We start from the raw sequence: 72,089 nt of genomic DNA, 5'->3' as shown, positions 1-72,089 counted from the left end.
AGATTTGGCCAAAAGGGTGCGGGTCTTAAAATCTCGAAAGTACCAGGGATTGATCGCTGCCGGGCGGTCCGACAGAGTCACGCCAAAGTCGAAAGAGACCCATAACGGGGAATGATCGGAGATGCCTCGGGCAAGGAAGCGGGCCTCCGACACAGCTAGGGCATCCGAGGCCAGCGTAAGGACATAGTCAAGTCGCGAGAGACTTCCGTGCGCACCCGACAGAAAGGAAAATTGACGAAGCGTGGGGTGCAAAAGCCGCCACGTGTCCACCAGCCCAGTAGAGTCGAGGAAGGACGGCAACCACATCTGTGGTCCACTCAGGTCGCGAGGCGGTTGGCGGTCGAGGAGGCCAGAGCAAACCGCATTAAAGTCACCCCCCACAATCAAACGACCAGCCGGCATAGACAAAATGGCAACACCAAGGTCCTGGAAGGTACTAGATTGAAGCCCTGGGGGGACGTACACAGACAACAGCGTGAGGGAACGCCCTTCCCATCTCCCGGATACGGCTGCGTACCTCCCCCTATCGTCTATCAAGGTGGTCCCTATCTCTAAGGGAAGGGATGCGCGCACAAGAACCCCCGCCCCCCTGGAGCCGGAAGAGAACCCCGAATGAGCCACCATTTTATAACCTTTGCGATTCAGGGCTTTACAGGCATTGCCCACCAAGTGCGTTTCTTGAAGAAGTACAACATCCGGCATATGCCGCTTAACCAGTTGAATAACCACCCCTCTCTTGATACGATCACCCAACCCGTTAACATTCCAACTGAGAATTTTCAACACCCTACCCCTCATCCCTCCACCACCCACCCCACCCATCACCCAAAGACACTTGCATCAGGAAAAGTCCAGGATCGCCATTGTCCGTGTGCCACAAAAAAGAGAAAGAGACAAACACAACACAAACCAAAACTGTACCCAACCAACCCCCCACCCTGCACCCCTGCGTTAGACTAGAAAGCCCCCCCAACTTGCAGTGTGCCTGTCGCCCCATTAACTACTCTACCGAAGACCCAGAGGAGGAAGGAATCCCCGTGGAATCGTCCCGCCACCCACCGTTAAAAGAAAGGAGACAATAATCACACCAAAACAGTAGTCCGACGGTCCTTCGAGGCAGGGGCAGCCCCGGCTCCCAGTTCATTCCTGCCGCTCCGCTCCGCCTGAGGCTCCTCCAACATCTTCCTCACGCTCCTCCCGTTCTGGTGTGACAGTGTCCAGCCACTCGCTCACGTTGTCCGGGTAATCAAAGAAGTAGGCACGGCCCTTGAATTCCACGCGGAGCTTCGCAGGGAATTGCATAGAGTATTTGAGACCCATGTCCCTGAGGCGTCTCTTGACTCCCGCGTAGCTCAGTCTTCGGCGTTGCACCAGCCTGGTGAAATCCGGGTAAAAATGAACCTCCGCGTTCTGATATTGTAGTGGCCCGTGCGATCTGGACGCCTGGAGGATCGCATCTCGATCTCTGAAGTTAAGAAGGCGCGCCACAATGGGTCGCGGCGTCGCCCCTGTTTTAGGTGGACCACCGGGCACACGGTGGGCACGTTCCACCGAAAAGAAGTTGCTCAGCCCTGAGGGCGCCAGATGTGTCTTAACCAGTTCTTCCACAAAAAGATCCGCTGCGCCATCCTCAGACCCTTCCGGGACCCCCACTATGCGGACGTTCTGCCGCCTGGCTCGCCCCTCAAAATCCTCCAGCCTTTTAGAGAACTGATCGGCGGTCGCTCTCAGGTTCCGGACCTCCGTTTGTAGTTCAGAGACATCCGAGGTCAGACTAGTGGTCTTAATGTCCAGCGCTCTCACACGGTCATTCGTCTTGCCCAAGTCGGTCCTGATTAGGGCAATATCAATGGCCATAGAATCCACCTTGTGGGACAGAACCTCGTGCTGGTGTTGTGCGTCGGCACGGAGGCTGGTGATGGCGCCCATAATGTCCACCAGGGTAGGATCCGAGCCGTCCGGCGGGGCAGTCACTGGGGTTCCCTTGGAGACAGCACCCGACGCAGGTGGCGATTTGAGATTGACATACCGCTCCATACGGTTGTTCTGCGTCTGCGGTTTGCCCCGACTACCTTTATTTGATGCCCTCTCCGGATCGCCCCTGCCCGCCATGTTGGGTCCTCAAGAACAAAGGACCGGTGGTCGCAGGTCAGGGTCCACAGCCAGGAGTCAATCAGATCAGAAAGACAATCAGGTCGACCAGGGCAGGGCTAGAGCACCGCGTCTTCACCAGGGAGGTGGCAAGCAAGGCCCCTGCAGCACGATCGAGCGAAGTGGCGAAGTGACGAAGTCCGGATGGACAATGGCACTGTTACGGAGCGGAGTTCAGCTCGACGTAACTTCGCTCAGGAGCCACCGATTCGGGATCCGATTGCAGCCCCCGCCTCAGCAGGCCGCCAGCCTTACAGTGCCACCAACGTGGACCAGGATTCTAGGCAGGATAATTGCGGTGGATCGGACGGTCCACGGAGCTCCGAGCTTACGCGGCCATCTTGGTCGCCCGCGAAGCTCCTGTGCACTGAGGCCTATGTTGCCAATGTATTTGCATGGTGCATGTTTAAAAGTCGAGATGAACCCGTTTTGTGGCTCAGCTGAGCCAGGACCCGAATTCAGGCTCCATGCCTCCCAGGCACTCTGAAAGCTGCAGTTTAGCTATGTATCCCTGACCTCTCACATACTTCCTGCTCAGCCGAGAGGTGCCCAGCCCGGCCTGCCAAGACAGTATTTTGCTTACAATTATCTGCTCCGCTCCACAGAAATACATTCCTGCTTAATAAAAAAGGTAAACATAATCTGCCTGCAGACGATAGGGCCTAGCCTTTCTGTCTCCATTCAAAGTGATTTACAGACCTCGCATCCATAGAAGGCCCATGGCCCCACGCAATGCACGAAGAAATGTATGCACACACTGGCTCTTAGTGATGAGCAACCTTTGCTCGAGCGACCTTTAATTCAGATAATACATCCTCCAAACTCAAGATATCAGATAATACCAGACGTGCAGGTCGTCCTGACATTCAAGGCTTCTCCACTAGCACGAAAGTTAGCTCCCCCCAGCTTCCCCCAGTTACACGTCAATTCCACGTCATGACCAAGTAGCGCACACAAGTAGGGTAAAGGTTCCAGCTGCCCATGCAGACCCCCTCCATGTATCCACCCACCTATGACACACCTATGACACCTCAAGGGAACACCCACGTGTACGCCTTCTTACACGCCCCTTTTTCACGCTCATGTGCTCTTATCTCTCTCTTTTGCCTGCTCCGCCTTCTCTATGCAAGTTAATGTATGTTTAAAGTATAAATAATGTACTCTGTGAATAAAGTTCAGATGACGATCCTTCCTGATCCTTAGTGGAGATGGAACCCGATTCTCCCTTAACTTGAGTTACTGAATTAAAGCCCTTTTGAATCGGACACCACGGACTCTGCCTCTCATTATATGCATGATCCTTGTTAATGTATAGAAACTCCGACAGGGTAATTATTTTATTTACCACATAATCTGGCGCCCGAACAGGGACCAGTCCCCTTCCCCACGCGCCGGTGATGTAGGTCCAGCCCTTGCCCCCTTCTGCAGCCGTGACGGACTTCAAGTGTACACGACAGCGGGACTTCCTGCCTACTCCCTCAGGCCCACGGAGGAGACGGAGACAGCGACCAGGCATCCACACGAGGCGGTGAGGATTGCGGACCATCCCAACCAGAGCCCAAGCCGTGAGAGAGCAAGGTCCGAGGTATCCCAAGGCCCACCTGTTCCGAGGCGCATGCGCAGCACCGCAGCACCACAGTATCGAGTATCGAGTTTCCGAGGCCTTCAAGTTCTGCTTTCCGGTGAGTACCGTTATTGGGAACGCATAAAGACGGGTTCATTTATTTGAGCCCGGTAAAGACGTGTCTGGGTACACAGGCACGGTAAAGACGTGTCCCTTTCAGTGGGCACGGTAAAGACGTGTCTCTTTATGAGACCGGTATGGTTGTACTGTAGTGCAGTACATAAAGTTAACAGTTTTTCAAGTTCATGTTTTTTCCCATGTACTAGTCAGGATGTATCTGTTTTTAATGTTTTAGTGTTGTAGTGCGAATGGTTGTTTTCCAGTCTATTTTTTGTGTATCTTGTGTTTTCGTTAAGTTAGTTCCAACATGCCACTGTTTTCGAAATTACGTCAGATAGGGACCAGGAAAGGGATACTCGAAGAGTCAGTTCCCGTCCCGCCTAGAGACACACCTGGTCATTTTATGTATCAAAAGCACGGGCTAGATGCCATACTGTTTTTAGACTTATGGGTAGATTACACGAAGGATCTAGAAGAAAAGTATAGATCGCCTGCCTCAGGAACATGGGATGCCGAATGCATTATGAAAGTAGAGAAAGCACTATGGAAAAAGAAAGTTAGACCGTCCCAGAAAGATGCCATTGAGTTATGGCGTAAAGAAGCGCATAGGAGAGCAGAGAACGAATTCCACAAAGCAGAGAGAAGTAAGGAAGCAGCGGAAAAAGCCAGAGAAAAAGAGCTTAAGGAAGAGGGGGAACGGGTCAAGGCAGAACAAGCAGATAGAGAAAGAAATGCCCTTCTTGCAGGTATTTATCCCGTCCTCACAGAAGGACTAGCTAAATTGACCCCCTCAGAAGTACCCAGTAAGTTGCCACCACCACTAGTACCGATTAAAGTACGTAGACACAAGCAGACAGAAGCTGAGGCTTTTATTTCCTCCTATCTAGAAGAGCCCGCTCCGGATTATGCAAACGAAGAATTCCCACCTCCTGTCAACTATCCTCCCTTCCCTCCGCCCCCACAACAGGATCTGCTTCTACAAATGCGGCTTCCCCAGGCCGTGAAAGATGACGTAGGACAAGGGGCAGTGGGAGGGGGGCCACCAAATACGCCACGAACACCGCCGACAGCTCGAGCACTGCTGGGGTCAGGGCTACAACGAACGCCACAAATGACAGCATCACCTTTTAAGCATAATGTAACGATTTCACATTGTATATATGATCCAGTACAAGGTGTGGGTGCAATGCTCGTGTACTCACTAAGATTAAGACACGCTGTAGACTATTTGATCACGCTACCAGGTATGAAGGAAAATTTAGATAAAATATACAAATTCATTAGAACGGGGGAGGGACCCGAGAGTATAGAAGAGGCCATGAAACAAAGAAAAGTGGATGTTAAATGCATGATTTTATGTTTTTTTATTAACTGTCTGATCAGGGAACAAGACCAACCAGACAAAGGAGTAAATAGAGGTCTGACTGACTGGAGTGACAACATAGCTACTGGTCGGCATGATAAACAGGGACAGACAGTATGCATGTACAGGAAAATACGAAAAGAGATCTTAAAGTTACACAGGAAAGAGTCTGACGGGAAAGATGAGTCAGAAGATGGAGAGCCCGAAACTGAGGAAGTGGATAAAATAAATTATGTAGGCAAAGCACGACAGTTTGACAGGCCTAAGTGCCTCGACTACCGCAAACAGGGACCTCCTATAAAAGAGAGATATTCCCTCGAAAATCTATTCCAAGCTACTGAAAATGCACTGAAAAGACGGGTAGAGTGCGATAGACCCCACACCTCACACGAACAGGAATTAGCCCGGTCAGCCGTTCAATGGGTGTCTAATTCTAACATATATAACAGTGATGTAGTGGCTCAGACCTTTTTGAGCCTTCCTCCGAACGAACAGCGTTTGGCTGGTATTTATATGGTTCAACATTTGATAACACTGTACGAAAGTCAATATTCTGATCCCGGTCCCTTGTATAAATTACTGGACGATATACTTCTAGAGAGATGGATAGACCTAGGTACTGAATTAATTAATGTCATTCTGGATCAACGACATAAGTACTTGACTTTTCTGACCACGTGCATGATTCCTGCCCCACACCACGACAGAAAGAGCTTACACATAGACAGACAGAACCCCCTACGAGAGGTACACCCCGTCAAAAATGCAGCGGGTAACCTTCAGCGAGTGTATGTTTACAAACCCTTGACGAAACTAGAAATACTGGAAATGAAAAAGATGTTGCCCTGCCATGATAAAGACCCGGGGGGGGGGGGGGGGGGGGGGTTCCACAGTGAATTAAAAGACATTTTCCGCATCGGAGATTACACGCACGCTGACATTATAAAATTATTGAAAGTACTGTTGCCTGCTGGTATTTACGAAAAGCTTAAAGAGAAAGACTAGGAGGTGGGGGAGAAAAAGTTAAGTTGGGCAGAATTGGAAGCCGAGGATAAAGACAGGCACCCTGGTGTTGGTCTAGGGGACAAAGCTAAAGTCCTACCTGAACTCCTGATACAGGTCCTGCCGAGATTATTGATTCCTAAAAAGGAAGATTGGGATGCTATTTCAGCCTGTAAACAGAAACAAGACGAGGACACCAGTGATTTTTATTCTAGATTCGAGAAATGTTTTTCTATTAATAGTGGCCATAAGCCAAGTAGTGAATCATATCCACATCTTTTTGTGAGCAAATTAGTAGAGAATTCCTTACCCCCGATCAAGAATAGAGTACTGAAGGTTGAGAGTACCTGGCAAGCAAATAGCCCTTCCAAAATGTTGCAAATGTTACAATATCACCAGAACAGAATTAGAGAAGAACAGGATCATGAAAAGAGACGTATGAAAGACACGAAAATGAAAGTGCTGGTTGCACAATTGGTACCAGCTAATACGAATAAAAAGGGCACGACACCTGTTAAAGGGAACTATAATTATTGCAAGCAACCAGGTCACTATGTAAATGAATGTGCTGTCCTGAAACACAATATAGCTACAGGCAAGACAAAGGAACGACCGCATCCTCCTAGACAGAATAGCACCCCACAGAACACGCAACAGACAGTTGCGAATTTTCCACCCCCACCAGCAGCTGCCACACAACAAGCCAAGCAACAAATGTACCAGTACACACAGTCGGACTATCCAGACTTCCAACAGTTCTCATGAAACAGCCTAGAGAGGGAGGTTGGCTTGCCTCTTATTGAGATTCCTGTAGATCAAGAAGGTCCCTATGTACATAGTCGTGTATTGGGAAAAGACAGAACATTTTTGATTGACACAGGGGCGAGCAGAACTACCATCAGCCATGACGAGGTTCCAGGGGCACCCCTCTCAGGCTCACAGAATGTTTCCCTGGGATTTTCAGGAAAGCCTATTGTTAATGAAGTGTCAAAGCCAGTTTCCCTAGGAGTCGGTCCATTGTCCCGTACCACAGACTTGTTACTTACTAAGTCATGTCCCGAAAATTTGCTTGGTATAAAGACATTGAAAGAACTAGGAGCAGTTATATGTTGTTCTCCGGAAGGAGTACGATTGTTCTTACGTGATTTTGAAGGACATTATGTGTTGAAAGATTTTGATCACAGACTCCAGAATGTACCACAGCATTTATGGGCACAAGGTCCAACTGACGTAGGTTACATGCACATTACGCCACACCGTGTCACTCTCAAACCAGGAGTAGTACTGCCACGCATCCGACAATACAAGTTACCACCTGATGCCGTAGTAGCCTTACTGAAAATTGTTGACGAACTTATTGCACAAGGAGTGGTAGTAGAAACTGACTCGAATGTATGTAATTCACCTGTCATGCCTATTCTTAAACGAACAGACCCTAATACACCACCAGTCTACAGACTAGTGATTGACCTTCGAGAATTGAACAAATGCATAATACCCCAGTACCCAGTGGTCCCAGACATTTCTTCATTACTGACTGCAATTGATTCCGAGGCGATGTTCTTTACTGTAATTGACCTAAAGAACGCCTTCTTCAGTGTTCCAATTCATCCAGAGAGCCAATACCTCTTCGGATTCAGTTTAAATGGATGCAGCTTTAAATTTACGAGAGCTCCTCAAGGTTTTACAGAAAGTCCTAGTATTTACAGTCAAGCATTAAAAAGACCACTAGACAGTATTCACATGCCTGCCAACACTGCACTGCTCCAATATGTAGACGATATTCTGATCACAGCGCGAACAGAACCAGACTGCGAACATGCATCACTGACAGTTTTACACTTTCTGGCAGACAAGGGGCACAAAGTGTCCCCTTCAAAGTTGCAATTCTGTGCACAGCAAGTGGTGTACCTTGGACACTTGCTGTCCAAGAGGGGTAGACAGCTGACACAAGAACGTATACAGTTAATTGCTAACCTTTCACAGCCCAAGACACAAAAGGAAGTACGGGCCTTCATTGGCCTCACTTCTTACTGCAGACAATGGATCCCCCAGTATGCCTATCTAGCAAAACCACTCATACAGCTAACAACACAGGAGGCAGCGTCTTCGACTGTCCTCCCTTGGACACAAGAACATACCCTGGCATTTGAAGAATTGAAAAAAGCCTTATGTCAAGCACCAGTTTTAGCGACTCCTTGTTACAGCAAGCCTTTTACTCTTTTTGTCACTGAACGAGATGGAACAGCATTATCTGTCCTTACACAAGATCAATCAGGAAAACACAAGCCTTGTGCTTATTTTTCTAGTACATTGGATCCAGTGGCCCAGGCTCTGCCTGCGTGCCTGAAATTAGTTGCAGCAACTGCCCTAGCAATAAGACAGAGTGATTCCATAGTGTTAGGACACCCCCTGACAGTACAGGTTCCGCATGCAGTGGAAGTTCTCTTGAACAGGACACAGACACAGCATCTGACTGTAGCGAGACTGACAGGATATGAACTGACGTTATTTCAGCCACACATAGAGATCAGACGATGCAACATTCTTAACCCTGCTACACTCTTGCCCTCAAGCACAGTGGACACTGCACCACATGACTGTGTGGAAGTAATTAATACAGTGACGAAACCAAGACAAGACCTGACTGACGTTGCACTGCCAGACTCTGACCTGACACTTTATGTAGATGGTTCATGCATGAGAACAAGCACAGGAGAGTTAGTGGCTGCATATGCCGTGACCACTGATACTGAAGTTATAGAGACACAAAGAATAGACACACTGTCAGCCCAAGCAGCAGAGCTCATCGCTCTGACACAAGCCTGCATACGAGCCAAGAACCTGAAAGTAAACATATATACAGACTCACAGTATGCCTTCGGGGTCGTTCATGACTTCGGAGTGTTATGGAAGGAGAGAGGTTTCCTGACCTCTCATGGGGCCAAAATTCAGCATGGTCCCCTTATTCAGGCTCTGTTAGAAGCAATACATTTTCCTACAGCCATAGCCATCCTGAAATGCAAAGCACACACAAAAGCTACAGACACCATTTCCCAGGGTAACGACCTGGCAGACCGAACAGCTAAACTTACAGCCCAGACACCAACAGACACGACAAAGACAGAAGTACAATCACTGACAAACAGCATGACAGTCAGGGATCCTTCACAAGATGTACTCGACATACAGACACATGCCACTCCAGACGAAATAAAGAAATGGACTGAACAAGGAGGGGTCCAGACTGACCAGGGTTGGATGACGAAAGGCAAAGTGTATAAGATCGTAGACCAGAATAGCAAGAAGAGCAAGATGAGAGAGAAATACTGCAAGATTTTACGCAGTAGATGTATAGTAACTCTGATTATTATGTTTTTTCTAAGTATAACGACTATATGTATCAGCTTGACACTACATGTTTTCTTTCCTCCTATTGCCTCGCATATACACTCTTCCTCTAATGATACTGTAGAGCACACATTCAGTGATCTGCCCCCCCATGAACTGTCATATCGACTAGCACTGCGCAACAATACTTTTATTCGATTGTTGCACCATTCCCATCAGACCAGCAATGTAACGAATTGCTGGGTATGTGGCCGACTCCCACCTTATCAGAAAACGAAGGGAGTTCTGCCCCTTTTTCCTTTTCTGTTCCCGCACAATGGTTCGTGCGGAGCATGGTTTGCTTTAATGTCATCACAGGACAGAAAGTTCACAGTTTCCCAGGGCGATTGGATTTGGGGAGATTTAAATATAATAATGAATAAGGCATGTTTTCCAGACGAAGACGGTCTTCCCCAGAAGAAAGGGACCGATCTAGAAAATGAAGTATACGAGCAAGGAAATGCTTCCCTTAACTTTATGATTCTGAATGTCCAGTCCGAGAAAAATACAGGTCCACCGTTCATATCAGTTTTACCAGTAAAAGGTGAATTGTGCGTTAGAAAGAAAGGGTCAGTACAGTTAGGACACAGTGATTGTAATACTGTAGTCGAGTTCAATGATAAAGGAAAGTCTACTTTCAAAGCTTCCCGCCATTCTTATTTCATTTGCGGTCAGACAGCCTATGTCGTTCTGCCCTTAGACTGGGGTGGAACGTGTTATATAGCGTTCCTGTTGCCACCCGTCTTTCTAGCCCCATCCCATTATCATCGAGATTCCCGACTAGTACATGTTAGAAACAAGAGGGAGACCAATTCCCCAGTGATTGATCAGACTGAGACAGCTTTGGAGCAATATACAGATTTTAATAAAGGATTCTATTTTTTCATAGGTCCCGTCCAAAACAGTAAACTAATACGTAGGTTAACAAGAACTCTAGAAGCAGTAGTAAATGAGACTGCATCTGCTCTGGCGAACTTAACAGAGGAGCAGTCTGCCATGAGACTTGTTGTTCTTCAGAATCGCCTTGTTCTTGACGTCATCCTGGCAGATAGGGGCGGGGCTTGTAGAGTGATCGGCTCCAATTGTTGCGTGTTTATTCCTAATAATGCGCCATCCGTGTATGCAGCAATAACAAGACTCCACAAGATAGCACACGAGATACACCAAACCCCAGGCACATGGACTTGGTCCGGTTGGCTCTGGAATGTAATATCAGCATGGGGATGGAAAGTATTGTTGTTCCTAGGAATGATACTGCTCGTTATATTCATTTGCTGTCTCTGTCTGCAATGTGGCCCAGCGATTTGCGGCTTGTGTGCCACTGCCTGTATTCCCCATCCACGTATACAACAGAAAAAAGACAAACAAATGATGCTGCATGATCAGATATATGGTATCATGAATATAGATGTGTCCTGAAGAGCACAGTAGGGGACAAGGCGGGAATGAGGAAATAGAAATTTTATGTGGCCAATGTGTCCCCTGTATGTACCCTATGTATGTCCATGTCACAATGCATTTCCCCTATCATGCCTGTAATAATAATGCTTCTGCATTTCCGTTCAATGTTAGAATGTCAGTAACCAAGCCCTCCATGAAAGAAACGTTAATTCTGCACTGAGGCCTATGTTGCCAATGTATTTGCATGGTGCACGTTTAAAAGTCGAGATGAACCCGTTTTGTGGCTCAGCTGAGCCAGGACCCGAATTCAGGCTCCATGCCTCCCAGGCACTCTGAAAGCTGCAGTTTAGCTATGTATCCCTGACCTCTCACATACTTCCTGCTCAGCCGAGAGGTGCCCAGCCCTGCCTGCCAAGACAGTATTTTGCTTACAATTATCTGCTCGGCTCCACAGAAATACATTCCTGCTTAATAAAAAAGGTAAACATAATCTGCCTGCAGACGATAGGGCCTAGCCTTTCTGTCTCCATTCAAAGTGATTTACAGACCTCGCATCCATAGAAGGCCCATGGCCCCACGCAATGCACGAAGAAATGTATGCACACACTGGCTCTTAGTGATGAGCAACCTTTGCTCGAGCGACCTTTAATTCAGATAATACATCCTCCAAACTCAAGATATCAGATAATACCAGACGTGCAGGTCGTCCTGACATTCAAGGCTTCTCCACTAGCACGAAAGTTAGCTCCCCCCAGCTTCCCCCAGTTACACGTCAATTCCACGTCATGACCAAGTAGCGCACACAAGTAGGGTAAAGGTTCCAGCTGCCCATGCAGACCCCCTCCATGTATCCACCCACCTATGACACACCTATGACACCTCAAGGGAACACCCACGTGTACGCCTTCTTACACGCCCCTTTTTCACGCCCATGTGCTCTTATCTCTCTCTTTTGCCTGCTCCGCCTTCTCTATGCAAGTTAATGTATATTTAAAGTATAAATAATGTACTCTGTGAATAAAGTTCAGATGACGATCCTTCCTGATCCTTAGTGGAGATGGAACCCGATTCTCCCTTAACTTGAGTTACTGAATTAAAGCCCTTTTGAATCGGACACCACGGACTCTGCCTCTCATTATATGCATGATCCTTGTTAATGTATAGAAACTCCGACAGGGTAATTATTTTATTTACCACATAATCTGGTGCCCGAACAGGGACCAGTCCCCTTCCCCACGCGCCGGTGATGTAGGTCCAGCCCTTGCCCCCTTCTGCAGCCGTGACGGACTTCAAGTGTACACGACAGCGGGACTTCCTGCCTACTCCCTCAGGCCCACGGAGGAGACGGAGACTGCGACCAGGCATCCACACGAGGCGGTGAGGATTGCGGACCATCCCAACCAGAGCCCAAGCCGTGAGAGAGCAAGGTCCGAGGTATCCCGAGGCCCACCTGTTCCGAGGCGCATGCGCAGCACCGCAGCACCACAGTATCGAGTATCGAGTTTCCGAGGCCTTCAAGTTCTGCTTTCCGGTGAGTACCGTTATTGGGAACGCATAAAGACGGGTTCATTTATTTGAGCCCGGTAAAGACGTGTCTGGGTACACAGGCACGGTAAAGACGTGTCCCTTTCAGTGGGCACGGTAAAGACGTGTCTCTTTATGAGACCGGTATGGTTGTACTGTAGTGCAGTACATAAAGTTAACAGTTTTTCAAGTTCATGTTTTTTCCCATGTACTAGTCAGGATGTATCTGTTTTTAATGTTTTAGTGTTGTAGTGCGAATGGTTGTTTTCCAGTCTATTTTTTGTGTATCTTGTGTTTTCGTTAAGTTAGTTCCAACATGCCACTGTTTTCGAAATTACGTCAGATAGGGACCAGGAAAGGGATACTCGAAGAGTCAGTTCCCGTCCCGCCTAGAGACACACCTGGTCATTTTATGTATCAAAAGCACGGGCTAGATGCCATACTGTTTTTAGACTTATGGGTAGATTACACGAAGGATCTAGAAGAAAAGTATAGATCGCCTGCCTCAGGAACATGGGATGCCGAATGCATTATGAAAGTAGAGAAAGCACTATGGAAAAAGAAAGTTAGACCGTCCCAGAAAGATGCCATTGAGTTATGGCGTAAAGAAGCGCATAGGAGAGCAGAGAACGAATTCCACAAAGCAGAGAGAAGTAAGGAAGCAGCGGAAAAAGCCAGAGAAAAAGAGCTTAAGGAAGAGGGGGAACGGGTCAAGGCAGAACAAGCAGATAGAGAAAGAAATGCCCTTCTTGCAGGTATTTATCCCGTCCTCACAGAAGGACTAGCTAAATTGACCCCCTCAGAAGTACCCAGTAAGTTGCCACCACCACTAGTACCGATTAAAGTACGTAGACACAAGCAGACAGAAGCTGAGGCTTTTATTTCCTCCTATCTAGAAGAGCCCGCTCCGGATTATGCAAACGAAGAATTCCCACCTCCTGTCAACTATCCTCCCTTCCCTCCGCCCCCACAACAGGATCTGCTTCTACAAATGCGGCTTCCCCAGGCCGTGAAAGATGACGTAGGACAAGGGGCAGTGGGAGGGGGGCCACCAAATACGCCACGAACACCGCCGACAGCTCGAGCACTGCTGGGGTCAGGGCTACAACGAACGCCACAAATGACAGCATCACCTTTTAAGCATAATGTAACGATTTCACATTGTATATATGATCCAGTACAAGGTGTGGGTGCAATGCTCGTGTACTCACTAAGATTAAGACACGCTGTAGACTATTTGATCACGCTACCAGGTATGAAGGAAAATTTAGATAAAATATACAAATTCATTAGAACGGGGGAGGGACCCGAGAGTATAGAAGAGGCCATGAAACAAAGAAAAGTGGATGTTAAATGCATGATTTTACGTTTTTTTATTAACTGTCTGATCAGGGAACAAGACCAACCAGACAAAGGAGTAAATAGAGGTCTGACTGACTGGAGTGACAACATAGCTACTGGTCGGCATGATAAACAGGGACAGACAGTATGCATGTACAGGAAAATACGAAAAGAGATCTTAAAGTTACACAGGAAAGAGTCTGACGGGAAAGATGAGTCAGAAGATGGAGAGCCCGAAACTGAGGAAGTGGATAAAATAAATTATGTAGGCAAAGCACGACAGTTTGACAGGCCTAAGTGCCTCGACTACCGCAAACAGGGACCTCCTATAAAAGAGAGATATTCCCTCGAAAATCTATTCCAAGCTACTGAAAATGCACTGAAAAGACGGGTAGAGTGCGATAGACCCCACACCTCACACGAACAGGAATTAGCCCGGTCAGCCGTTCAATGGGTGTCTAATTCTAACATATATAACAGTGATGTAGTGGCTCAGACCTTTTTGAGCCTTCCTCCGAACGAACAGCGTTTGGCTGGTATTTATATGGTTCAACATTTGATAACACTGTACGAAAGTCAATATTCTGATCCCGGTCCCTTGTATAAATTACTGGACGATATACTTCTAGAGAGATGGATAGACCTAGGTACTGAATTAATTAATGTTATTCTGGATCAACAACATAAGTACTTGACTTTTCTGACCACGTGCATGATTCCTGCCCCACACCACGACAGAAAGAGCTTACACATAGACAGACAGAACCCCATACGAGAGGAACACCCCGTCAAAAATGCAGCGGGTAACCTTCAGCGAGTGTATGTTTACACACCCTTGACGAAACTAGAAATACTGGAAATGAAAAAGATGTTGCCCTGCCATGATAAAGACCCGGGGGGGGGGGGGTTCCACCGTGAATTAAAAGACATTTTCCGCATCGGAGATTACACGCACGCTGACATTATAAAATTATTGAAAGTACTGTTGCCTGCTGGTATTTACGAAAAGCTTAAAGAGAAAGACTAGGAGGTGGGGGAGAAAAAGTTAAGTTGGGCAGAATTGGAAGCCGAGGATAAAGACAGGCACCCTGGTGTTGGTCTAGGGGACAAAGCTAAAGTCCTACCTGAACTCCTGATACAGGTCTTGCCGAGATTATTGATTACTAAAAAGGAAGATTGGGATGCTATTTCAGCCTGTAAACAGAAACAAGACGAGGACACCAGTGATTTTTATTCTAGATTCGAGAAATGTTTTTCTATTAATAGTGGCCATAAGCCAAGTAGTGAATCATATCCACATCTTTTTGTGAGCAAATTAGTAGAGAATTCCTTACCCCCGATCAAGAATAGAGTACTGAAGGTTGAGAGTACCTGGCAAGCAAATAGCCCTTCCAAAATGTTGCAAATGTTACAATATCACCAGAACAGAATTAGAGAAGAACAGGATCATGAAAAGAGACGTATGAAAGACACGAAAATGAAAGTGCTGGTTGCACAATCGGTACCAGCTAATACGAATAAAAAGGGCACGACACCTGTTAAAGGGAACTATAATTATTGCAAGCAACCAGGTCACTATGTAAATGAATGTGCTGTCCTGAAACACAATATAGCTACAGGCAAGACAAAGGAACGACCGCATCCTCCTAGACAGAATAGCACCCCACAGAACACGCAACAGACAGTTGCGAATTTTCCACCCCCACCAGCAGCTGCCACACAACAAGCCACGCAACAAATGTACCAGTACACACAGTCGGACTATCCAGACTTCCAACAGTTCTCATGAAACAGCCTAGAGAGGGAGGTTGGCTTGCCTCTTATTGAGATTCCTGTAGATCAAGAAGGTCCCTATGTACATAGTCGTGTATTGGGAAAAGACAGAACATTTTTGATTGACACAGGGGCGAGCAGAACTACCATCAGCCATGACGAGGTTCCAGGGGCACCCCTCTCAGGCTCACAGAATGTTTCCCTGGGATTTTCAGGAAAGCCTATTGTTAATGAAGTGTCAAAGCCAGTTTCCCTAGGAGTCGGTCCATTGTCCCGTACCACAGACTTGTTACTTACTAAGTCATGTCCCGAAAATTTGCTTGGTATAAAGACATTGAAAGAACTAGGAGCAGTTATATGTTGTTCTCCGGAAGGAGTACGATTGTTCTTACGTGATTTTGAAGGACATTATGTGTTGAAAGATTTTGATCACAGACTCCAGAATGTACCACAGCATTTATGGGCACAAGGTCCAACTGACGTAGGTTACATGCACATTACGCCACACCGTGTCACTCTCAAACCAGGAGTAGTACTGCCACGCATCCGACAATACAAGTTACCACCTGATGCCGTAGTAGCCTTACTGAAAATTGTTGACGAACTTATTGCACAAGGAGTGGTAGTAGAAACTGACTCGAATGTATGTAATTCACCTGTCATGCCTATTCTTAAACGAACAGACCCTAATACACCACCAGTCTACAGACTAGTGATTGACCTTCGAGAATTGAACAAATGCATAATACCCCAGTACCCAGTGGTCCCAGACATTTCTTCATTACTGACTGCAATTGATTCCGAGGCGATGTTCTTTACTGTAATTGACCTAAAGAACGCCTTCTTCAGTGTTCCAATTCATCCAGAGAGCCAATACCTCTTCGGATTCAGTTTAAATGGATGCAGCTTTAAATTTACGAGAGCTCCTCAAGGTTTTACAGAAAGTCCTAGTATTTACAGTCAAGCATTAAAAAGACCACTAGACAGTATTCACATGCCTGCCAACACTGCACTGCTCCAATATGTAGACGATATTCTGATCACAGCGCGAACAGAACCAGACTGCGAACATGCATCACTGACAGTTTTACACTTTCTGGCAGACAAGGGGCACAAAGTGTCCCCTTCAAAGTTGCAATTCTGTGCACAGCAAGTGGTGTACCTTGGACACTTGCTGTCCAAGAGGGGTAGACAGCTGACACAAGAACGTATACAGTTAATTGCTAACCTTTCACAGCCCAAGACACAAAAGGAAGTACGGGCCTTCATTGGCCTCACTTCTTACTGCAGACAATGGATCCCCCAGTATGCCTATCTAGCAAAACCACTCATACAGCTAACAACACAGGAGGCAGCGTCTTCGACTGTCCTCCCTTGGACACAAGAACATACCCTGGCATTTGAAGAATTGAAAAAAGTCTTATGTCAAGCACCAGTTTTAGCGACTCCTTGTTACAGCAAGCCTTTTACTCTTTTTGTCACTGAACGAGATGGAACAGCATTATCTGTCCTTACACAAGATCAAGCAGGAAAACACAAGCCTTGTGCTTATTTTTCTAGTACATTGGATCCAGTGGCCCAGGCTCTGCCTGCCTGCCTGAAATTAGTTGCAGCAACTGCCCTAGCAATAAGACAGAGTGATTCCATAGTGTTAGGACACCCCCTGACAGTACAGGTTCCGCATGCAGTGGAAGTTCTCTTGAACAGGACACAGACACAGCATCTGACTGTAGCGAGACTGACAGGATATGAACTGACGTTATTTCAGCCACACATAGAGATCAGACGATGCAACATTCTTAACCCTGCTACACTCTTGCCCTCAAGCACAGTGGACACTGCACCACATGACTGTGTGGAAGTAATTAATACAGTGACGAAACCAAGACAAGACCTGACTGACGTTGCACTGCCAGACTCTGACCTGACACTTTATGTAGATGGTTCATGCATGAGAACAAGCACAGGAGAGTTAGTGGCTGCATATGCCGTGACCACTGATACTGAAGTTATAGAGACACAAAGAATAGACACACTGTCAGCCCAAGCAGCAGAGCTCATCGCTCTGACACAAGCCTGCATACGAGCCAAGAACCTGAAAGTAAACATATATACAGACTCACAGTATGCCTTCGGGGTCGTTCATGACTTCGGAGTGTTATGGAAGGAGAGAGGTTTCCTGACCTCTCATGGGGCCAAAATTCAGCATGGTCCCCTTATTCAGGCTCTGTTAGAAGCAATACATTTTCCTACAGCCATAGCCATCCTGAAATGCAAAGCACACACAAAAGCTACAGACACCATTTCCCAGGGTAACGACCTGGCAGACCGAACAGCTAAACTTACAGCCCAGACACCAACAGACACGACAAAGACAGAAGTACAATCACTGACAAACAGCATGACAGTCAGGGATCCTTCACAAGATGTACTCGACATACAGACACATGCCACTCCAGACGAAATAAAGAAATGGACTGAACAAGGAGGGGTCCAGACTGACCAGGGTTGGATGACGAAAGGCAAAGCTACATGGTTTCTCCATAAATACAGTACATAGTCCAGCACACTTGGGAGAAAAGGCAATGTTAGACAGTTTACAGAATATTTGGTTTAACAAGCACCTGCGTGCAGCAGCGAAACCGAAAGTACGCACCTGTATGATCTGTTGCCAGTTCAATCCAGGCAAAGGTATTCCGGTGGAACAAGGTGGATTTCATCCTCCTGACCACCCTTTTGAAGTCCTCCAGATGGATTATATCCAGATGGACAGATGTAAAGGATACAAATATGTCCTAGTAGTTGTATGTGCACTATCTAGATGGACAGAAGCGTACCCAGTCCCAGATTATACTGCTGTGACCACTGCCAGGCAATTGGTACGAGAATTTTTCCCACGGTACGGATTGCCCCGTGTCGTGTACTCAGATAACGGTCAGCCATTCTCCTCTGAATTAATGAAACAAGTGTCCCTTCTGTTAGGATACCAGTGGAAATTTCACTGTGTACGACATCCAGAGGCAGCAGGACTTGTAGAGCGTCACAACCAGACACTTGAGACGAAATTAGCGAAAGTCTGTACAGAAAAAGGCGTGGATTGGATGGTAGCCTTGCCGGTTGCCCTCTTTTACATGCGTATGGTAGCTCATTCCAGAACAGGCCTGTCCCCTTACGAAGTAGTTTTTGGTAGACCACCGAACATGTGGGGTACGCCTATGCCAAAGAAAATTACTGATGTTGACAGTAACATGCTGACAGATTACCTGGCTTCCTTGATGTCTGCACTACTCTCTTGTCGTTCACAGGTTGCCGCCGCTTCCCCCACAACACCCAAGTTAAGGAACACACCATCGTTCCGGGGGATATGGTTTTGGTCAGGAATTTTGATCGTTCAAGCCCTCTTGAGCCCCGCTGGCGAACACCGAAGCTAGTACTGCTTACCACAAGGACTGCCGTCAAGGTCGAGGGAAGAAAAGGCTGGATCCACGCCCAGCATATTAAAAAATTCCATGGAGATACCGGAACTTTGATCAAAATTAAGGACTGCCCCGACAATAATGACTCAAAAATCCCTTTGCTAGAAAAGACTCCGCAACAGGAATATAGGTCTAAGTTACGGTCTAGTAAGTCAGACAGCGTTTAATTGTTTAAGTCCACTCGGTGGTGAATCGGTTAGACAGGTTCCTGACATGTATAAGATCGTAGACCAGAATAGCAAGAAGAGCAAGATGAGAGAGAAATACTGCAAGATTTTACGCAGTAGATGTATAGTAACTCTGATTATTATGTTTTTTCTAAGTATAACGACTATATGTATCAGCTTGACACTACATGTTTTCTTTCCTCCTATTGCCTCGCATATACACTCTTCCTCTAATGATACTGTAGAGCACACATTCAGTGATCTGCCCCCCCATGAACTGTCATATCGACTAGCACTGCGCAACAATACTTTTATTCGATTGTTGCACCATTCCCATCAGACCAGCAATGTAACGAATTGCTGGGTATGTGGCCGACTCCCACCTTATCAGAAAACGAAGGGAGTTCTGCCCCTTTTTCCTTTTCCGTTCCCGCACAATGGTTCGTGCGGAGCATGGTTTGCTTTAATGTCATCACAGGACAGAAAGTTCACAGTTTCCCAGGGCGATTGGATTTGGGGAGATTTAAATATAATAATGAATAAGGCATGTTTTCCAGATGAAGACGGTCTTCCCCAGAGGAAAGGGACCGATCTAGAAAATGAAGTATACGAGCAAGGAAATGCTTCCCTTAACTTTATGATTCTGAATGTCCAGTCCGAGAAAAATACAGGTCCACCGTTCATATCAGTTTTACCAGTAAAAGGTGAATTGTGCGTTAGAAAGAAAGGGTCAGTACAGTTAGGACACAGTGATTGTAATACTGTAGTCGAGTTCAATGATAAAGGAAAGTCTACTTTCAAAGCTTCCCGCCATTCTTATTTCATTTGCGGTCAGACAGCCTATGTCGTTCTGCCCTTAGACTGGGGTGGAACGTGTTATATAGCGTTCCTGTTGCCACCTGTCTTTCTAGCCCCATCCCATTATCATCGAGATTCCCGACTAGTACATGTTAGAAACAAGAGGGAGACCAATTCCCCAGTGATTGATCAGACTGAGACAGCTTTGGAGCAATATACAGATTTTAATAAAGGATTCTATTTTTTCATAGGTCCCGTCCAAAACAGTAAACTAATACGTAGGTTAACAAGAACTCTAGAAGCAGTAGTAAATGAGACTGCATCTGCTCTGGCGAACTTAACAGAGGAGCAGTCTGCCATGAGACTTGTTGTTCTTCAGAATCGCCTTGTTCTTGACGTCATCCTGGCAGATAGGGGCGGGGCTTGTAGAGTGATCGGCTCCAATTGTTGCGTGTTTATTCCTAATAATGCGCCATCCGTGTATGCAGCAATAACAAGACTCCACAAGATAGCACACGAGATACACCAAACCCCAGGCACATGGACTTGGTCCGGTTGGCTCTGGAATGTAATATCAGCATGGGGATGGAAAGTATTGTTGTTCCTAGGAATGATACTGCTCGTTATATTCATTTGCTGTCTCTGTCTGCAATGTGGCCCAGCGATTTGCGGCTTGTGTGCCACTGCCTGTATTCCCCATCCACGTATACAACAGAAAAAAGACAAACAAATGATGCTGTATGATCAGATATATGGTATCATGAATATAGATGTGTCCTGAAGAGCACAGTAGGGGACAAGGCGGGAATGAGGAAATAGAAATTTTATGTGGCCAATGTGTCCCCTGTATGTACCCTATGTATGTCCATGTCACAATGCATTTCCCCTATCATGCCTGTAATAATAATGCTTCTGCATTTCCGTTCAATGTTAGAATGTCAGTAACCAAGCCCTCCATGAAAGAAACGTTAATTCTGCACTGAGGCCTATGTTGCCAATGTATTTGCATGGTGCACGTTTAAAAGTCGAGATGAACCCGTTTTGTGGCTCAGCTGAGCCAGGACCCGAATTCAGGCTCCATGCCTCCCAGGCACTCTGAAAGCTGCAGTTTAGCTATGTATCCCTGACCTCTCACATACTTCCTGCTCAGCCGAGAGGTGCCCAGCCCGGCCTGCCAAGACAGTATTTTGCTTACAATTATCTGCTCCGCTCCACAGAAATACATTCCTGCTTAATAAAAAAGGTAAACATAATCCGCCTGCAGACGATAGGGCCTAGCCTTTCTGTCTCCATTCAAAGTGATTTACAGAACTTGCATCCATAGAAGGCCCATGCCCCCACGCAATGCACGAAGAAATGTATGCACACACTGGCTCTTAGTGATGAGCAACCTTTGCTCGAGCGACCTTTAATTCAGATAATACATCCTCCAAACTCAAGATATCAGATAATACCAGACGTGCAGGTCGTCCTGACATTCAAGGCTTCTCCACTAGCACGAAAGTTAGCTCCCCCCAGCTTCCCCCAGTTACACGTCAATTCCACGTCATGACCAAGTAGCGCACACAAGTAGGGTAAAGGTTCCAGCTGCCCATGCAGACCCCCTCCATGTATCCACCCACCTATGACACACCTATGACACCTCAAGGGAACACCCACGTGTACGCCTTCTTACACGCCCCTTTTTCACGCCCATGTGCTCTTATCTCTCTCTTTTGCCTGCTTCGCCTGGAGCGCTCCGCCTTCTCTATGCAAGTTAATGTATGTTTAAAGTATAAATAATGTACTCTGTGAATAAAGTTCAGATGACGATCCTTCCTGATCCTTAGTGGAGATGGAACCCGATTCTCCCTTAACTCGAGTTACTGAATTAAAGCCCTTTTGAATCGGACACCACGGACTCTGCCTCTCATTATATGCATGATCCTTGTTAATGTATAGAAACTCCGACAGGGTAATTATTTTATTTACCACACTCAATCTCACGCACTAAAAGGGAAGAGCTGAGGTTGTATGCGACAAAGTATCATTGAATACATACCCTTCGCGTCTTTCGAGAATAGGGGACAATTGATGACCTCCCAAAAGCTCTTGGAATCTTTAAGTGCACTGACTCTCTCTAGGTCTTCCCAGGCTAACCTTCTTAATTCATCTTTCCTCTGGTTGATTGTGGTTTTATAAGCCCGTCTCACATTTTTAATTAGGGTTTTTCATGAGGGATTTCATGCAGTGCCTTCTTGAGGGCCTTTTGAGCCCTTGAACACTCAGCATTAAACCATTTTGTCTCCTGGGCTTCCCTTCCTCCTACTGACTCTATCAAGCTTTAGAGATACATCCCTACAGATTAGTTGGAATCTCTGTATAAACATATGTGGGGGAGAGTCATGGTGTAGGAATTGCAGAATGGAACTTGAGTTAGCTTTGACAATATTCTCATTGAATTGGAGGGGATTTTTTTTGCTCCATTTCAATCTCACCCCTTGGTTGGAGTTATACTGGATGGGGCGGCCATCACCTTTATCCTCCTGGGCTGTTACACGTAGGGAAGCAGTGAGGGGGTTATGGTCGCTTGCGTTATTTGGCTCCATCTCAAAGCTATCAACAAGAAAAGCAAACTTTCTAGATATTATCAAAAAGTCAATAACACTTTACCTTCCTCCACCATTACACGTGGTTGTACTGTATTGGGGGGCAGCTCACCAGGGTATCAAATAAGCACAGATCATTTACAACAATAATGATGTTTGAGGCTTCAGCCTGCGGTGTATGAATAAAATACAACAGCGGTTGACCCTGAGTGTCCAGTAGCCCGCATAATAGGTGTGGGCTATACCGACAAAAAGTACAATTAAAATCCCCACCCAAAAAATACACAGGGGCTGCCATTTCCCTGCTACCTTATTAATTTTTTCCTTGAGAGTGTCGATAATATTACAGCTGTTTTGATAAAAAAAAATTAAATACCAATTGATCAATAATATTTTAGCCTGAATCAGGTTGGAAATTAGAATAAGTTTTACCAAGGAGAATCAATTACGGTCTCTGCCTTAATAGACCCATATTTGACTGAAAATAGTGTCACCAGCCCTCCTTTTGACCTCCCAGCTGGTGAAGGGGTTGCATGGACATTAAAAGAGCAATAGCCATCTAACTCGATATTCTCCTTATACCATGTTTCGTGAACACAAATGATTTCGAAGGCCATGACATACTCTAGCCAAATCTCATCTGATAGTTTTGGGCAAATGCCTGCAATGATCCAGGAAATAATTATAAGAGGATGGGTTTTATGGCTCCTTATAACTGTGTCCTCCCTGTTACTAGTAGTGGGGAGACTGATAGTCATGGTGTCCAAGTAGAGCCCCACCCCTCCAGAATTGTGTGTAGAAGATGGAATAGGTCGGTCACTTCCGGTCTCAATTTCATATGTATTAGTATGGATAATGGTTGTTCTATGTGAAGAAAGACCCAAGGGATTTTTGGCCTTCCTTTTCCCTGCTATACTAGCAACTGGATTAGTGTCTCTCCATGGCTGACTGCTTAATATTGCCATCTTATCTAAACTACTCGGATCGACGGTTAGTCAACTCATATCTGTTAAGCTGGAAAGTACCTCAAAGAGGTTAGGGTGAAGCCATGTGGGCATCCGGGGGTGGGGGTATCTATTCTTAGGTTGCAGTCAGGGATGTTGGCTCTTTAAGGGACCCTTGATATCGAGGGTAGAAGAGACTCAAGGGGTGGGCCTGTATCAACTCCATGGTGACACAGAGCGAAGTCAGTGCACATCATATCATTAAAATTCAAAACTATATAATCCCCTTCTCTCTTTTTGGATGTTTTGCTCAGCAAACTCAGCACCTTGCCATGATGATATGTTTATGCCCATTTATCTGGGACTGGGTTTTACTCGTGCACCAATAGGCACATTTATTAGTAAGGCTCTGGCAGCTTTCCTTTGGTCCAGGTGAGAGATATGGGACCCCTCTCAACATCAGAGTATAAGATGTACACTCCGGCGGTAGGTTTAAAATGGTATTCTTGCCCTGCCTGCTTACCAGACCTGGCACAGAGCAAGTTTTCGGCCTTTTTTCCTTTCAATTGGTTCTCCCCGCTATGCCTATCAGATCTTAAACAATTGATAGCCCCTTGTTCTACATTAAAGGTCTCATCTTGGCTGGGTGCCCTAATTAGCGGCACCGTTAAGTGGTTAGTGCAATTATTCGTGTCAATAGGTGTTGTTCCTCAGGGCTTGCATGATGCTAGAAGGGTCCACCTCCAGGCAGCTCCAAATCTGAATATTGTAATGACACAGAGTGGCTAGGTGGAGAAAAGGGTGTTGGGGAGGGAACAGCAGGGAAGGAGACCTGAAATATAAAGAAGAACATGTGTTAACAGGAAGTTTCACCTATTGCTGTCTAACACCACATGGTTCATGAAAGGTTATCATATTCACCTGTAATGTCCCTACTGCTTAAGGAAGCTATAAAACAAAATATGTAGAGTGGTTATGCATGTCTTTTATTCTATGAACTTTAAAAAAAAGAAATACACATGTTAGGCATTAACTAACTCTACACTTACCATAGTTAACACTTTTTGAAGGTATTCAGTTTTCTCTTGTGGATTTTACATCTTTGTATGCTGTCCTTCCTTGAGCTATTTTTGTAACAATATTTTAGCAGGACCTGCCATGCAACTTTATACAAGGAACAAGTTCAGAACTTAGGTCTTCTTAGCGGAGTTATTTATGGCTTTGTAGTTTTCTTCTGTACTCCAGTAAATGCTCAATAACTGTTCGATGATCAGGAAACATAAAACTGTCCAAAAAGTATGCGCAAAGGCATTCACTAAAGAAATGTTCGCTTTAAACCCTTTGAGGAATGCCAAGAAATGAATGCTTTTTCTCTTACTCAGAAGAGTATACTTGTTTCTGCATATGTCACGTTATTCTCCGCTTCTGGAACGGTGAAAGAATAATGAGTGTTTGTACAAGGGAGTGGTCTCAATTTATAGAGCAGACCCTCCCAAGAAGTCTGACACGTTTGAGGACGTTCTGCAAGGGGCGTGGCCATGCAGATGTCGGCTCCATATTCAATGCCTGCAAATGGATCTCGATAAACAGCAGTATGCATAATAAAGACATAAACACAGGCACATTGCTCATGACGATATATGGATCAGGCATATAACACTATAGTCTATGAATACAGGTGGTTACGATGGTTGGCTTGTTGATAGAACAATGCGTTTCATAATGATGACAATGCCACCAGTAACTCGCAGGAATGCGCATTTTGCCACAGCACCCATGCGGGAGAGCGCAATCACCAAGACAGAAAATTAATCTGCTCGAAGTGGCCGTGCCCCTAGAGCCACTGCCCATAGTCATGACATCCATGTTCGAGGGAAATTCGATTGATGTTATCGAATTGTGTGTGTTTGTTGTCCCACTTTTTACAGTCTGCCCACCAGCGCCGGATTTAGACTTGATAAGGCCCTAAGCTATTTGAAATATGGGGCCCTTTATAAGTCCAGATATTCTATGTGAGTATGTCAGTGACAAATATGATTTTCGGATACCTAGAGGGTTAAACTGAAATACAATTAAGAAGTATATAGTTAGTGAAATAATAAATCTTTAACTTAAAGTCAGTTTTATTCATAACAAACTTAAAAATGCAAACTCTGGTAAAAAGAAGCAAACATTATTTTAAAAGGCACAATTTACAAAGGCTTATTATCTAATCTCTTGAAACATGTTATAAGGATTAAGTAATTATATTAAACTAAAATATTTTCTTTCTTGCCTTTGCCAGAGCAAAGTCACTGATGACATCATCAAATGATAAACTGAGTATTTTGTCGCTTTCTATGCACATGAGACTGAGGGAACATAATTTATCTTGAGTCATTGTTGTTCTAAATTCATTTTTTATCCTCTTCAGCTGAGAAAAATATCTTTCTCCAGAGCAATTTGCAACCATCATACTAAGAAACAATCTCAAAATTGCTTCTACATTAGGGAATGCTAATTGGACACTATTGTTAAATATTACCCTATACAGATCCTGATGTGTCAGACTATCTTGTTCCGCTGAACCATGGGCTTGACTATGTCTAACATATTGATGAAAATGCTTGACTTCTCCTACAAGATTCATGTCCACATCTTCAGGATATGTTTGGCATAAAGCACTAACTCCTTCATGAATCTCTTCTTCTGTAGCTTCTAGTTTTGTTAAGAATGGAAACTTTTTTGCAGCATCATTGTATACTGAGGCCCTCTGTGCCAGACTTGACTCTAATGCATCCATCACAGGTATAAATGTTTTGATTCTGAACTTGTCTCTTGGCTCAAGGTTCTCTAAAGCATCATATTCCTCATCATTGATATGCCTTCTTCTATATCTTCTTTTCTTGTTATCATCATCAGGCAATTTTTTCTTTGCTTCTTCTTCAAAATGATCGAAAAGATCCCTGGAACCTTTAACAAAATCCGAAAATGAAGCATACAATTTCCTACATACATCTAGACTAATTTGGGGGTCTTGCAGTGATTGACTAGTCTTGTGAAATTCATCCAGTAAGTAACTCCACAAATATAACAATACCATAAATTCAAACTCCTCTATTTTATTCAAAATGTTGATGGCTTGATTTCTTGTTTCGCCTTTCTCTGTAGTATCAATATGCAGCTGATGCAATGCAGAAATTATTCCATCATAACTATCAAGTATTGCACTTGTGGCCATTGAATGTGCTTCCCATCTAGACTTTGACAAAGACTTTGGAACCTTTGAATCATCTTTCAAGAATGACAACAGTACTGCCCATCTATGTGTAGATGATGAAAAGAAATTATATATTTCTTGAACAATTTCAAAAAAGTTCACTGCATCTAAACAACAGTCAACTGCTGCTCTACCAACACAATTCAGGGAATGACCAGCACATTGTATATACATAGCATACTTGTTAATCTTCAATATTATTTATTGCATACCTTTGTATTTGCCACACATATTGGCAGCATTATCATATGACACTTACTACAATCTATTTTGCACTCGTTTGTAAGGTAGTTGTGCACCATCTTAGCCATACTTTCCCCTGTGTGGCTACCCATCTCTAGGAAAGTTAGAAAACGTTCAATAGGGAGCCCATCATCTGGTGAAACCTACCTCACAATAACAGTGAGCTGATCAATATGGGACCGGTCTGGAGTGGAATCTACAGATAAACTGAAGTATCCTGCAGTCGTAATCCTTAAAGCGCCATGAAACCGCTTGGTATAAGTGCGCTCAACAAATGTTTTTAAATTCAAAATTCAATTCAGTTCTTAAATCATCCAAGATTGAGTCTCTTACTTTATGTGCCATAATTTGGATAAATTCATCACATATTGTTTTAGAAAGATAAGATGTGACACCTGATCCTTTATTCCCAAATGTTTTTATATGGCTTGCTAGAAAAGGATCACATTTTGCTAAAAGTTTGAGTAATCCAAGGAAATTGCCATTGTGAGGAGAACCAAATGTTTCCTTATCTCCTCTGAAAGGTACACCACACTCTGCTATAGTAATTATGACTGCCACAACTCGTTCAAGAATTTTTTTCCAGTACTGCCGTTTATTATTTATCTGTTCTACTAGTTGGCAGTCAATTGTTGAGCCACGTTTTCTTGTAAGATATGTTACCGAAGCTGTCTATGGTCCACAGAGTTTTCATAACTTTGAACTAAATAGGTGTTGCGCCAATCACATAATCCATCGGATGATAATGGTGTAGAAGAATTTGAAAAGAGTTTACACACGAAACGGTATACACGACCAGTTGCTGACGAATATACTAACCATTCTCTGCAATATTTTTCACCATTAGCCCGTTTGGGATAGAACAAGCTTTTCGAGCAATATCTGTCTTAGTTTGCAAAAAGCTTATTTGATTTTTCAAATGAGCCATTTGAGTGCTGACATTCGGACGGACCTTTTTCTACCCAGTATAAAATTTCATCTTTACTTAAATCACCTCATACCCCAACATAATTCTGTTTGTTTTTTGATGCTGAATCTTCTGTGCTTGTACTACTCTCTGGTTTTTAAATCTTAATATTTGTTGCTTCATTCGTTGAAGTAGATTCTATACAACTAGATGTACCAGGCTCTGTATCAGGAATAGGGTGAATATCCCGTGACTGACTCACTGTGGTAGAGGCTTTTGGTTCATCAGGCCCCATATCTATCTTCTTCTTTGTTAAGAAACTATCTAATTTTGTTAACTTGCTAAGCTCATCTTCAGCTCTCTGCTTCTTTTTCCTCTTTTGAGCTCCACTTTTATAACTTCTGGTTGACATCTTGCAAACTGTGGGCAGAATATTTAATATAACTATAAACATACTACATTTAAAAGTAATATAATGCATGACATTTTTTTTCATTGAAAATTGCCTGTGATATCACCACTACTTACCAGCAAGCAATATTTTTATAATAAATAAACATGCAAAGAGAAAGTTAACAATATCCTCTCAAGTTTTAATATTAGTTTAATTAATGAAATTAACGAAGAAAAAAAACAATTAACATATATGATAGAGCAAGTATTCGCATGTGACGTGACTTGTTTGTATCAAGAACCTCGAATAACATTAATGAAACTAATTCAACCAGTTTTGTCTTTCTAATATTGCATTTTAAACTACACAGGGGTGTCCCAGTGACGCTTGCCTATGTGTCTACTCATGATAACGAAGCTTGCTAATAATATGGTTGCTGCTTTGCGGGAATCTAGTCTGCGCATGCGTCGGTCATTCCCACGTGATGTGAAGCACTCGCAGTTCTGGCGAATCGTAAACCATATGTTTATTGTCCAGCACCTTCACTGAGTTTTTGCAGTTTGTAGTGGGAATACTATATTTTATATGTTTATTGTCTAATACTTTCCCTCAGTTAATATAGTTTGGAGTGGGAATACTATTTTATATATGTTTATTGTAATGCACATTTATAGAGTTAATATAGTTTGAAGTTGCAATATTATTAAATATAAGTTTAGTGATGAGTGCCTTAACTGAGTTAATGTAGTTTGTAATGAGAATAGTTAAATATAATTATTTATTTTGCAACACTATTAATGCAAAACTTGTATGTTTAAGTGTCAATAGTATGTTATGTATGTTTCTTAAAATAATGAATTATAACTGCAAATAAATCTAAGACAAATATTTTATTACAAATCTAGAGGGTCGATTAGGATAGAGGTTGGAAAAGCATTCCGACCGCCGTGCTAGCGGAAATTAACCGTCCTCATGTTCTGCTGGAAAACTGCCGGTCAGATTAGGATGAACCGCCAGAAAAATCTGACCGCGGCCGACGGATCCCACAGAAACTCTGCTAGGACCGCCTGGAACAGCTGAAAATCCATCTGTGCCGGTTGGATTTGCTGAAAAAAGACCCAACACCGACGGTCAACCAGCGGAATGACAGCACTTGAAATTACCATACGATGGCTTCCCAGCGGAACGATTAGTTGTTTCCGACTGCTGCAATCGCAAGAAGTGATGAATGGGAGAGCTGGTGGAAGGGCTGTTGCATTCTGACTGCCGCAGTCAGAGCGGAAGAGTAATGATGGGCGAAAGCAACCACACAACAAGGCTACCAAGTGTGGCTATAAATCTGGCTCAGCCTCAAGAAACACCGAACACACCTCAATGACACATCCCTATGGCAAGTAAAAAATACAAATCCCAGGTCAACCCACACAACACACCTGACATTACTCCATTTTGATCCACCCACATAGTTTAGTATCCAGTGCCCAGAATCCCTTGCTCAACTCCACAACTGAAGGGCCTAACACCACAGCACAAAGGAGAGGCAAATGAGCACACATCACACCATCACAACCGCACATACAACACACACATCACCATCACCACCTTCATACCTGCACTTTTTCCCCATTTGCACATCACACACCATGTCACAGAAGAATATGCCCATATTGACTGAAATGAATGAAATGAAATGAAATGAAATCAGGATTTATATAGCGCATGGCTGCCCGAAAGCGTCCCAGCGCTGAGATTGCATAAACAGCTGAGGGGAAGGGGGGGGGGGCAAAGGGCCAAAGAAGGAAGGAGAAGGTTTATTGTGGGAAGAGGTGCGTTTTGAGTAGTTTCCGGAACTTCATGTAGTTGGGTTCGGCCCGAAGATGGATTGGTAGGGCGTTCCATAGAGTAGCAGCTGTGACCGAAAAGCGGCGTCCTCCAGTGCGGGCTTTCTTTGCTCTGTGGACAGTAGCCAGGTTCCTTTGAGAGGAGCGGAGGGACCTATTGGGTTCGTATGGGTAAAGCATGGTCTTGAGCATCGGTGGCCCTAGGTTTTGCAAGGCTTTATGGGTGGTGCATAGGGCCTTGAATATGACTCTTTCTCGAATCGGCAGCCAATGAAGTGCCAATGAATTGTCAATGAAGGTAGATAAGGTAATCAGAGTAAAACAACATTTGTTTGGAAGCATGACCACATATGTCTTGAAGGGTAAGGCGATCCAGATTAAATTTCCTTATGATGTCCTCATCCTCCAAGTTCGCCAACACTGGGAACAGGCGATGCACATTTGGTCATCTCCTGCATAATATGAAAGTGGACACAAGTCAATTCAATTCCCCTGAGATGTGTCAAACATTGTACATCTTGACTGACACAGCGCCAACAATGACTGGACTGTAACAACAGCTTCCTTCAAAAGTCACATGCAGACACACCTTGATTTCATGTAGTACATACTGACCACCTCGAAAACAGATTCTGATTATGTCAATGGTAAATGGTTCACTCATACATCTTGTGTCACCAGCCTTGGGTGTGGGTGACACAAAACATGTTAAAAACAGCAACACTGCTGACTTTTACGTAGCTGCTGTACCTGCCACACCTTCTTGCGTAAGTTACACAAAGCACAACGTTTCTACACTATGAGCACAGTTAGCGTAAGCTGATCAACTATCAATATGAACACAGCAATGTATGCAGTGAAATAGGCACATTATGTGGTCAGGTCATCGTTACTGTGTGTTGATTAGCCATCTCACACATTGTCATGAGCACTAATATGAGACTCCATTACACACCAAATGTGTGTACATGCAAACAAATATCATAGGTGAGTAAGTACATGCCAAAGTATTTAATCATGTGCACTGACATGGCAAGTGTAGCTGTGGTTCAGGCTGGCACTCTTCCCAGCAGCTCTGCCAATCTACTGCTCTGCTCCGCTCCATTACTAAGACCTCCCTTGAAGCAGTGTTTGCACCCCAGTGCCTCAGGTGGTTTCATTTTAGCCTACTGGTGCCATCTTGCATACTTTTCCTCATTGTTGCCTGGACTTGTATTACTGTTGTTTCTTTCCCACTGTAAGTCTTAGTGCTCTGTTGTTCTTCCCTGCAGTAGTGTGCTCACTCTTCACGCCGCTGCTGCCCCTGCGGCCCACCCCTGACACAGCCTCGCTCCCTCTTTCCTACCTGGTCCCGACCCCTCCTCTACTTAATGCAGGCCACTGCGGGGTATGCGTGTGAAGACTTGACCTCTGGTCCAGGCCAGCAGTCTCCCCAGCAGCTCCGCCGATCCACCGCTCGGCTCCAGTACTAAGACCTCCCTCGAAGCAGACCGCTGCACGGCTGCGCCATTGGCTCACCGAAGGCGAGCCTAAGGCAAGCCCATCTGTACCCGTCCCGACCGTGGCCAGTGCCAGAAACCCTGGCTCTCCTAGGCCCCACTGCTATGACTCAGCCATCCTCCATGCACTCAAAACCGGAAGACACACCGACTGCGAAAGACCCTCACTGAACGCCACCCATGGACCATTCTCGTGCAGACACTGCTGCAGATCCTTCACCGTTGACAAAGCCCCCACTACCACCGAAGGCCCACCTGATGCACTCACCACCGAAACCCTGACCTGCATCCTCCTCAACGTGTGCTCCCTGTACCAATACGCTGTAGAAATCTGAGACCTGATGGACACCCTCTAACCAGATGTTGCATTCCTCAATGAAACCTGGACCAACGCTACCTCCGGCCCGACATCGCCACTAACATCCCCGACGGATACAAGATCCAGAGGAAGGACCACCACCACCGCCCAGGAGGAGGACATGCCATTGCACACAAGACTTCCCTCCATCTCTCCACATCCAGCACGAGTGACCCCACTCCAACACAGAACACCTCTACTTCCAGATCCAGACCAGCCCCAGAACCTCGCCAACCTCAGACTGGAGCAGATGGTCAACACTCCCACCCACACAGCTGGACACACCCTCAAACCCATCTTCGCATGAAGGACAAACATCTGTTTCAGCCACACTACCCATCCCCTCTGGACCAACCACCACTGCGTCCACTTCACTTTCAACAGCTCCACCGCACCCAAGCCCGCCTCACGGCTGCCATGAAGGAATTGGATCAAGGTCACAGAGGAACTCCTCAACACCACCCTTCTCCAAGACCACCCCGCACCACGACTTACACCAACTCCACAGCTGGATCTCCTGCTGCGCCGACAAGCTCGTACCCCTCCGCCACACCTCCAAACAACACCCTCTGAAGTCCGCCTGGTTCACCACAGAACTACAAAAAGACAGACGCACCTGCAGACGCCTAGAGAAAACCTAGCAAAACCAGAAAACGTCAGAAGCATGGATTAACCACAGGAGCGCCCTGAAGGAATACCACCAGCAAATAAGAGACACCAAATGGACCCTCTTTAGAGACAAACTATATATCAATGCAGCCAATGCCAAGGAACAATTCAACATCATACAACAGCTCACCAAGCCCCCCAGCGAGGCCACGGACATCACACCTTCCCAGGAACTCTGAGACAAGCTCAGCTCCTACTTCCATCTCAAGATCAAGGCCCTCTACGACAACTTCAGTGAGCAGACGACAGATACCACCTCCCTCGTCACCGCCGCCAACCAACCAGCCATCATGACACGTGCATGAGAAAAATCATGACCGTGCACCTCTACCATGATGAAAAATCACTCAGGAGCCCCAACAGACCCCTGCCCACCGAATATATTCCACAGGGCTGCTGCCACCATCGCCCCAAACTAGGACGGACCATTAATGCCTCCTTCAGATACAGCATATTCCAGGACGACAGGAAGCGGGCGGAAGTCAAACCCCTACTCAAGAAACCTATGGCCAACTCAACCAACCTGAAGAACTACCGGCCCATCTCTCTCCGACCCTTTGCAGGCAAAGTCACTGAGAGACTCATAAACGCCCAGCTATACACCTTCATCAAGGAGAACTCCATCCTAGATGCCTCCCAATCTGGATTCCTCAGCAACCACTGCACCGAGACTGTCCCCCTCAGAGCCACTGACGACATCTGCATGTTACTCGACCAGGGACCCACTGCGGCCCTCATCCTTCTAGACCTCTCAGCAACCTTCAACACCATTTCACATCGAACACTCGCGGCTAGACTTCACGACGCAGGGATACAAGGAGCCGCCCTCAACTGGATCCAATCCTTTCTCGCCTGCAAAACCCAGAGGTTCAGACTCCCACCCTTCCTCTCCAGACCCACCGACATCAACTGCGGAGTGCCCCAAGGGGCATCACTCAGCCCCATGCTGTCAACATCTACATGGCCCCCCTCGCCGCCATTGTCAGACAGCATGCGCTCAGCATAGTATCCTAGGCTGACGACACCCAGCTCATCCTCTCACTCATGAAGAATCCCGAAGATACAAGACTCTGCTTCCAGGAAGGAATGAAGAACATTGCAGCCAGGATAAAAGACAGCTCTTTGAAGTTCAACTCGGAGAACACCGAGGTCCTCACCCTCGGACCCTGCCCCTCAGCTTGGGACAACCCCTGGTTTCCTTCTGCCCTTGGGAACCCACCCACCCCTACAGACCAAGCTCGAAACCTTGACATCATCCTCAACTAATCCCGCACCATGAATGACCAGGTCAACACCGTCTCCTCCACCACTTTCAACTGCCTGCGCATCCTCTGCAAGACCTTCAAATTGATCCCCCTGATTGCAGAAGGACCATCACCCTTGCAATTATAACCAGCAGTCTGGGCTACAGCAACACCCTTTATACTGGAATCAACAGAAATCTCCTACGCAAGCCCCAAACCATCCAGAACACCGCAGCGAGAATCATACTCGGGACACCGCGTCAAGAACACATGACCCAACACCTACAAGTACTTCCTGTTGCGAAGAGGGTCACTTTCGAACTCCTCACGCAAGCCTACAAATCCCTCAACATCGGACCCAAATACCTCAATGAGCGAGTCTCGTTCCAAGTACCAAAGAGCAACCTCCGCTTCGCCAACCTCGCCCTGGCAGAAGTCTCCTGCATAGGCAGAAGCAGAGCAGGTGGGAGAGCTTTCTCCTACATCGCAGCCAAGGCCTGGAAGGTGCTTCCTGTGAACATCAGACGTTCCCCGACCCTGCTCACGTTCAGGAAGGATCTCAAGACCAGGCTCTTTAACTGATCGGTAGCTGCCCCCCCAGCACCTCAAGACCCTCACAGGTGAGTAGCATGCTCTATAAACCCCCTGATTGATTGATTGATTGATTGAGTTGAATGTCACACTAGCATTCAATTTTGCAAACAGGAGCTGTGATAAATTGTGAAGGTCTAGTGTTCAATGATGAAAATCGACTGTTGCCATTGCTAGAGGATAATGTGTCCATAGGTGCGGTATGCGCGCTCCACCAGCACGAGCCCTGTCATTGGTTACAATTGAAAGATGCCAAATCACGGTTGCGACTGCCTGGACCAGTGCCCATGCCATTGCAGCCAATGGGAACCACAATAGCGGTAGTGAATTACAAATTTGAAACCTGCGGTTGGCGTGCTCTGCTACTCCAGTCCCGGTCATTGGTTTCAATTGGAACATGCACGTTTGCGGTCCTAACCACCTGGACCCCTCAGTGTGCCACTGCCAGTGCCCATGCCATTGCAGCCAATGGGAACCATGATTGCGGCAGTGAATTACAAATTTAAAACTCATGGTAAGCATGCACAGCCACCCCAAGCCCTGTCATTGGTTACAAATGAAAGATGCTGGATTGCAGTAGTGACCGCCTGGACCCCGCAGTGTGCCAGTGCCCATGCCATTGCAGCCAATGGGAACCGCGATCGTGGTCATGAATTACAAATTTAAAACCCGAAGTAGGCGTGCTCCACTACTGCAGGCCCGGTCATTGGTTACAATTGATACATGCAGGATTACGGTACTGACCACCTAGACCCCTCGGTGTGCCACCGCCAGTGCCCATGCCATTACAGCCAATGGGAACCACAATTGCAGCAGTGAATTATAAATTTGAAACTCACGGCAGGCGTGCACAGCCACTGCTGTCCTGGATATTGGTTACAATTGAAAAATGCTAACCAGGAACACCAATTGCAGCAGCTGAGTACCACTGAAACAACCCCAGGGGCCTATATATGTCTGTGGGAGAGCCACACATTTCAATTGCATTCAGACACTGCTGCCTGCCATTCTTCACCACCAACTGCTACAGTTCCTGTTTCCTGGACCCAGTGATGGAGAGAACTGAGAACATCAGGGCCCGTCCCTTCACCACAAAGGAGCTGGAGGTCCTACTGGACAAGGTCCTTTCACAGAATGGTGGGCTATATGGTGCACCAGTTGTACTGGTAAGTGTTTCAAAGTTAAAGTTTGAGAGTGTTAAGAGTGCTTACATGATGTTGCTCTGCAGTAGTATGTGCCTGTGAGTGAAAGTTAATGTGCATGCATCTTCATTTTTCATAAACTATGCTCCATACACGGCCTAGTAAGAATTGCACTTGAGTATTTGGGGAGGATAGCAACATGGACATTTCTACAGCCCTTCTTCAGCAAAAACAAAAAACGTTGGTCTGACACTGGGTAATGTAAATGTGTAATACACTGCCTAGCATGCTGACTTCATGTCAATGGGGGTTGTAGCCTTGTTTCCAGAGATCCATGGCTGCATTGAATGATAGGAGGGACAGGCAGTGTTTATGCAGCCATACAGTTACACTGCTGGTTTGAACAGTTGAAGTCTGACAAACATTGGCTGTGTTATATGATGTCATAGTCCATGAGGTCTACACATGCCCATTTGTGACATTACAAATGTATTTTGTCCAGAGGGTACTGAAGAGTGTGTGTACAGTTTTTATATTGCCTCTATGGAAATGTGTGCATTATGCACAAGAGTAAAATGCATCAGTGCAACACTCTTGGTGGTAATTCACCTATGACACATTAGATAAATGTAATTTGGAGATGTCATCCTTCCATTGATTTAATTATGTGTTCTGTCTTGCATGTGTAGGCACTGTTTCCTCTCTCATATTGTACCTGCATGTGAATTTTCTGATGGCCCATGTTTAACCTCAGTGTGAGTCCCACTGACCTGGACAGAAACTGCCCAACTTTACAAGGACCCGAAAGTAAATGGATTGGGTCAAACATATGTGTTGTCCGCCACCCTATTTCTCAATGAGCTATCTTAGGCCTGAGGATTGCACAATACCAGGATCAATATAAAGCCCCCTTTGGGTCAATCCACACTTACCACACCATACATCCACACGAAAAATCAAATCACCAATGTGAAAACAGTGGACGGAGAGACAGTGTACTCACACAATAATTCAAGTATATAATACAGTTTTCTAGGCTACCTATATCAGTAAAATCACAAGAGGTTTATACGATGAAAATGGCCTAAAACACAGAACTTTTTTTATAAAAAGGAAAACACAGGGAAACTAAGTGGGAAAGCTAATTCCACATCACAGAAGAGTACTACTTAATCAAACATAAATCAATTGTAATTGTCTCAACACATTATTTCATAGATCATATATGGTACAATAGTTCATAGAGATTTAAAGTAGACTTTTCTTTTTATTGCATCTCTACGTGTTTCGGTGGGCACTGGTATATGGCCATCACCTTCTTCAGGAAAAAAATTATATATGTAGTTCCCAATGCCAATATTAAAATTCTGTGAAGAGATCAACATAGAAACAAGAATTAGCCATACCATTTTACATACATCCTCTCCTCGTCCACAAGAAGAACACAAAGGTGATAATAGACAGGTCTCCAAATCCATTCTGCTCATTCATCTCCCAAACACACACAGTTTATTTAAATAAAATAATGTTGTTATATGGCATACAAGGCCAAGAAGAGAGTTAAACAGCCTAAGCTCCTGAGAGGAGGTAGCCAACATATCCTCCTCATTATCCTATTATGCATTCCTATTGTACATTCACCAGTATTGAGTTTATTTAAACTCAATACTGGAAAGCCATTATTTAAGACTAGTCAACAAAGGTACAGAAAATGTGTTACTTTGACAGATGATCAGATATCAGATGCGGACGTATCACATCTCCACGGGCGACTATTCTGATATAAAGGTGCCAGTATAAGCTCTACCTATTCAGAAAACAAATGAACAGAACCCCCTTCATTCATGGTCCTACTGGTGTCTAGTTAATGAAATGTGGTATTCATGCATAACATACTCCACAACATTACCTCAAATAGGCAACAGACACGACAGGAACAATGTCCTCTTATTCAAACCATTGGTTCGCAATCGCCTGGTCTTGGCACTGTGTAGTGCTTGCTTCACCCAAAGAAAAAGAGGCTGTCCCAATCTGTAAACATGTGTAGCATAACGTCAGTTTAATCCATGTTAGAAAGATTTAGGAACATGGATTGTAGCATTTATAGGTAAAAATATATATATTTTCTGTTATGCTGAGGCTGAAATGATCAAGCACCTCATGGCTAACCTACCGCAGATGTTGCTTGTACCTACCGTAAGTGAGTTATTCTCATGCCGTTTAGTGTTATATTTCATACCAGGCCCAGAAGACATAGTAGTCCCCTCTAGACATATTATGTTGACGCGAAGCCTAATTTAAAAGTCTTTACGTTCAGCCTCTCTCCAATAAATGCTTGCGTAGCTCTTATAATAATATGCCATCTACGACCACAAAACAGAGCAGTGTTGAAAAAAAAATAGACACAAAATACCTTAGCGCTCTTGTTGGAGCCACTCGGTGTCGATAAAGCTAATCACACTTCTTCGTTCTGACACATATTAGTGCAGAATTGTATTATAGTCCAGTTTTTAAATCTATAAAAAGAAGAAGAGTGTGGTCCGATATAATGGGACAGTATACGTACTAATTTAGCCACTGTAGCCCAACTTCGGTAATCAGACATGACCCCTCTAGTGCAGAGACATATACCTGATATAAGCCAAGAAGCACGCCATGGAGTATACACCTCCAAGTATCCGTCAATTTGAGGAACCCATGAACGCTATCCTTAAATACATCCGGTGCGCACACATGAACCGCAAAGAGAAATATACTTCAGTCCACCAGGTATCCTCAGCACCTATTCCATGTAGAAAGAGGCTGCCATCTTAGAAGGGTTCATTTTATGACTGGCCCCTATAAGAAAAGGGGGGAACCTCTATACTGACCTATATTACTTTACACATGAGCATTGAAGTCTCTTCAAAATTACATACAGGATGCTAAACGAAACATGAAGTAATTCACTTAGACTTGGTATTTGTATTTAATTTGTTTCATTTATTTTCTATCATTATCATAACAGTTTTATTTTTCTTATTTTCTAGTGATTGTTTTATCAAAATTACAATACAGCGCAGACACACGAGTAGAAACACACTCCATATAGAGATGCAGGAGATATAGAGATACCGCTGCAACAGGCTGAAAAAGAAAAGCCCTCACCTCCAACAATATGTGTCTTTGCATATAACATGAGCAGAAAGACGCACCACAGAATAGGAAGATTAAAAGAGACACTGCTCCACTAACACCTAGTTAGTTTCACATATCATCAATACAAAATCATCAGAAAAGAAGGTATCAGATTAATAACGTTATCTTTACCATAAGGTTTTAGATACCTCTGTAGTTAGATGCACAGGCATTCACTCACTTTGCCTTTTCTGCGATCTTAAAACGATGGACATACTTCAATACCCGAGATAGACCTTGGACCCCCTTTTTTTCGTTTCAGGTCTATAAAGTAGTAACGACCGACCAGTTGGAGACACAGAAAAAACATTACAATTAAACATTTAAAACACAGATGCACATTGTGGACCAACATCTCTTTGGTAAAATGTAGTTTTACATAGTCGAATTTCCAACTTTTCTAACAATCTGCAGAGTAACTCATCAGGTTTTACTTGCACCCTTCTTGCAGGATTTAATACCCAGACAGAGAATCAGAAAATAAGCGCCCAGATGTTCAATACCGCTAAAATTGTCTAGAAAGTATCATCAAAGACACAGGTAGAAGAAATTCGCTTTAACTCACCTAGAGATGGCACACAATACAACACCTTGCATGTCATGCATGTTTACACACGTCAGCTGTGTGTGGGTCAGACTGCTCTCCTGAATGCCTTCCAGGATCATGACAAGATGTCAGACTACCACGCAGTTTCTTACCTTATCTTCTTCAGAAAGCGTGGGTGTGGTTTCGCAGAGACGCAAGGGACCAACTTCCCAAATATCTATTCAATAACCTGCGGTATATTACACTAACAAGCTATATGATAAAGATAGGGGAGGAGGGCCGGATACTGGACGTTGATGGTTTCTTGCTGTCGACCTGCGTGGCAACAAGAAAAACCTCAATAACTATCTTCGGGTTTAATTTCCTAATCTGAGCTACAGACAAGTTGTTCTACAATTGAGCTTGTAACTAGTACCCAAAGCCCACCTGTAAACAGTAGAGATTATGGCCTAACGTCTCTGTATGTCTTGACAGGAAGGTGAGATGGCTAGACTGGGTGGAACAGATGATTTTAGCTGTTGTGTTGTATGATGACACCACTTTGGCGCGATGACACTTTCAACTGAAAAAGAGATACTTTTGTTAAAAACTACTCTTCATACAATTTTAACTGAAGATTATCTTTGTTCACACTAGACTTAATGTAGTAACACTGTGACACTTGGCCTTTAGTTCTCTGTTCCTATTAAACTTTAAATGAAAGGACATAAAATGCACCAGAATAAAACCTTAACATCCAGTAGTCTTATGAACATAATATGGCTCAACTGAGTGCAATAAAACTATAGCACACTTGTGCATTAGTGACTATTCAAATCAAGATTTGCAATGTCTCTTCTTTTCTCAAAATGTTAAATGTCCAAACATTCTTAAACTCAAATTCTCAATAGTCCTTTCTTGCGATGGGCGCCAAAGTAAAATGTTTTGACTTATCTTCTCTTTCCTTTTTGTTTACAAGTCCAGTCATGATGAAAAATCAGGAGAGATGAAGACCACCAGGATCGCCACGAGGAAAGCAGGTAAGTCGCAAGTTTTCTCCAAGCTTCTTTCTCTGATGACAAGCTGAAAGAAAAGCACCTTCTAAAAGTCAGGTGCGTCTTTTATAGCGGGCCACACCCAAAATGGCTGTCACGCAAGTTTACGTTCTAATGCAAATGATCCGTGCAGTCAAGTACGCCGCTACAGCTACAGATCCATCAGCTGTTTGTTAGACGTGCATTGAAAAACGTGTGCCATCGTTTAGTTAGCAGTTCCTGAAATGCATTTTGCAATGTGTGTACATTTTCCGTGACTCAGAGTAAAAAGAAGCAACACAGAATCCCCTAAGACAACGAGCATTTGTACAATCTTAAACAATAGCAACACATTTCTTTTCACATATTACAATGTGTCTTAAGCCTCACAAAGACAATACATTAACATCAATATCATTCAAGGCAGTGCTGGTGCTCGGGATAGGGGTGGGATTTTCACCTTTTAATAAGGGTCTTGCAATGCTTTTTGCACAATGCCCCTTAGGTTGTGAAGCTAGACACATATTCATGACACAAGAAGTTGGCAGAGGTAGTTGCCTACATGGAGAAGATTCATTCTGACGTGGGTTGCCTACACTGACTTATCCAGTCTTTGTCCTCCACAGTGACGGCAGCAATTCAGCAGTCACAGTCTCCCAGTCCAGCTCCTGTCCCTTCAGCAACCACCCTCCCAGTGGCACCACCTGAAGAGAGTACCCACATGCCACAGCCCTCAGGCACCAAGTCCTACGCATGCAGCACAAAACAGCAGCACTCCAAGCGGACCCGACCACAGACATTATCCCCACAACACAAAACAGGCAAACATGAGCGCAAAACTAAAAGCCCATCACGTGAAACTCATGGGCAGCAGGCCAAGAAACAGGCATCAACATCACATTCATCAAAATCACCCCCATCCAAGGGCACTCCCATCCCAACACCTGCTCCCAAAGACAAAGACTTGCCCTGTCTGCTGTGAACCTGGTGCCTGCAACGTCTAAGCACAAACACTTTTCTAAGGCAGATTATCCAAAACATCAACTCCCACCCACTCCCTTGTGAAGCTGGGATAGGAGAGCAATGTGGGGGGTTTACTTGGACAACAGGGTTTGCACTGGAAAGGGCAAGGCCACCCCAAGCGTACCACCAGATCTAGCAAATACTCACAGGGAGAGCAACCTGCACTTGATACACCTTTGGCGGAGATTGAGGCTGTTGTGCCCACTCCACTTCCCTCTCCGCCCAAGAAACTTGTGAGCTATCGAATCCCAAAGAATTTGAGACCCAGCCCTCAACATTCACCCTCACACACTGTGTCTCCTGGCAGCATGTCTCCACCTCCCTGTGCCACCACTTCACCGGTGCAAGCAGCCCTCAGGCGCCCATAGCCACTGATGCCTCTACCTCAGCCTTTTCTCTCTCTCCCAGGTCCAGTCCTCCAACTGGCCCTGACAATCAGCCACCTCCCATTTCAACTGAAAGCCAAAGATGAAGCCAAGTCCGCCTCCCCACACCATTTCTCCCACAGATGTAGTTTCTCATGCACACATGTGCGGACCAGAACTATGGACCGGCCAATGGCCTTGCTGTTTGTTACTTTTGATGTCATTTCCTGTGCAGTTTCTATGCACACATGTACATACTTTGAATTTGTACTGGCCAATGGCCTTGCTGTTTGTTACTTTTGATGACCATTTCGTTTGCAGCTTCTCATGCCCACATGTGCGGATCAGAACTATGGACTGGCCAATGGCCTTGCTGTTTGTTACTTTTGATGCCCATTCCCTGTGCAGTTTCACATGCACACATGTTTGCACCAGAACTATGGACTGGCCAATGCCCTTGCTGATTGTAACTTTTGATGCCCATTCCCTGTGTAGTTTCTCATGCACACATGTGTGGACCAGAACTATGGACTTGCCAATGGCCTTGAAGTTTGTTACATTTGATGCCCATTTCCTGTGCAGTTTCTCATGCACACATGTGCATACTTTGAATTTGTACTGGCCAATGGCCTTGCTGTTTTGTACTTTCAATGTCTATCTGGGTATCACATAATAAAGACTGTTACTCCTGTTAGCTGCTTTGCCAATTTCCTTGCTAAATAAAAGGTCTTATGTATGGGTATCGGTTCATGTGACACATGCTCTGTATGCCACTTTCGTTCTTCTTTAGTCTGAGGCTTGAAGGTGCAATGATGGTTGTTTGTGATGATCTACTCTTCTCCTAATCATTATGTGCTCAGGTTTGCTAAATTGTACACATGTCATGTTAGGATGCAATACCAGAACAGAGGTGAATGCTGTCCACAGGATTACTTGCGGGGTGGCCAGGTTCCGGCATTTCTGTGGGCTCTTTATTGATGTGTGCACAGCAGTGTTGATGTGTAGTCCTCTTGCGTGGGCCTGTCTTCATTGTCACATGTGTACATTTGAATGTGTGCACTTGAGTAGTCATACAGTGTGATTGGCCTGTCATTGTCGGTAGTGTGGATGTGTATATGCCCCTGCACATGCCAACTGGCCACATGTATGATCCAGGTAATTAGTGCCTGTTTATTTACATTGTCAGACATATGCTTCAGATTGTGGGCACATGTATGTTTTGTAGGTTGAGCACTGTGCAGTTTGTCGGTGTGTCCATGCACTTCTGGGCGACACTTACTTGTTGCCACTGTCAGTTGTGAGTATGCAGAGTGTGTGACTGCAAAGTAAGTGTTGTGCTTTGTTGATCAGCCATGTGTCTTGTTTAAGTGTGTGCTCAGTGTGCTGACCTGCTCAGCCACACTGACATTATTTGTGAGTTTTCTTGTGCGTTGCTGTCACTTGACTTGTATGGTATGTGGTATGAGGTGTCATACCATCCCCTGTAGGTGCTTCTGATATCTACACATTATGAGTTACTCCTCTATGTGCTTGTGGACTGTATACTCCTCACCTGTCCAAAACTGATGTACACACCACTTCAATCTCATGTCTTCCGCCCCATACCTTGCCAGTGTGTGACCCTCCCTACCACTTCATAGTGTGACACTATACCGTGGGAGGATGATCTGTGTAAAGGACCAATATGCCACTCAGGACAGTTTCATAATTAGTTATGTGTTATTTTCTTCTACTAGTTTGCACTCATGGTTGCTCATGTGCAGTGCATATGTTTGAGCAGCATAGTCCTCTAGTCATGTGGTTTGCATATGGGTTTCCCTGAGTTGTGCATCTGTGGGTGATGGCTGAGGTGTATGTATGTTTGCTGAGGTGCTGTTACCTTTCCTGAATGTGATGTTATTTGTGTGCTGTGATGATTTGTGTTGCGGGAGTTCATGGTGGGGGTTCCCACATTTGGTGTGCATGCAGCGCTGTAGTGTATGTTGCCTTGTACTTGCCTGGTGTGCATCCCCCTAATGCCCAGCTGAGTTTTCTATGTGATGGATTGTTACTTGGATCTATTCTGTTTTTGTTGTCGATGGATGCAGTGTTTGGCCTGTATTGGTTCTTTCTACTGACAGGTGCAATGTGAGTGTGATGTTCTATTTGCATGACATTGTGTGTGAGTAGTTTGTCTCTTGTGATACATTCAGATGTGTGTTGCATGTATAGTGTGCATTTATGTGTATGTCACATTCAGCAATATGGATTCTTGTTCATGAGCGTGTTTTGAGGGCACACTAGTCCTATTTTTGACCTGTCAATTGCCAGGATTGTACATGTGCATGCTTGTGGTACACTATGACACCATGTTCACTTGATGACTGGTGTGGTATCTATGTCTGTGTTAGCTGATTTTTCCCATTGATCATGGAATATGGAATTGGGGGTACCCCCTTGGCCTGGGTAAGATCTTTCCTGGAGGGTATATCTCAACAAGTCTTCCTTCAGCCTTTTGTATCGGAAGTAAAGCCCCTACTTTGCGGTGTTCCACAGGGCTCTGCACTTAGCCCTGTATTTTTTAATATCTACCTTACCTCGCTGGCAAAGCTGGCTGAATCCTGGGGGGTCAGATTTATCTCTTATGCTGATGATACTCAGCTGGTGTTTTCTTTTAGAGATCGCTCTGACGGCAGCTTGGCCAATTTTCGTCACTGCCTTATTAACATCTCCTCCTGGATGGCGTCTAACAGTCTTAAACTTAATACAGATAAGACGGAAGTCTTGTTTTTTAATCAGAAGTCCCCTCTCTCCCCTTTGCTCTGGTGGCCGACGGAGCTTAATCTCCCACCTGCTACGGCTCAAACAGCTCGTAATTTGGGCTTTCAATTTGACAACGTTCTATCTTGCAAAACCCATATCAATAAAGTGACTTCTGCCTGTTTTGGCAAACTTCGCATGATTAGAAAAATTTCTCCATATCTCCCTCTTGATTCCTGTAGGACAGTTGTCCATGCCCTGATCACCTCTCATTTGGACTATTCAAATGTTGGGGCTCCAGCATACCAGATCCATCGATTGCAGATCGTGCAGAATGCGGCGGCTAGGCTAATTGGTAACATCCCCTATCGCCACTCTATTTCTCCATACTTGAGGAGGCTGCATTGGTTGCCAGTGACCCGACTTATTCAATTTAAAGCAATGGTCTTTGCTTTCCGAGCCCTCAATGGCCTTGGCCCAGTCTATTTCCAAATAGGCTTAAACCTGTTCATTCAATTAGAAATCTTAGATCTAACAATCTCCGTCTTCTTGCCACCCCTCGGTTTCAGTGATCCAGAATGGGAGGCAGGTACTTTACTGTAGGGGACGCCAAACTCTGGAACAGCTTCCCATTAGAGCTCAGGCTGGCCTCATTGGAATCACTGTTTCGCAATAATCTAAAAACCTGGCTGTTTTCCAGACCCTAGCCGCTGCCATCTTTGTTCATAGTACGCTGTCTGCAGTGCCGGGATACCCCCGTTGAGGGTAGCCGTGCGCTTTATAAGCTTCTAAATAAATCCCAGTTAGTGTTCATGATTGGCATTTGATGGTGCAATATTTGTTTGTGTTGGAGCCTAAATTGTAGATCGCTTCCTAAGAATAAATTAAACATCTTCGATTTCATAACTGAGCCCTGACGCTCTGTTCCTGACCGAGACCTGGATACACGCCAGCTCGGGTCCGGACATTGCTGCAGCTATCCCTCCCAACTATGTTGTGCTGCATCAGGATAGACCCTCAGGTAAAGGTGGTGGAATCGCAATCATCTTTAAATCTATCTACCAATGTAAACTGGAATTATTACATCTTTCAGGTAGTGAGGCAGCATTGTTCAAACTTATGATTAATCCTCGAATGACGCTCTCCGGTCTGCTAATTTATCGGCCGCCCGAAAATGCCGCTTCATGGATTACCTCACTCATTGATTGCCTATCAGCAACACTACTAAAATCGAATAATTTCACCATTCTCTGTGATTTAAACATCCACTTAGACGATGGTAATAATCCCCTCAATAAATCTTTTCTCTCCGATCTTGAGGTTTTTAACCTCAAACTTTGTAATTCCGGAGCTACTTATCTTGCTGGTCATCTTTTGGATCCAATCATTTCTACTCTTTCATTTGACTGCACTTACTCGGCACGTCCGCTCGTCTGGTCAGATCATTATGCGATACATTTCATGCTACCACCTGGTCTATACTCGGCCAGTGTTTATGTGGAGGAAATCAAATCATCCTATCGCTGGGACAGGCTTGATGTAGCCGCTTTTAATCTGCGTCTGACTGAGACAATTCCATCCTTTATCAACACCGAGCAGAATCCGAATGCTCCCATTTCTGGTTGGTTGACAGATGCAGTGTCGGCTCTCGTTCCTCGGTCTAGCAGTAAATGTAGATCCTTGTGCCCACCAGCACCCTGGTACTCGGATGAGCTGAAAACCCAACGTGCCAAATGTAAAGCCCTGGAGAGGAAGTGGAGGATGTCTTACTCCGCTCCCTCTAAAGTGATTTACAAAGAAGAACTAAAATTCTATCACGCAAACTGCAAACGTGCTAAGGCCTCTTACATCGCCTCCACAATTACTACAGTGCAAAATTGTCCCCGGACTCTCTTTGCCACAGTTAAAAAACTCACAGGAGCCGATACCACTCCCGCGCTGCCGGCTTTAGATGGCATCCAATGTAACGCCATTGCAGACTTCTTTATATCCAAGGTTGAGGGCATTTATCAATCCTTGGCCTCCCTTCCACCTCCAATTGATCTCTCTCAACCCCGGCTCTTTCTGCAATGCTTCCGTCTCCCCTACTGAGTTCATTCACAACTGGACACCATTTGATGATTCCTCCTTCCTGTCTTGCTTAAAAAGCATCAGGTCAGGCTCCCCGCGGGACCCTGTCCCTATGAAGATACTGAAACAACTTGACCTTGAACCATGGAGATTTCTAATGAGGCTACTTAACATCTCTCTCACTGAATCTCGGGTGGAACAGGAATGGAAACATGCCATGGTCGTTCCCCTGCTTAAAAAATCTGGTGCAGACATCACAAATCTTGCCAACTTCAGGCCTATATTCCTGCTGCCAGCTTGTTCCAAAATACTGGAGCACCATGTTAACACCCAGCTCAATGAGTTTGTTGAAAACGCGGGATATCTTCATCCATCCCAATCAGGCCTTCGCGCTAATTATTCCACCAAATCCGTACTCCTTGGGGTGACTGAGCGACTCCGACACGGTATCGATAGCAGTGAGACCTTTGCGCTTATTCTTCTTGATTTAAGCGCTGCTTTCGATACCGTGTCCCATTCCATCCTATTACGGTCTCTCTGCTCCCTTGGTGTTGCTGGACCAGCGCTTGCCTGGGTGGCCTAATTTCTCAATGAGCGCACCTTTTAGGTTTTCTCAAACAAAGCTGAATCTGCGATTCACTCCTCTGCTTATGGCGTCCCTCAAGGGTCTATATTGAGCCCTCTGTTGTTCAATATTTACATCAGACCACTTGCTTCTATCGTAGAGGACGCCGGTCTGTCTATATACTCATATGCAGACGACACGCAGATTGTGTTTTCTTTGTCTAGCAGCAGGGCTCAGGACACTTCTGCCCTTAAAACTGGCCTTTCTCGTGTTGCAGCTTGGATGCAAACGCATCTACTGAAGCTCAACGGAAACAAGACCGAGGTGATCGTACTAGGCAAACATAAAGATCTGTGGGGCTCTAGACACTGGCCCAGTGATATGGGTCCGTTGCCTACCCCCGTGCCTGTTGCCCGTAACCTCGGTGTCCTGATTGACGATAAACTCTCGATGAGGCAGCAAGCAACTAAGGTTGCTGCAATCTGTTTCAATACTCTACGCTGGTTGCAGAAGATCATATGGATATTGCCTGAGTCCACTCGAAGAACTGTCGTACACGCCCTTGTGATGTCTCGCATCGACTATGGCAATGTGCTTTATCTAGGAGCAGATAAAGCCACCATCAATAAACTCCAGGTTGTACAAAACTCAGCTGCCCGCCTGCTGCGCAATGTTCCACGGAGAACGTCCGCAATGCAAGCTCTGCGTGACCTTGACTGGTTAAAAATTTCTGATCGTGTGGTCTTCAAAACTTTGTGCTTCCTATTTAAGATCCGTCAGGGTTCTGCTCCCATCTACCTGCACAATCTTGCCCAGCCATATCAGCCTGGCCACTCCCTTAGGTCATCCAACAATGGCAATCTCGTGATTCCTTGAATCCGACTGGCAAAAATGGGAGGCCGTTCATTCGCATATCTAGGACCCAAGATGTGGAATGCTCTCCCGTTGGCGCTAAAAACAGAAACCAGTCTTCTGGCTTTCTGCAAAAAATTGAAGACTTTTCTGTTCTAAGTTCTTCTGTTCTGTTTTTTCTTTTTCTCTCAGCAATTGCTTGTTTTCTTCTCCAGTCTGTCCCTGGCGCCGGGAAACCCATTGCGGGTAGCTGTGCGCAATACAAGTTCAATAAATAAATAAATAAATAAATAAATAAGTTGTATGTACATTGGTCCAGAGTGACACTATTGTGTATTCCTATTCTGTCTAGGGTCACATTGACTATTCACTATTTGGCTGCACATGGCTGGGCTTGTTAGACTTCTGTGGATGTTGTTTGTGAGATTTGCGTTTGCCTATAGTTTTTGGGTCAGCATTGGTTCAGACATCCCTGAGTGTGAGTCTGACATTTGTAGATGCACACCAGAGTGTCGCATTGGTTGTCAGGAACCGCACAAGACCTTATTTGCACCTTTATGTATGTTTCTCACAGGTGGTGAGTGTTGCCGGTGTGAGATGGGTAGATGAGAGGTATGTGTGAAGATCCTATTCAGGTTTGACAGTCAGGGGGTGTGACAATAAGCCATGTGTGTTGTGCTGGTACCATACACATGTCAAGTAAGTTGACACAGATGTGTGGCTGGTCACTGCATGGCTTCTGACACTTCCTATCAATCCTGTGCCTATGCATAGCTTGCATCGATGTATCCCAGAGATATTGCACAGATGTCACTTTGGTTTAATTGCAATTACTGTGCTACCCATGTCTCATTTGAGGGCCTAAGGGTAGTGTGCTATGTTCCTCCTCGAGCATGTGATGTACACATGCTATGTGGCTTGCTCCATGGTTTTCCAGCAACGTGCACTTCACTTTGGGTTAGCCAATGTATTGTCCTAAATTGCTGCTGGCCTATGGTATGTGTATGTGGCAGAGTGGCAAAGTGGGATCTTTCTGAGGGACTTGACATGCAGTGTGAACATTTCAGTGGTTCTTCATATGCAGTGTGAGTCTTAATTTCTTATTTATAGTCGGTTTGATTCATATGAGTGGAAGGCAGGTGTGAGAAGGAGGGTTGTCTATCCCCTGACCTTATGTGCAGGGTGTTCTTCTTCACCCACACCTTCCCAGTCATTCTACCTTGCCCTTTGAAGTGTAAAGAGCAAGGTCGAGCCACACCTGGCTGATGAATTGTGCATGGGGTGCACAGGATGGGCGCACCTCATATGCAGAAATGGGTGTGGGAAACGTACTGTGGCTAGGGTGAGGGTGGAGCCCTGGGAAGCTGCACAGACTGTCCATGCCTGGCGCCGACCCTGCCTACAACATTGTGCGCAGGTCTTCCCGCATCTTCATCCCTGTGGTGACTTGCCCGGACATTGCAGTGATTCCGCCCCGGAGGTGGCGGTCCTTCTGCCATCATAATGTTTTAAAAATGACTGCCTAATTGAAAAATAAAAATAGTTTAGAACAGTAAACTCCATATAAATTATAAATGTTATACCAATGTTTTCTTCAAAAAAACCTATTAATACTTATAATGTAAAAAATAAATTGTTGGTGTTAAAAATTGTCAAATGTATAATAACAGTTATTACAGCACAAATAATATTCACTATTATACATAGAAATATATAATAACGTATTATTGTAAGTAAAAAAATTGTATTACATGCTAAAAATATGAAAAATGTATTACATTTAAAATTATTTTTCTTTTACAAAATGCTTGTAGTCCACCCACCATCGTAATCTGACCCTAAGTTCTATTTTCTAGGCTATCAGTGTTGTTTTAGGTCATTTCTGAGGGGAGAACCTTGCGGTTGGAAGCTGTGTCACTTTGGTTAAGGTAAGTTTAACTTAACTATTGTTTATTACTTTTAGACTTAATTTAGGAGTAGGGCTAAGGTAGTTAGGTCGGTTAAAGTGTATATAAGGTCTGGAATTTATGTTTGTTGTGAAGTTTCACTTGTAGCTTAGCGTATGTAAAATGTAGTTAGTGCATTGATATTTCGGTGTTATGGTTTACTATATATTATACCAAATTCTATTTAGAGTACGTGTTCTTAGTACGTTTATGTGTGTTTTTAAATAGTATTACTGTATTTTTGTGCACAAGGGATTGTGTTTTTTTTCACAGGGATTCAACGTTACAAAATTGGCTTTGGGAGAAGGATGCAGTTTTTTTGTCATTGAAAGAAATGTGTATTAGGTTCGAGTAAACTAATAATTATTTTGCATTTCCTTTTATTTTTCGTTATTTTTTGGAGTGCATCTTTTTTTTACTAGACTTTTCAGGTTTCTTATGGTTGTAGCATATGGATATTTTGTCGGAGGAGTTTGTTTTACACAGTTGTATATTTTCATTGGAATATCTATATGTCTGGATTTGTTTTGGCTGCCTTGAATATAATTTTCAGCAACGAAAAAATAAGTTATTTTAAAATATTTATATTGGGAGGGAAATGTTCTTTGTATAATTGTTATTGATACGTTTTAAAGATATAAAATATATTTATAATGTCAATTAATTTTTAATCATCTTTAAAATTAATTGACATTATATTTATATTTCAAATGTTAGAAAAAAAAGTTTATTTAAGTACTCAGTTTACAATTACAAATTTTCTATGTATATGAATTAATGTTTTTGTGATTGATTGTTAATATTGGAGCCTTTTATTGTTTGGGTAGAGTCTTACTTTGTATTTTAAGTACTCGTACATTGTTTTAGTTTGTATACGTAATTTCTGACACAGCTGTTTTATAGATTGTTCTAGTCTTAGTTGTTGGTAGCTTTGTTCTTTTGGATTGATTCTAATAATGTATGTTGGGTTCTGGCTGTTGTGACTTAGAAAGCATTATGCCATCCTTCAACAGCGTTATTAGTTTTAGCTTACTTGTTTAGGGTACTGTTCCATACATTCCACCATGGAATGTGGAATTTTGGCTGTCTTTCTGTGTCCAGATTTGTATAGCCTTCCTACTCAAGTATCCTCGAAATATTCCAGTAGGGGACTTAGTTTATATTAATTTGTTTGGTAGTAGGGATTTTCTATTTATAAATTGTAGGGTTCTGCTACATCAGTTACTGGGATGTAGGCTAGTGCAATTAGTTTTTGAATTTCATATGTAAAATTGATATTAGTTGTATATTATACACTACGGGCCTGATTCTGATACAGATAGGAAGGCGTCCTAACAGTATTTGTTCCATCCAACTTGGATCGGGAATGTGACTTTCCTACCGACTCGGAAAGGTTTCCAGCTGACCGAGTACGATGCGAGTTAGGCATTAGGAATATCCCAATCCAAACCCGATGGCATTTGTAATGACTGAGTTGTATGGGGTAGAATTGTACGTCTCTATGGCCCGCGTTTCAAAATGACCAAGCACGATGCTGGATTTGGACAGCCTTTCCGAATTGTGCTGTTCGACTCAAATCAGCAGTGAGAATCAGGCTTCTGGGGCCAATAGTGGGTCCCCCTGCACCTTGAGCCTTCATAATCCGGCCCGTGGCGGTACCCATGGGTCGTTCTTTACCTGTCATGTACTGTGTGACAGGCACCAGGGGGTGCCTGATTTTTCCCAGCCACCTATTTCTTCAAAGGGAGCCTACGCATTGGGTCGGAACAAAGGCTCCCATTGAAGTCAATGGGAGTCCAAACAAATCATATCTGGAAGCCTCCTGATCCGATTCGATTGGAAACCATTCCCAAACCCATTTGTTCGGGAAGCTTTCCAAACCACATCAGAATCTGGCCCTAAGGGAAGATTTTTGAAGTTGTCTCTATATGCACTGATTATAGGGGTAATAGCAACCTTTTATTGCTGTGTGAGGGTATAGTTTTAGGACCGCTTTATCATTGACTGTTCAAAGTCTACTATAATTTTTTGAGGGTAGGTATTATTAGTTTCTTGCTTTACTTTTGTTAGGATTTCTAAGTAGGTAGTTGTTTGTTTGTTTGGTAACAGGGCATATATAAAGGGGATGTTGGAATTGTGATATTGTCCATGGATTGTGTACAATTGGTAAAACGGTTTGGGACATATTTAACATGTCCCATCCATCATCCATGTCTCACAATTTTATAGTTTAAGTATGTTTGTGGGAGTTGCAAATAATATAATCCTTTTTTCTTTAGCTTTAATATCATAAAGAATGAGTTAAAGTCAGTTCAGGTGGCATTTCAACTTCACTGAAAGTTTTGGAGGCAGGTGGGGTGTTCATAGTAGACTTTTTTGTTCTAGTTATTAATCTCTTTTTTGTCTGGATGGAGGGTTATTAGCCAGTTACGTGTTCTGGAACTCGGGGTAGTATGTCCTTTAGTATTTCAGTAGTAGGTTTTTGAGAGCTAGTGTTATCTTCCTTGAGAGTTTCCCAAGCATCTCTTACTTCTATTTCTCCTATGTTAGGGGGGTAGTTATGTTCTTTAACATTTGAGACAGTGGTTTATTTTGTTGTAACCCTCCCATAACATGCATTTGCATAATATTTGCTACATTTCCAAAATATTTTGTCACCTGTTTGTTTTTCTTGGGTGTAGACATATCCCGTATATCATGAAAAAGGTTTTCCTTTCTGTGAAGTAAGGAATTTTGCACCTTCAGTCAACTGCTATGAGAAATTTATATAAAAAATGCTACATATATTCTAAATGTTTTTATTGTATTACAGATTTTCATAAAAACAATGATACTTACATGTTTTTATCAGCAGAACTTTTATGACATTGAGATGCTTATGTTGGTACTTTACTGTTTCCGTATATTTTATGTAGAAAAAATATATAATTCTAATTCACTTGTTTAAGTGCATTTTCTATATTTTGGGGTTTGTGTGGTTTTTTTATGTATGAAGTTTGTTGAGTGTCATTTAGAGTTTCAGTAGAGGAGATATAATTGTAAAAATAATAATATTAATTATTAAATTATTTTAACAGTACTTATCTTTTTTTAAGTTAAAACATTAGCTTATAATTTATTTACTTTGTAAAGTTGCAATCTGAGTTTTCAATGTGGCAGTCCGATGTTGTAGAATCAATCCGGAAGAGATTTTCCTTATTCTTGTGTTTGCTGTGTAGCATAAAATAATTGTTAATTTTTCTTTAGTTTATATAGTGTTTGTCCAGTTGGTATTTAAATGTTATTGGTTTATTTGAGTTGTATGTGCTTTTTATCGGCTAGTATTAATGTTTGTCAATTATTTTGACAGTTGTTTCCTTATTTGGGAAACGCTGATTAATGTTCAGTTAACCATTTTTTTTGTTCATTTAAAAGTAGGACAGTATATATTATGTAATTTATATTCTATTTAACATGTGATAATAATTATTTATCTTATATAATCTGTTCGTAAAAGTAATTAATTTGTTGGTTTTACTTATATTAAAGTTCTTTTTTAATGTATAACGTATTTATATTTTAATTTTAGATATTTAATATGTTGTGTGTGTTTTCTGATATTGTTTGTGTTTTATTTGTAATGTATTGTGTTCTTTGATATATTTTTAAGGTGTCGATATTTGGTATTGACGATAATTGTGTGGTCTATATTTTTGTTTTCGATATTTGTGTTATGTTTATTTAACAATAACGCTTTCGGTGCGTCTGACATCACAGTGGGCATGTGGGGAGGACGGCAGGGGGCCGTCTGAACCCCACCCACCCATTATTTCACCCTCACCGCAGAGGAAATTACGCTGCAGTCAGTGGGTTAACGATAACAGTTTTAACGATAATATTTATTTTGATATGTGTTATATCGATGTTTGTGTTTGATGATATTTTTTGTTTGATATTTATGTATGTTTTTTAAATAACTATAGCATTTCAATATTTGTGGTATCTATATTTGTGTGTCGATAATTTTGTATGTCGATTTTATGAGTGTCGATATTATGTCAGTGAACCAACTGGTATTTGGAGCACAACGCCTTGATGTCAGTTTGTAAGAAGTATGTACAGTAGGAATTTTATCCATTTTAATTTTCATTGCAGGTATGTTGTTTATCAATAAGACATACACATCTCATGCTCATTTCCTCTTGTTTTGTTTTTAGTTTAAAAATAGTCATTTGTATGAATGCATACTTCACAGTGATGTCTATAGGGGTGTAATTGGTAACTTTTTTGTGATGTGGAATAAGTACTTACCAGAGTCTGGTGCTTCCAATAGTCCATAGATGCTTTCCGGCAGGAGGATGACACACACCTTCTCTTCCTGGGAAGTGAAGTGGTGCAGGAGGGCCACTGCCAGTCCACTGGCCTTCAGCATGTTATCAGGTCAGTAGTTTTTTGACACTCCATTGCACATCTTAATACTTACTCCTGTATCATTCATTGTGCGCAGGACAGGTGGTTCACCATTCAACGTGCTGACTATCCTGTTCCACATTCTATTTCTCTGGGAAAGGGAGGTCTGTTGGACTAGATTCCCAAATAAATTTGGCTATACTCTGACTATTTCATCTGCAAGCACTTCCAAATACTTCTCTGTGAAACATAGCTGCTTCCTTGGGGCAATTGTGAGGGTGAGGGTGAATGTGAAGGGGAAGTTGAGGCAGAGTGAGAAGGCAAGGGTGAGTGTGAGTATGAAAAAGTGTGTGATTTGAAGATTTTTTTAAATGAAATCTGTGTGAGTTTGTGAGGCAGAGAGCAGGGAATGTGTTGAGACTCCTGAAACATAGCAGCAGTTGTGTTAGAGCTAAGAATCATGGTCATGTTTTTGGTCCTTTATATTGGTAGGATGGTGAGTGTGGCTAATATTTGGAATTTTTGGGGGGATTTTGGCAGTGCCAATGCTTGTTTTGACAGTTTTTAACTGTTTTCAATTGCCATATGTAACAAAAATCAACACGGTTCCGAAACTGCATTGGATGCATCATCATCTGGTTGTGATGTAAACAGAGTCTGATTCATAACAGGAATGCTATTCTTCAGCATTTCTGAATGAGTCGCTTGCATCAGGCTTGTTTCAGGATGATTCAGTCATGCGGATTGCTTTCCTACTGACTAAGTAGGAGTTTAACATGCAATGCATCCTAATCCATCGTTCGGGGAGCTCCCTGTCAAGTCGTTCGGCAACAATTCCGGAACCGATTCAGTCGGGAGGCTTTCCGGACAAGATCGTAATCGGCCCCTTAGTAAGTCTTTTGACCCTAATGCCTAAAAGAATATGAGATGAAGTAATATCTTAAAATTGTTTTGGGGAATACACAAAAATATGATAATGATATTTATGATACCAAAGATTCTTTATGCTTTGGTCCTGGACCATCAAGAACATAAAAGGTGTCCTTTTCTTCATCCCTAAAGATATGAGTATTTCAAAGCTTGTATCATTTGTTTTAAATGTGAGACCATCTCTTATCCTCATAGCCCGGATACGCAGAAAGAGAAAGACGTCTGCTTCAGATCACTTCTCCCCTGTGTGCCTCGAGTGATCTTGTTACAAAAACCAGGTACTGTACACTCTATAGCTTGCAATATTGCTCAACCATAGGTGCCAATTCCGTCCTGAGACCATCGGCTACCACCAGAGTATTTGCAGACCGATATAGAATATCAACAGTTCGCTCACCTGGAGTACTTCGCCCAGAATGGAAAAGATTATGTCACTCACATCCAGCCAGAAGGATCGAAGTACCGGACAAGTCATAAACATATGCGTATGATCACCTTTCTCATTATTGTATTTAGGGCATTTCAGGACTACTCCACTCCCCATTTTAGATAGCTTGTATGAAGTCCAATACACCCTGTGGAGATAAAAAAGGTGGTTCTACCTTAAATTTGCAGGCCGGACTGTGGAATAAAGAATGTCGCAGGATACTTGCCATAAAGCTTGTATCTGTTCTCCTGGCAAGCTCCTCTCCCACAGCTCCATCAGAAGGTTAAAGTCTCCATCAGCCAGTTCTAGTAATAACCAATAATAATTTGCCACCTCCTTCTTATGAGTTGTTCCAAGTACCAAACTCTCTTCTAACTTATTAACTAGTCCCGCTCCGGGCCCAACAGTCCGACTCCAACTTAGCATTTGTAAATACTCAAACCTCGAAAGTTAGCCTCCACACATATTTTGGCACTCTTCCCATGACATTAAATTACCTTCCGATATGAACTGTTTCCAGGAAGTAAATCATGGATCCTTCAGTGGACGCACCAGTGAGTCCTTCGACCATCCCACTAAAATAATTGATTTTTAACTCTTTCCTAACTTTATGCCAAGTTGTCGCGAGGCTGAGTAAGATCTTTAGAATCTTGGGTCTCCAAATTTGTAAATGAAACCGTATTCTCCCCCTATTATGTCTTTTAACATTGCTGTGTGCATCTTCCCTATCTCAGAGTCATCTGATGTTTTAAATAACCCTTTCCCACCTTTTAACAAAAACACCCAGGCATAATAGAATAGGTCTAGCAGCCTTAGCCCCCCTTTCTTGCACCGTCGTCTAAGCTTTTTCCACGAAATTCGCACCCCTTTGGAGGCCCAAATAAAACTAGATATTTTAGACTGTATTTTTTCTAGCCATTCATCCTTAAAAGTCAAAGGAATATTCTGAAATAAGAATGTGAGTTTTGGGAGGATTGTCATTTTAATGATGTTAACTCTCCCATTGATTGATAGGGGCAGGTGGGACCATCCTAACAATAGTTTCCCTATCTCCTTATATATCTTTTGAAAATTGGTTTCAGGAATTTGTTCGATTTTCTGGGTTATTTTAATACCCAGATATCTCATTTCTGATTTGACACAGCTCCCTTGTGTCATCATATTCCATGCCATGACCACTGTTTTTCCTTCACTAATTTCGTATCCCGAAATCCTTCCAAACCCTGCGGCCAGATCATAAACATTCGGTAGTGCTGTGCTGAGATTTGAGGTACATTCTACCAGATCGTCCGCGTATAAACCCACTTTCTTCTCCCATCCCCTGGACTGAAAAGGAAGTATTCCCTCATGTTTCCTGATTTTTCTGCCAGGGGTTCAATATAAAAATTAAAAAGTAGTGGGAACAGTGGGCAGTCCTGTCTTATATCTATAAGGATATTATATTTCTCAGTTAGCCTCCCATTGATCAGAATTTTTGCAGTTGGAGTGTTATAAATTTGTTTTACTGCCGTACAAAAATGTTCCCCTAAGTTAGATAGTCTAAATACTTCATGCAGATAAGACCAAATAACTCGGTCAAAAGCCTTAGTTGCGTCTACCGTAATGACCGCTAGTAGAAGTTTGTCTACTGAGGATAAATCAATTACACCTATTAGGCTATAGGTTAAATCTCTAAGACTCCTACCTCGCACAAACTCTTTCTGGTCTTCGCGAAGGACTGCTCCCACCACCCCATTCAACCTCTCTGCTAATAACTTGGCAAAAATCTTGTAATCTGCATTTAGCAGCGATATGGGTCTGTATGAATCACAGCAATCTGGTTTTTTATCAGGTTTGAGGATTAAGGTCACTATGGCATCATTCCAAGAAGGGGGGCTCTCTTCACCGGCATTGAAAATAGCTACAAAAAGTTCACTCTGGGAGGGCACCAAATACTGACTTAATTTTTTTAAACTTCGCAGGGTAGACTGTCAGGTCCAGCTGCCTTGCTGGATTTTCCCGATTTTATGGCAGTTTCTATTTCTTGCACGGTTATTAAATTGTTAAGACCAACTTTCTGAGATTTGGATACTTTTTCTGGTAATTCCTGATCTAACCACTCTAGGACTTTCAACCTAGTTGTACATAAATCTTCTTTATAAACTTCTTCATAATATTTTAGCATGGTATCTTCAATACTAGTACCTGCTATAATAGGACTCCCAGCCAACCCAAAATTAAGTTATTTTATGAAGTTCTTTGCCTGATCACTCTTTGCCTTCCAGGCAAGTAATTTACCACAGCCTTCCCCATAATTGAAATGGGCCAACTTACTAGCTTGCCACCTTTCTTGAAGTCGCCTTTCTATAACTGATGACAGATCTGTTTTAAGAGTTTGAATCAAAGCCTTCCCAGCATCCTCTCCCACTTCATTTTGCTGAATTTTGCATTCCAATCTCTCGATTTTCTTCTCAATATTAAGAATTCCTGCCCTGCGCTGTTTATTTTTGTAGGACTGGATTGATGTAATCCTGCCCCTCAAAAAGGCTATTTTTCCTATTGGAGCACTTCCTTGGTTATTAAGAAAAGACTCCTGGGACTCCAGACCAAGTTTCTTTATTACCTCGTCGTCAGTAAGTATGGACCGATCCATAGTCCACCTACGTTGTTTTACTGCCGTTGAGGGGACCATTGTCAGTGAAACTGCGGAATGGTCGGACATATGTGCTCCTACATGGTTTACATTCTGAGCCTGATCTTTTATATTGAGGTCCACTAAAATCAGGTCAATTCTGGACTGATGTCCATATTTTTTATAGTTAAAGGTGAAGCTATTTAAAGCTCCCTTCTTTTCTCGCCATATATCGCACCATCCGAAATTTCTTATTGTATTTTTTATCAGAGCCCTGGATTTATTATGCAGTATATTTCTACTTTTGGTCGAGCGATCGAGTTTGACATCTAAGACCACATTAAAATCTCCTGCCAAAATAACCGGGTCGGGGAAATCCAGCAATTCAGTTAGTCATTTACTAAAAGGTACAGGGTCATCCAAATTAGGCCCATAATAACTCACTACAGTATAAGTTTGCTCCCCGAATTGAACTTTTGCAATTGCCCATCTTCCATTTTTATCCACCCTGGTTTTGAAAACCACCAGCAGGGGATTAGTCTTTATCAGGATTGCCACCCCCCTTATAGAGAGTTGTTGCTCTGAACATATCAATTTCTGAACCCATTTCCTACTCTTAAATAACTCCCTCATCTCATCCCCCATTAGATGTGTCTCCTGTAATAAAATGACTTGGGCCGGAGAATCTTTTAAGTATTGTAGGATCCTCTCACGCCTATGACATCCCCTTAATCCGTTAACATTCCACGATAGGAATTCTATTGATGGCTTCTGATTCACTGTCATTCCTATCCATTTTTCTCTTCAATATCCATACTGCTACCGGGAATTAGATCTTTTGCAAGACCTTTTTTGTCGTTGTTTTTTCTCCCCTTGCTCCCACATCCATGCTCTAAAAACTACCCGTGAGCCCCACCCTATCCCACCCCTTAGGAAACCCTCCTTTTTCTCTCTAATGGCCTAGGCTAAGGCCTAGAGAGGCCTGGTTTTGGGGAAATTGTGACAAACACTTACCTAATTAACAACTAACATAATAAAACATAGCTAGGAAACTTTCCACTAGGGAAACCTGAATCGTATTAGGAAAGAAAGAATCCTGTGTGCATGTGTACTTTTTTATCAAACTCAATAATCACATCCATCCACCTCTAACCAACTCCCGCTCCTGAAATGGACCTTGAGAACCCTTGCGCCTCCTCAACCCTACGAAAGTTATGCATCTTGTTATTATGCATTACCCGTAAACTAGCTGGGAACTTAAGCTGCGCAGTAGCACCTAAGCTCTTGAAGGACTCAATCAAATTCCCCATTTCCCATTGCTTATTTGCTGTCATTTGCGAGATGTCTGATCGGATCTCAAAATTGATACCATCAACTGTCAGGGATCTCTGTTTCAACGCTTTAAGAAGTATTTCTTCTTTAAAACAATAGGTATGAAAATTCACCAAAATTTTTCTTGGTTTAACTTTATTAAGATTCCTTCTGAAAGGGTCTCTATGGACCCTCTGAATATCCATACTGAGTTCTTCCTCTGACCATTTGAGTTGTAACCCTTCCTTAAACAAATTTATCATGAATTTTTTTATATCCTCTCCTTCTGCTCCTTCAGGTACCTTGAGGCCAGAAGGTTACATCTTCGTTGGTTATTTTCCAGGGATTCTATCTTATCCTTCAATTGCTGTTCATTCCCCCTTGGGTCCCGAATCTCCTTAGTGTTTACCTCTACCTGTGACTCCAAAGTCCTTCATTCCAATCTCCAATTGTGTAGTTCTGTCAGCTACCTTGTCCAGTTTTCGTCCCGAGATTCTGAGCAGCTCGTGCCCACTGATCCAAGGCCAAAGAGGTAGACGAAATAATAGGGCACAGGAAGCCCAGGGACCCCAGGAGCCCGCCCCCAACTCAACACACTTCCACTCTTGCTGCGCTGCAAAAACCGTCCAGATGGTGATGGTAATGGCCCACCCCCGCCTCACCTCCGACAATGGCAGAGACAGCACAAGCTAATCCGACTGGCGCTGGGAAATCATCGGGAGATCACTGCCGCAAAGAGAACGTCCAGAACGCCCAGAACGCCACTCACCGCTCCAGCCCCGACACTGAGCGGCACAGCAGCGTCTCTCCCCGGCGTCCTCCCCCGGCATCACCTGGAGCAAGCAGGACGGTCAAAAGGTACCAATTGCACAACTATAATTCTTCCCCCCCATGTATCATATCAAGGCATGGAGATTTCGTAGCAATACCAGCATGTTCTTTCCCCGCAACCAGGAGCCTCCCGCTGCCGCGAGTCAAGCGGCCGCCATGTTTCCCCGCCCCAACATAGTCGGGAGGGTCATTTGTTGCCTAAAGGTTAAGGTGTAAGAGTCTCAGTTGTAAGGTTAAGAGTTCAAGTTCTGCTGTCTCCCTGATCATGTTTCCTGACAATGAGTTTGAAGGTTTGATGAAACAAGTAAAAAGTAATTTGATTCTCTGCTCCAAAGAATGATATTTAGAAGTTTAGAGTCTCTAGCCAGGACAAACATTTAGATGATCTACTTGCTAAGAAGTTATTACTTACAGAACAAGACACGGAGTCTAGTGATTCAGTGCACAGTCTTGTCTAGCTGGGCTCCACAAGCTTTTTGTTTTGCTGATAATGCCCATGACGCTATTTCACTGAAAAGATATAATAGGACAGATTTAAAGTTTGATAAATTGTACTCAGGGGGAATCTCTGTACCTTGATAGGAACAGTTGTTATAGCTGTTAGAGTACGAAAAGGTTGGTGGATTTTCGCTTTCGCTTTTGATCTTGGCCATCAAATTGTTTACATTTTTTTCCAAAAACAAACTCTCAAAGTGAGAGTTTGTTACTAACAAACAGAAAAATGAATGACGCCCACACTCTGGAAGTTTTCTCCCTGACTGTTGTGCTCATTATTTTCTTTCTGTCCCTCGCCAACAGGTTTATCCTATCAGTGGCAGACAGAAAAAAAATCAGACAGTCCAATGTAAACCGAGTGTGTGAGATGATAGGTTTACTTCAAATTGCCCCTACTCCGCCAGGCAGGCAGAGATAGCTTTCCATAAACAGAGCCAAAACGGGGCTCCTTTGACAGAAAGTTGATTATTCATTCATCTTGAAACGAGGCTGTCAGTATGGCAGCCAATGTACACTTTCACTTTTGCGATAGAGTAACCTGTCCTCTAACATTTAAATCATCCCAAAGTCCTGTTGCCTACGATTGCAAATTAGGTGAACTTGCAACCTCAGAGAATGGTCCTGCAGCTCAAGGTTTCCATTGTCAGTGCTCAATTTACAAGGAAAATGGGTATACATATCAAGGCTTAGGCCATGTCTTCAATTGAAAAAGATACAAAAACCTTTGTGGTCCATTTCGCTAGAGGAGAAATGGACTAAATAGCCTTTTGGCTGAACCAAGGCTAGAGGCCATTTTTAGTTCTTCTGAATGTTCCAGGGTATCAATATTAATGGAGTACTCACACTAGTAGCAAATGTGCTTTAAACAAGCATACCTTGAGCCTCTGTTCTTGTTATAAAATGCAGATATGCTATTCTAGTAACCGAAAGTCTTGATTATATTAAAGACACACAGGTGAATAGTATCTCTCCACTGTTCATATTGTATCAGATGTTTTGTTTTCCACCAAATACTTTTTCTGTACTCAAAATGATTAGATTTTTTCATCTTCAATTGTTACAAGTCCTGTTAGTTCTTAAGGCTTCAACTCAACAGGACACATATGTAGCTTAAGACTTCTGGATATTCATGATTCAGTTTGGAATTCTAAAGAAGTGTTATATTTATGTTGAATTTCTTCTGATGTTCCATTTTATTCATGGAGTTTCTTTTGTCTTTACATCAAGAAAAGAACCTATTACTTTCTGGCCACTGCTACATATAGACTAAGCTCATGTCATGAATGATTTTTAGATTGACTTCCTCTCGTCCAGAAGATTGTGACCCAGGGTTTGGTGGGAAGTGTCGTTTATTGATTTCTGGCTGCTATAATGAAAGTAGCAAGTTAAGAAAGCATAAAATCAGTCTCTGTGTCTTTAATAGTGTTAGCAATTCCCTTCACTATTCCAGCTAGATTATTCCTACCACCTCCGATAATATGCGTAGTACATCCCGGAAAAGTTGACTGCTCACTTCTAATTGACTTGACTTTGAAAACAGTGCAAACCCATTCTTGGAAACTAAAGACTTATGTTCTAATAAACAATATGGGACATATTTATTTAACTTTCATGGCGAGAGGCAGGAATATGGCATATTTAACTTTATACATCACATTCCTGCTCTCTGCCTGCACTAGCACTTTATGTGCTGCCTAGCACCAATGCAGGCACTCTTGCACCATGGTGTAAGGCTGTATGCTCTGGAGACAGGACTATTTTTATGCAAGAAGGGGTACCTTCCTGCATGAAGACAAACCTCAGAGGCAGAATGCAGCACACTTAGAGAGAGGAAATTACTCGGAGAAGTACAGACATTTCTCCTCATTGCACCTCTGGTGGTAATGTATAATTCTGATGCATTCCCAGGCCTAACACTCTTGGTAGGTCTGTGAATGTGTCAGAATAGATGGGTGGATGAATGGAAACACCCCTGCTCCACCCATGTAATGCCCTTACCACGCATGTAACACAAGGCTGTGGCTTGTGCTGCCTGGAGTTACACTAGATTGACCAAGCCAGTCTGGGCCACACAAGGTGTTCATTTTGGTTTTCCGCCGCCCTGCTTCGCATGGTGCAGCGTGATGCAAAACCTATAATAAATATGCTCCTATGTTTTCAAGAAAAGTGAGTACGTGCCTGCATTATGAAAGCTTTATACACAGCTAATAAAATATTATAGAATACTTGTTTAATATTTGTTAACGCTATTATTTCCAAATATTTCAGGCAAAAGCCGTGAATATTTTCGTCACGTTTTTTGCAACCTTCATAAAAGACCTTACTAGTGAGAAAATCCCTATGCTGTATAGAAATTCAATGTTTCCCGGAACTTGTATCATGGGTACAAGAATGTGTGCTGTATTTGCCATATTTCAAATTAGTAGAATTGTTTCCATTGTTTTTCGTGTTTCAGAGAAAATTGGAATTGGAGGAGATAGCTTAAGAAAAAAGAGCATCGTGGTACGTTGACAAAATCTTGATATGCTGTATTTAAAACATTTGGTGTCAGCTGTTAACTTAACAGTGTAGTAGTTGAATTTCAAGAGACATGGCGGGTTGCAGCATTAAGTGAGAAAAGAGAAATAAAGTCTTGTCATCCCTATTTGCATTTTTGCACAAAAGAAAGCGCTAGTGCTGCTGAGCCAATCTTAAATTCAGTTTCACAAAACAGCCCTGGGAGAGAAAAAACAGCATTGTCAGAGTTTGTCTTCTCAATGCAGTTAATGACACTATTGAATATGTATTATGGTATAACGTCATAACAAGAGCTGTGGGAGATCATAGGCGCATGGTATTTCTGGCCTGCCTTAGAATGCGGAATCTATTTTTAAAAAGTGTATGTGTGAATAATGTTCCACTCGTAATTTGCACATCACTTCTTCAATACCACTGTCATAAAAGAGTACGAATGAGCTCTCAAAATGCAACTTTGCACAGCCGACTTTCTGAGAATATATGCCACAGCCATCAATTCGACACATTAGGTTGGTTGTTGCTACAGTATTATATTTTAACACTACAAATCCCGAACTTTATAACACAATATGATAGCTTTTAGATCTGCGGAGCTTTAGGGTAAATTACTATCTGTTGTAAAGTCATCCTTGTGCCCTGGGCACTCCTATTTTTTTTTGCTTTTTTATTTTTTTTATTTACTGCGATTTTATATAGCGCAAACTTTACCCGAAGGTGTCAGAGCGCTTCACATAAGAATCAGTTGCAAAACATAAGGATTTAGGATTACATGCGTTACATAAAAGATACACACAGAAACAAATTGCAAATGTACAAGATGTAAAGTCACACAAAGAAGAGACTGGTGATTACAGTTATTTCTATATACATAGGGAAGGGATATGAATGGATATACTCTAAGAGTCACATAGGAATGGTAGAGAGTACAAAGGTCTACTGCATATACTAGTGATTAGAGTAATCTCTATATACATAGGGAAGGGATACAAATGGATATACTCTAAGAGTCACATAGGAATGGTTGAGAGTACACACGTCTACTACATATACTAGTGATTAGAGTTATCGCTATATACATAGGGAAGGGATATGACCGGATCTACTCTAAGAGTCACATAGGAATGGTAGAAAGTACATAGGTCTACTGCATATACTAGTGATTAGAGCGATCTCCATTTACAGCAAAGCGGAGTTTCATTAAGTGGGGTCGGAGAGGGGGATGCAGTCACAGCACCAAGGGAGGGACAGAGAAGGGCAGGAAAGTGAGACTAACGAGAGAGGGAAGCAGATAGTAATGAGTAAGACAGTGAGGAGTGTGTCAGAGGCAACAGGAGCGACAATAAAAAGGTCGCTAGGACAGAGGGGGAGGTCAGAGAACGCTAAAATGGCGGAGGAGAAAGGTAGAATAGGAAGAGATTGATAAAAGAAAATGGAAAATGGCGAGGAGCACAAAGGTCCAAGTCCGAGAGTCCTGGAAGAGGGCTGCCATAGCCAGCAAGTCCGGGGGAGGGGGGGGAGAAAGGCAGTCCGCAAGTCACAGCCTCCTTGTCCATGAGGAGCTGGGGCAGAGGAGTTCAATGCAGAGGCATGGTGGGATGTTGTCGTCAGGTGGGCACCTCACATTAAGGCACTGCAGATGTCAGGTAGATCGTGCTAGCAGTGTGACAGCAGTGTGGTAGTCTCCTCGCTGACACCATGTTTGTTACAGATCTCGTGGCACTCCTCGCCACTCATACCTTGCACATCTCGCTAGCTTATTCCTCAGTCGCCGCCATTGTTGAGTCAGGCTGGCCGGTACAACGCCGGGGCTTGTTGGTGCGTGGCGTGACACTAGGGTGCAGGCGAGGGGGAGAAGCAGAGCACTCCGCACAAGTCACTGCCAAGGATCCTTGAAGAGGGCTCACCCCCGCGGGCATGAGACACAGAGAGAGCTCGCAGCGTCGCTTAAAGCTACTCCGCCGCCATTTTACGGTCAGGCGAGCAGATCGCGAGGTGAGCTTTATTTCAGTATTTCGCATGTGAGAGGCACCCACCTTAGGGATGTGAGGCTTGCGTGTAGTGGAGGGTCTGTTAAGCCCGAAAAACAGTGTCCTAAGTGAGAGGATCGTAGATCAATTAGTGCCGGGAGTTGGCACCATTTTGGGGGACCGCAGGGGGCTCTGCAGCGATCCGCTTTCATCACGCTGCAAGTTAAACTTCGGCCCTTTCCAGAACGCGCTCCCGCGTCCCCAGGAGCCCCATCTCTGAAGAGCTCCATAGGGGCCGGTGGTGGCGCCGCTCCATCCGGAAAGGGTGGCCCCGGGGCCCCTCTGGTGTGCAAGCATACCTTTAGAACTCCTGTCCCGAGAGCCTGTAGAGGGCTCACCGGCTTGGGTCGGTGGCTGGCTGGGCTCGGCTGGAGGCAGTTCGGGCGGTGGGTCCCCGGGTGCATCCTCGGCCGGATCCCTCCCTGGCTGGATCCCAGCCCGAGCCCCGGCTTTGGTCGCTCTTCATCCCCTGCAGACTGCCACTGGTGGTAACTGACTCTGACTGTCCCTGGCAGAGCCAGCTCTTGGGTGGTTCGACCAGTGCCACCGCACCGGGTTCTGACTTTGTGTAGGTGCTCCGTGTATCATGGTTTTAAAAGCACTTGCTTCCTCCTTTCTGGCCTCTGGCAATTTTCGCCAACAATAAAAATGTCAGAATAACTCTGGTGATTAATATTCTTCCTGGAGAGAGAGAGAGAGATCAGAGTTTGAAAAGTTTTTATTCATCCTGAGGTAGCGCAGAGTGTTAATGTGCCTGTTGCAAAGAACTTGTAGCATGCATATCACAAAGTGCATATCATTTAAATATATCAGCTGGTTACTGTTTTTGTCAGAGGGCTCCAATTGTTACTTGCTCTTTATAAGTTAAAATTCCAATACAGAACAGTGAGCTATTAACTGTCATCAAAGAGCTGTATGAAAACTGCAAGGTATAGGCTGGATTATTATTATTTTTCCCATCTTTAGATATCCTAATGTTGCAAAAAGTTGTTATTTGGATAGAAATCAATTCTTATTAAAGAGAACCCTCAACCATGGTGTTACCTTTTAAATTCTGAGTTTGTACTTTTCCAGACCAATCACTCTCATACTATACTGCCTACCAGTATGGATGACATGTGACTCCTACACCTTGTGGTCCTCTGTCTTAGGTAACATTTCCTATTCACTGATTTGCAAATGATATGTGTGGTGCTATAAAATTAATTAAATGTATCTGAAGAGAGAGAGGTAATGGAGACTTGAGGGGCACTATGCAAGGATGGCAGTGAAGGAATACGTGGAAGAGGTGGTCATTGGAGGCACCAAGAAATATTGTTGCACACAGCGACACCAGCTTTAAAGGCGGCCGTGGTCCCTGGGCTCTGCCTAACGAGGCCTAGGGCCAGTGCTATGATGAAAACACTATTAGAATATAGTGAAAACACCTACATACACCAGGTTACACCATGGGTTTAGGTACCCCTATGATTGGCATGACCTTCCCTATAAGGTCCTAGTATATAATAGGGCAAGAGGATAAAAAATACCTTTAGGTCCCTAGCATATAATAGGACATGGCAGTTTAGAGGCCAGCAGCCCTTTCGGCATTTGCATGTGTGAACGTCTGAGGACTGAGGTCAGTTTAAAAGCAGCCATGTGTTGCAAGACTGATTTTAACATGGAATTGTGCCCTATCTTGACTTTGTTAGTTGTGGCACTTACAAATTAATAAACAACAATATTTTGGCATATTAGGTACCCCCAGGGTCTCTTCTAGATGTCCCTGGGGGATCAGGTATTTATAAGGAGGACACTTATAAAATGGATTTTATTTGGCCTAGGGATAGTAAAATAGCACATTTCACTTCCCTCATTGTAGTTAAGTGATTCCTAAAATCTACTTTTGTGCTAGGAGCACTGTGGAGTGAGGATCTGCAACATTTTTACATATTCAAAACCCCTAAAGGCTCTCCTAGACGTTCCAGGGGTCAATAGGTTAACATGGCAAGAAGTAATTAATTATTAACTCCTGCCAAGAAACACATATCATTCAAGGACTTAGTAGAATGCCATTGATAAATACAATAATACAACAATATGCTATTGTTGAATTTATCCTAAAGTGTGAAGGCAAGAAGTTATAAGACTTTCTTGTATGTAAGCAGAACTTCAGCCTTCCAGTGACCTGTCCTGAATACTGATTGGTCATACTTAAGTGGATTAGCCAGGATACTTTGATGAAGTAAAAGTGGCACCTGGGGCGAAGAGCCATTCTGGATGAGGGGGTTCTGTTGCATGGGAATCCCAGAGCAAGGGGGAGGGTTCATAAACCATGATCTTCAAAAGAAGGAGGGACATGCCGAAGAAGCCAGTTTCATTTACAACCCTTCGCTCTCAAAACAGCAGATGGCCGGCTTAAGAAAGGAATGTGCAGATGCCAGGGCGAGCAAGAATATGGAGATGAGCCTTTCTGGAGGTTGTTTTAACCAGCTCTTGCCTCTCTGTTCAGACTTAAGCCACATTGAATTTTGGAGTAATAGTGCTTTCTGGGAGAATATTGTGCCACACTTTGGAGGAAATGCTCATGAACCGGGGTGTTGCCCTGCACCCCACTGGACAGGAGTGCTATTCAACTTGGCCTTTTTTTGCAGGGACATCCCCAAACTTTTTGCCTTCCTCCTATCCTTTTTCTGACCTGGTGTTGGTGGTTTTAGGACTCTGGGCACTCTAGCACTGCTGTCTGGTGTAAAGTGCGGGGGCTATCTGTGGTAAACATGGTAATATTGGTCTACACCAGTTTGACGTATTAAAATTACCTGTCAGTAAATTAAATGCTACTGGTGGGCTTGTAGCACTCATTGCAACACCCACCAGAGTAGCCTGTCAAACCGGTCTCAAGCCTCTCTCTGCATACACAATTTTACTGCTGCTGTGAAGTGGCACGCAAAGTGGTTGCAACGTCTGTGACCCACCTTTTACTGCAGGTCAGTCATGCCTAAGGTAGGCCCTAGTTAGCCCTATGGGCAGGGTGCATTGTAGGTAAAAGGTAGGACATGTACCTCAAGTGTGTGATATGTTCTGGTAGTAACAAACAGCCATTTTGGTTTCTCACTGCTGTGAGGCGGCCTTCTCAGAGAAATGCATTGGGGATTCCCAGATAAGTGTTTCAGTGGTAATTCCTGATACGAGAGGAGTAGCGTTGTCAAGTTTGATATGTTTGGAATAGTAATAATAAATGCTGTGTGATGGTGTGTGCAGATTTATTATCACTATTTTAGAAATGCCACTTTTAGAAGTTCAACAAACAGCAACAGTTGCCAATACTGATAGCTCATTCAACTAAAAACTGAAAAAAGGGACACACGAAAACAAATCATTAAGACCCTTAGTGGATTATTTCAACCATTTTGAATTGGAAATGTATTTAATCTATTTTTCCATAGCAAATGACTCAATAATTACAATCACATTAAAAAACGAAATGTCACCAGGATTTTTACAAGACAAACGGGGGGTTGACTCAACATCAATGAAAAACTCTAATTGCCATACTACCACACATACTTCCACATACTGAAACTCATGCGTGCCATGTGAGACAAAGACAAACATATACAGTACAATGAATATTAAATCTTGCCCACGTCAATGGTGCCAACATAAATTTGGGCTGATATCAACAAGAATATTTTGGGCAAGCCCAAACAGTGTAAGAGTAACAACAATTCTGCTGCTTTCCCTTCCAACAATGTGTAAATATATACAAATTCAGAAAATAATTCAAACAGGGGAGCAGAAAAAGACTCTTTGACAAACTTGATTGGTAAACCAAAAAGGTTGATACGTTTCAAACCCGTTTTTGAGGGCTTCTCATCAGGACCATAGAGCTGTAAAAGAAAAGAGAGTAATTCTCCTATATATCTATGTTCAGCATGAACATTTTATAATGCACCCTTTGGTGCGTTTGACTCTACGGTGCCTGCTTACCTTTCATACAGGGATCTGCTAGAGCATACTGGGGAAAGGACAGAGAAAGAAAACAGAAAAAAGACTCAAGAAACAAATCTAACTTGCAATGTGCAGTACATCTGGCCAAACTGGTTGACACTGTCTGAGTGGTAAATATACTCTATACTCCCAGAGGGTAGAAGTGGACCCCAACACTGTTGGTTTGTTCTAGTTTAAGTGGTCAGTGGACAGGCTCTGGAGAAATTAAATGCCTGGGGAGTTTTTAGTCCTAAGTTAAAAAAAAAGGTTTGGTTCCAAACCGGGGGAATGTTTTAAATTCCCTAATTGATAGCCCGTGGTGAAGTCAATTGGAAAATGAACAGGTTGTTGTTGGTGTTCTGCAGGCTGTGTGCGACCTGTGGCAAGAAAGATTACAACTAAGAAGGAGGTAGCTCAAAAAACTTGCCTTGTAATTACTCAAACTCAAGGTTCCCCATCTAGGTTATTATTATTATTATGTTTCTTATATAGCGCCTGAATCAACCCCTGAAGGGGTATCTCCGCGCTTGCCTTGGGAACCCGTCCTGGCTTTTCCCTGTGAGATAGCCCCTACAGGGCATCCCCAAGGTGAAAGCCAGGCATCCCGCTGCGGGGGGGCGTTGTGGAGATTAAGCAAGCTTAATGCCCAGAGTTGCAGAGTGTGAACCCATGGTTAGGTCAGGCACCGAAGCGAGAATTATCGAGTCCATGGACATTTGAGCTCAAGACCCTGCCGCGTCGGGAATTGAACCCTGGTCCCGGGTCTGACCTCTGCTTCAGGGTCTGCCTGCTCTAACCAGTGAGCCACACTTCTCCACTAGGTTGAAGCTGAAATGATGCTGCCATCTAGTGTCTGCTTAGTTTGCAAGTAAATTGACTTTTAGAAGTTGGCATTTCTGTGTGCCGTGTGTATTTGAGCCTGCCTGATGTGTATTGCATGTCTGACTCTGGAGTGACAGGGGCTGGTGAGGTGTGTGACTCCAGAGAGGCTGAGTGAGTGAGCACTAGGCTGAATAGGCAGATCTGCATTTGGAGTAGTGGGAGTAGAAGTGCCTGACCCTGAATAGATCTGTGCCTGCCTTGCACAATGCTCCCTTCGCCCCCACTGGTGTACCAGGGGCTAGGACCTACACTGACAAAGTATAGTGTTGTGCAAATGTGTAAATGCACCCCCCAGAACTGGTTTGGACCGGGTAGAGAGCCCTGTGCCAGGAAAAAGAACAAAGACCCTTGGGAATATAAATATTGGGGCTCTGACCTCATGAAGTTAGAGCTTGCTTGGAACAGAAGACTTTGTGGGAATAGAAGGAACCACAATGGAATTGGGCTGCAGGAAGTGCTGACCTGCTGCCTTTTTGGGGCTGGGGGGGGACTACAACTCTGCCTAAAGGAATCCTTGTGCTGGCCTCCTGGGGACACTTTGCTGGTGTGAACCTGTGGTCCCCCATGACTTTGTAGCTTGCCCCACATGATTGGTGAAAGTGTGTAGGGGCACTGTTATTCTCCTCTTTTCATCTTTAAACAAAGCGTGTATAGAGCGCTTTACTTTAAAGAGATGTTCAGCGTGCCAGGATTCCACTTTGCATATGTGGGTGCGTGGCTTTCACTCGGTGCCACATTTTCTCGAGCCTAAGAAGAGGGCTCCAGCTTTGCTCATTCCGAGCGTTGCAACAGGAAGTCAGGCAGAGGTGCAGCCTGTTTGTGGGTGGGCCTCCCGTGTTGCTGAAGAGAGCCCAGCATGCTGCCTGAGCCGATTTGTGAGTCAGGACGACAGGAGGTGTGCAGCCTTGCATATCAGAGTGAGGAGTTCTTCCCCGCTATTCGAGGAAGACCTGTGAAGATGTGGGCAGGAGCCTCAGCTTGCTGCAACCCAGCAGGAAGCTCCTATCGGGAAGAGGAAGCCAGGCAGCAAAAAAGGCTGGTTGTGGGCGGAGTTCACTGATGTAGGAGGCAAGACGGAGGAAGCCAAGCACCGTGGCCTCCCATCAGCTGTGGCCTGCTGGAGGTCCATAGGGTGCGCAGTCAATGGGGACTCCACTCCATGTGGTGCTGGCCATCGTTCCCCTGTGGATGTTCAACCTAATGCCACGCCGAGTTGGGGCATCAGTCAAGGGAGGACTGTGCATCGCGTGATGGTGACATCTGCCAGCTGATTCAGGTACAAGCCAGCTGCCCGGTGCCCTGAGGAGCACAAGTGTACTAGACCGAGTTAGGTGGGCTGGTTGACCAGCAGGAACCGTCTCTTTTTGTCAGCGTCATATCCCTATGTGGGCTTGAAGAAAACACTGCTTTTTGGTTTAGTAGCCCTGCAGCACGAATGCAGGAGGTTGCCTGTTTAGGTATTCTGGGTGAGCGTTAGATCGGGCTGGGACCTCAACGGAGGCCCCCGGTGGTTGGACCTATCACTTCCCAACTCCTACGTGTGACAAGCAGACCTGGTTATTGTCTGCTGATGATGACCCAGGAATATTTATGTGTTTACTGTGGTGCATTATTGCTGATACCTTTGCCTAACATGGTCTACGCATGATGTGTT

Source organism: Lissotriton vulgaris, chromosome 6 (assembly GCF_964263255.1).
Source record: "Lissotriton vulgaris chromosome 6, aLisVul1.2, whole genome shotgun sequence".
In the NCBI taxonomy this organism is placed as follows: domain Eukaryota; kingdom Metazoa; phylum Chordata; class Amphibia; order Caudata; family Salamandridae; genus Lissotriton; species Lissotriton vulgaris.
Note: the sequence above shows the minus strand (reverse complement) of the source record.